Source organism: Amblyomma maculatum, chromosome 5 (assembly GCF_055883805.1).
Source record: "Amblyomma maculatum isolate TAMU_Amacu chromosome 5, ASM5588380v1, whole genome shotgun sequence".
NCBI classification, from domain to species: domain Eukaryota; kingdom Metazoa; phylum Arthropoda; class Arachnida; order Ixodida; family Ixodidae; genus Amblyomma; species Amblyomma maculatum.
Genome location: NC_139348.1, coordinates 102764241 through 102821517, shown reverse-complemented (window position 1 = coordinate 102821517; position 57277 = coordinate 102764241). Strand labels below are relative to the sequence as shown.

The window sequence follows — 57277 nt, the reverse complement described above, 5'->3', positions numbered from 1 at the left end:
TTAGTTGTCTGTAGCAAGACCTCGATCGGTCCTCGTGTCTAATGATTGACTGTCGTTTTGCAATATTCAGCGTCCAAACGTTCTGAAGTTAGAACTTTCGCCGTACATGCTATATGTTGCGGTTGGATGCGCAGAACCTGCGCATTAGGACATCGTGCGTGCTCTCCTTACATCGAGCTCATAGCTGTGCAGCGCGGACCCCTGGCAAGTCATGATGATGTATGCTCTCTTTGTGGTCCTGTTGGCCATCTTGTGTGCCGCTTCATCGGTTGAGGCCAAATTAGGCCCTCCTCGAGGGCCTCAGAAGCTGCACAGAGACGCCGTGGACAGCTTTACTGTGAGTACTTCTTAGCTTAATTCCCAGTAGAAGAAGGCGGGAATGCTGATAATTGAGGCTGAAAATGCTTAGCTCCGCTTCACTTCACCAACGTTTCCTGAAATTTGCACACTGCAGTTGGAAACAAGTCTATCAGCCAGCGTCGTTTGATAGACACGTTGTAGATTTTCGTAGACACGTCTGACGTATTTTTATTCACCAGTCACTTTTGGCGATGGAGGCTACGGTGCTGGTAAAAAGCATCGCGATCGAAGGGTTTGCTATTCATCCAAGTGTAGGCAGAGTTTTTAGAGCAGCTCGTCGGTTGAAGTTTATTTCATAGTCATTCCACATGGCTGTCATGCAGCCGAGAGTTGTTGAAGAGGGGCCGAGTGGTTTAAAAAGACTGAGTAAATCTGAACAGTTTACAGTACCTTAGGTGTAGTGAACAAATAGGCGGGGTACGTAACCACTGCTTTCTTTGTACAGGAATGGCAGGGTAGCTCCAAGTCCTAAGAGCTTCCCACTGTAGCTATTTTTCCTTTACTTAGTCCAAGTTTGCCTGGTAAAAAAAGCCAGCACTCCAAATATTCGTGCCGCAACATGTCTCTTGGATTGCAATCGAGGTTTCAATAACAGTATATTGATAGTAGCAAGGAATAGTATCTGCACAGGCTAATGTTCCCTAGAATAAAGGAGTGTCCTGCCGTGACCGGAAATTGTGCGCCCACTTTTATTTTGTGTTTCTTTTGTCACAGGCTTTCGAGCATTTCCCGGGCGGAGTGGCCATATGGGACCCTGAGACTGGTGCAATGCTTGAGTGCATTGCGGCAAACCGAACAGAAATCGACCCGGTTACACAGAGTGCAACATTCGTGTGGCTTTTCCCAGAAACGGAGCATTCGCCCAAGTAAGAGTGTTTTTTTTCGGCCATTTTGAATCCTAGACAACTTGACCTGCGCGAAAGATTTGTACCATATGAACTATGTGTTAAGAAGTTCATTCAAATCCGGAGAAATAGCGACAAGCAATGGTTGCTTCTAGGTGAAGTTTGTCTTTGAAGAATTTAATGACACTTATTGTCGCTAGATTTTCCAGAGCCAGCGCTACTATGAGACACATTATATTATGATCATCACAATAATAGTTCGTGATCCTTCCAGATAGCTGCTTCTAGTAACAAATAAAATAATTAAAGTGGAAAAAATTTGCACGTATCCACTGTCACATAGAAAGTGTTGCGGGAAAACTCTCAAACAAAGTGCGTTTCATATCTGTAGCAGTTCTGTATTAAGAGAAAATATACATCTGGAAACTGGAGCACAGATTATAGTGTGGTTCCTTGGAATGAAGAATATTTTTTTATTTCCGGCATAAGAGTTGCGTTCTCTCTAACTGGCGGTTCAGTCATCGCTGCTTCCATGTGGACAGGTATACTATCCAGAACGTGGATAGTTTCTCAGTCCGCTTAGAGCTCGGAATTGTGCAAGGCTCTCTAGATTTTCACGCCTACGCTCATCACTCGTGATTTCCAGTCACACAGATTTCCAGAAAAGTGGTCATTCACCATTTTTTGAAAAGCTGATTTTCTTTACTTTTATTAGTGTTCTCGCGATTACCAGATCCAGAGTTAAAGTTTTTCGGGGCGCGGGCTTATTAGGTTTCGCATTCTGCAGTGTTAAACGCCAGCGGTATAAGTAGTGGCACCTAATTAATGGGAATAAATTCAGAATACATAAAATCAGAAGAGCTCATTATTCAGCAAGCGTTCTAGTAATGTATCATTACTTCCAAATGCAGTGCGTTGTTTGACATTGATATTGTAACCTTCTTTTTTTCCACACAAATATTACGCGTGTATCATCGAGAAGATGCGTTGCGGTAATAAATCCAGCTAGATTGTGAATGGGCACAATAAAGAGTCGTAATGTAATTTTGGTGCTTTAACAAATACATTCACTTAGGGTACAGGTTGTAAAAAGTAGGAACTGGCATACACAGTTTTAACAGTGCGTCCTTTTTATTTTTGTGCAGGCATGAAGTGCCGTTTTATGTCAAGGCCGGCGAGAAAGGAGCCTTTACGTTTACTACACCCGGCGGTAAGTTTAAACATTGCATTGACGAAGAGAAATTGGTATTTCGCTGCTTCATTTATTTGGTTTAACCAGCGCATGCAGTGCTGCACTGCATTGGCGGAGCTGCTCGCCATCGAAGAGGGGTGGTGAAGCTTTCAAAAATCTTAGTTGGCAAACCGACACTGAAAACTAGAATTCTGATAGCGAATAGCACGACATCACAGTAAAAAAACACACATATGTAGTAGCAAGCTTCTTGCTAATAAAGAGAGAAAAATGGCTGGCGGAACTTTGCTCTTCACAAAAAATTAAAATAACCCACCTCACCTACATTCATTTCAATTTCTTAGACAACCATAAATAAGTTAATTAACAATAATAGTCTTAGGTATATTAATAATACTAATTGTAATGTGAAAGAAGATGTTGGTTTTATAAGCGCTGCAAGCAAAACTGATTTCTTCCATCTGCTGCGCGTCTGTTCCCCTTTCTTCTTCCACCACACTTCACCTCCTAGCGCGCGGCGCAAACCGCACCCCGACAGTGCCTCCCCATCAGGAGATGAAGTCGTACAAGTGAACGGTCTTCCGTCGGAGGGAAAGCTGGAGATTCTTCGTTGGAGAAAAACGGAAAAAGGAGAGAGGACCGCTTGTGAAGGCGACGTGGTGTTGTTGAAATCTGCAGGCTTTAGGCAGTCGAGGGATACAACGGTGTTGCGACCGTTGACGAGCAGGGTATGTTTTGTCGCCCAGCGCGACGACGAGATGGGGTCCAGTATAGAGGTCTGATGTGGGTGGCAGGCGCAATCCACTCGTACGAAAACGTAGGCGCTGTCTTTTAAAGCGTGGTGGACAAGATCGACTTGTGCTGGTGAGCGCGTGACCTAGGGGCGGAGATAAGGGACAGGAGGTTAGTTAGCCGTTCAATGTAAGGTATGGCAGAACAGATGGCGCTCTTGGCAGGGGGGCACACAAATTCTGCTGGTAGATGCAACGATGTGCCATAGACGAAATGAGAAGCCGCACATCCGAGGTCTTCGTTTATGGCAGTACTAATTTCTAAAAGGACGATTGGCAAGGAAGTGGCCCAGTGCTCGCGGAGGGCGCATGCCATGAGCGAAACCTTCAGCTGACGGTGTAGCCTCTCGACAAATCCATTGGCCTGCGGATGGTAAAGTGCAGTCTTGAGTCGAGTGATGGAGAGAAGCTGAGTAAAACTGGCGAAGAGTGAGGACTCCATCTGGTGGCCTCTGTCGGTGATGATATCTGCTGGCATGCCAAAACGCGCGATCCACGTGGAAATGAGTGCGGAGGCAACTGTTACCGCGTTGATGTCAGGTATAGGGGTGGCTTCAAGCCAGTGCGTAAACCGGTTAATTATGGTTAGTATATAACGGCAACCGTGCGATGATGAAAATGGCCCTACGCATTCAATTTGAATAACAGACAACCGGGAGTCCGGCGGATGAAAATTTTCCAGGGGGATTATAGTGTGAAATCAATCTTGCACTGCTCACAGGCAAGGCTCAGCCAAGCCCAATTACGAACGTCAGCGTTGAGACCACGCCAGACAAAACGCTCTGGAATTAGGTAATAAGATGCACGAATACCGGTATGAGAAAGGCAGAGAAGATTATTGAAAAGGGCGGGGCGTAACGGCAAGGGAATATAAGGGCGTGTGCGTCCAGTGACAGGGTTCGCATCGCAAATAATGTCGACGCCATAAGATGAACGTCTAGAAAACGTACAGGCGTAAGTACAAGTATGAACAACGTGATGAAAAGAGTGCTTGCAGTTCTTCATTGGGTTCTTGAAGATGAGCCAGATTTTGCAAACTGAAAGTAAGCGTTTTTAGGCAGATACACGGCTGATGGTGTCTGCAGGAAAGTTATGAACGCCTTTGGTGTGTCGTATGTGGGTATAAAAGTTAGCTAGGAAAGCGAAATGCCGACTCTCCCTGGGTGAGTAGCTGGTCTTAGATGACAAAAAAGCGATCGTGAATGTTTTGTGGTCAGTAAGATTACAAAATGGCGGCCTTCCAAGAGAAGGACTGAAGTATTTCACGGCGAAGTTTGCCGCGAGCAGCTCACAGTCGAAAGCAATGTACCGCTGTTCGGAGGTTGAGAGCTTCTTAGAGAAAATTGCCAGAGGACATCATTAACCTTTAAGAAAGTGCTTCAGGACGGTGCCAACGGTGCAGCCTGAAGCATCGACCATGAGGCCCTTATGTGCATAATGGGCCGGGTGAACGAAAAGAGTGGCGAAAGCGAAACGCTTCTTGATGTCAAGAAATGCAGCATTGTCAGCGTCGATCTACGTGAGAACGGGTACCTTTTGTTTGACCAGCCAAAGTAAATTTTTGAGTGGACGAAGCAGAGCACAGCATCGAAGAAAGAAACGCCGTGGCTGCCGCAGTGAGTGTGGGCGGGAGAAATTCATGATTGCTTTGACTTTGTCTGGAAGCGGTTTTATACCGTTGGTGTCGACGAGATGTCCGACGAATGCTAAGGATGGAACGCGAAAAACACTTTTGTCGGTATTAAGAAGGAGTTCGTGTTCGGCAAAACGTTCGAGAGGAGGTGCAGATACGAGACGATGAGAGACGAGTAGGAAATGTATCACAGCAATTACTTGCGATATAATAAGAGTATTTGTAATAGCGCAGTAAATGTTGATAGACGCAATCACAGCCACTGCGGAAATCAGTACTAGCGGTGTTAGCAGCTGCCATGATAATAGTGATTATTAGAGCTAGACTAGAACTAAGACTCTTTTGAACACAAAAAAAAATATTGGGGATAATTAGGAGGGAAACAAAATCTGGAAAAGCAACTACAAAGAGTAGTCAAAAACAGGCAGATATATTAGAGATTGCACTCTGTTATCAGCTTGCGCATGCATAGGATCGGGCTTTAGACGATCGAATGCAGGAGTGATTGAAGTTTACGCTCAAAAGCAATTTTACCAGCACTGTAAAAAAAGCATTCGAGAAGTGCTTTGGTGGCCTTTACAACTAATGGGAGAAGAAAGTACTACACCACGTTTGGACATGCATGATTACAAGACAACGGTTCCTTACCTACTGCTCCAAGATACGTAGACGAGGCTAAAACAGAAGGAGAGACAGATTTATGAAAAATGTTCACAGGGGGACGCTTGAGCATTGGTGGTTACCTTGCTCAGCAAGTGTATTTGCGGACAGATTTCCGCTGAACAGGTGCACGCGTGGTGAGGATATGCCAACCAAATGATCGAAATTACAAAATTAAGTATAAAATAGTGGTGTGAGCACGCAACGTGACGTCCAGAAGAAGCCATTAATGAACTCATGTTGCAGGAAGCGGGATCACTGTTAGCATAATAATTTCCGCATCTCTTTCAGGAACTCATGGGATGCATTCAAAAGTATATATTCGACTTTTCTTAGAAGAGTCGTAATTTTTTCCGTTCAAATATGTAGCGTATTTTCATATCCCCCTGGAATAGTACTACGCATGTTGCTCAGTAAGCATGCGTATTCATCCAATGGACAACTACGCATTGGAGATGTCATTGGAAATAAACAAAAATAAAATGTTCAATTTTATAACCGCGTTTCTGCGCAGCCTGTAATAGATATGGGTCGTCTAAGCTCGCGGGATCAAAATATAAACCCAATAAGTTGATCTCAGGCAACAACGTTTTGTTACACTAACAATATAATTCCTTGACTTAGTCGGCGTTAATATATTACGATAATGTATGCCGTAATAAATATCGAAGAATACTTTAAACGTTCTTGCCTAAATCCCCCCCTCACCCCCCCCCCCCCCCTGTTAAAACCGAGGGAAACAAGGAGTATATGTGTATACATATACGGGAGATAGTAGTAGAAGACTTTATTCAGGCGCAACACTTAGGCGCCTAATAAATCGATGGCCTGCTGGACGAGCACGCGCTGTTCATGTCATCTTGGAAGCCAAATACGACTGAAACTTTATATAAGGACAAGTGAATTGAAATTGATGACCTTTCACGAGACTGTCTTGGGTCCACGTAATTAAGGAAATGTGCATCCTCTGTTTGACCAATTGAGCATTTCAGTAGGGTACCGAAAGCTACACTACAGCACAAAACGCACAGTTGACGAAAGTATATATTGTTTATTACAGCTAAATATAGTGAGAGAGCTTTCCTCCCGAATTCATAGAGTGCCAGTTTGTTTTCTCTGCTTGAGGGCTAACTTGCACAACAAGGAAGACTTTTCTATGCGGAGACGCAAAAACAGCGTGTCCGGTCCAAAAAGCGTCGCTGTCACTGTCTCCGCTTGTGCGAAGTGCAAAAAGGACGTAAGTGGCGAAGCGGATTGAGAATGTGTATTCGGATTCGTCGCCACTTGGCCCAGTAGTTTTGAAAGATTTTAAAGTCCTTATGTGAAACACTCTGGTTCTGAGAAAAAATGTGGCGGGGAAAAAATAGGCATGAGATTTGCTATCAGAATTGGCACGCAAACTTTCTCTGCGCAACGTTCAGGGTGGTTCGTGAAAATTCACTTCTAATTTAACGTCCACCTTGTATTCCAATTGGATGCGAGTTTGAGGTAGGGATTCGAGCTGCCGTATACCCCTTTTCGACAGAGTCGAAAAGCAAGGCGCCCATGTGCTGTGCGATGTCAGTGCACGTTAAAGAACCTCAGGTGGTCGAAATTTCCGGAGTCCTCCACAACGGCGTCTCTCATAGCCTGAGTCCCTTTGAGAAGTTAAACCCCACAAACCAATCCAAATCAAACCTTAAGTCTAGGTGCGCCAAGACAAGACAGACACTGTGCCTTCCTTTATTGCGCCTCCATCGAAACGCAGCCGCCGGCGTTTCGATAGAGGCGAAACAGAGGGCGTCCGTGTGCTGCGCGATGTCAGTGCACGTTAAAGATCTCCAGGTGGTCGAACTTACTTCGTAGCGCTCCCCAATACGGCTCCTCCTCTCTTTCCAAGTTCACTCCCACCTTCCTCCCTTCCCTTACGGCGCGGGTCAGGTGCCCCGCCGGGGTGGTGCAGTGTTAAGACGCCCGGCTACTATGCCGTTGTACCCGGGTTCGAACCCGACCTCGGCGGCTGCGTTTCGATGGAGGCGAAACGAAGAGGCGTCCGTGTGCTGTGCGATGTCAGCGCACGTTAAAGATCCCCAGGTGGTCGAAATTACTCCGAAACCCTCCACTACGGCTCCCCTTTCTCTCTTTCCACTTTAACGCCCACCTTCCTCTCTTCCCTTATGGCGCGGTTGAAGTGTCCGCAGAAAACAAGCCCCGCGGGGGTGGTGCAGTGGTACGACGCCCGACTACTGTGCCGGAGTACCCGGGTTCGAACCCGACCTCGGCGGCTGCGTTTCTATGGAGGCGAAACGAAGAGGCGTCCGTGTGCTGTGCGATGTCAGCGCACGTTAAAGATCCCCAGGTGTTCGAAATTACTCCGTAGCCCTCCACTACAGCTCCTCTTTCTCCCTTTCCACTTTCACTCCCACCTTCCTCCCTTCCTTACTGCTCGGTTGCGGTGTCCACAGAAAACAAGTGAGACAGTTACCGCGCCTTTCCCTTCCTATAAATAAATCAGTCCGCAGAAAACAAGTGAGACAGTTACCGCTCCGTTCCCTTCCTATAAATAAATCAGTTCACAGTACAAGTGTGACTGATACTGCACCTTTGCTTTGCTGTGAATCAATTGCTGCTATTATTATCATTATGCATGCTAAAAATCACCAGCTGGCCGAAATTACCCCGTAACCCTCAACTACAGCTCCTCTTTCTCTCTTTCCCCTTTCACTACAATTTTCCTCGTTTCCCTTGCGGCGCGGTTCTGGTGTCCACAGAAAGAAGTTTGACAGATACTGGCCTTTCCTTTCCTGTGAACCAATTTATTATTGTAAAAGATGTTGAAATTTCGCTAGGCTCTGTTGTTAAACGCGTTGTTAAAAATAATAATAAACATCGCTATCGCGTCAGCACTTAAGCGAAGCTTAAGCGTCCTCCTATTTTTCTTATCTAAGAAATTCTTAACATTGATTCAGCCTTATGTAGAAATCCTTTAATCCAGATTACAAATAACTTAGAGCATAGTATAATAAATACTCGTAGTGAGAAAAAATTTACTTAGGGGCAAAATTATAATTTATTCCCACCACGTAAATTTTTTTTTTCAGTGATATTTATTTTACAATCACTTTTATACTGTAATTTATAGTTTGTAAATTTCACTTGGAAATTATGCTCAGCAACTGTTACCACATTATTTTTGATACCTTTCATAGAAGCCACCTTCCGGTCTTCGCTTCCTCTTAGAAGCGGAGTGGGTCTCATTCATGTCTCCATCGGCCACCTGCGATCTTTGGCAGGTGACAAAAAGTGCACAACATTAAGCCAGAAAAGTAGGTCGATTTGCCTTAAAGGCGGGCCTGCTAATCGTTAAGCAGCAGTTCTACTTTTTGGCGTCGCTTGGCGGCTGCTGGCCTAGAACAAAACAAAAATTAATTCAGTCCCGGCGTCCTAATTCGGCATTCTGCCAAAGCTTGAGGGTTATTTTGCTTTTTAGATATACTGGTGCGAGAAATGTTAATTGCACCATGCACGTGTGTCCAATTGTACGTTCCTGGCTTTTATAACTCACTAAAGGGAATATTCCAGGCAAAAATGCAGCCAGCGGTGCATCTGAGGGCCTGCTAATAATTACATCGAAGGTGCGCTGAGCAGCAGCAGCGGCAGTAGTGCCTGCCCGCTGTTTGCTTACATGATAACGCTGCATTAAAGTGGCACCCGCACCCACGGCCAAAACGCCGCCACAAAGGAAAGGCCCCACTGCGTAATTGGGGGGGGGGGGGGGGGGGGGTCCTACCTAAACAAAAATATATTTTATAAGCTGTGCTGTTGCTGCTATTACTTCATTAAGTGCGAGGTACGTATTGTATAAGGAAGTATTCTGGAGCTACGTTTCCCTGATCTTCGTTAAGGAAACATGAATGCTGGAGCTGTGGATGGCCGCAACATATAATTGAGCGGAGATTGTTGGTGTCACAGACCTGTTCTAACTAGTTTTATTTAGAGGACAACAGAGGGTATAAACTGCAGCTGCTGGAATGGTTGAAGCCCGGGTTGTTTCTATGATACGCCTATTTGAGTCTTTTGCTGTCAACTCTCCTCTTTTCGCATGCGGTAGGGATAGCAGTCGTTTAAGACATAATATTTCCTCACGCGGACGGAGAAATTCATAGCGAATGAACTTGTATCACGCGGTTAATGCCAACAGCGTAGAGGTCTCTGGAAGACTGCTAGTTTATCTCCTAGTAAAGTTATAACAACTATAATTCGCAATTATATATCATCATTGTCCACATCATTTCGATAAGATATTTATATACGAAAGCGTTAAATGCGGCATTATTGAGGAAATTCGGTGTCGACGTTGTTGCCGCTCTGTGCGAAACATTACTAGCATGCCTTTGACAGAGGTGTGGCCGGGCAATGGCTGATCGGTGGGTTGTGCCGCAATCCCACGCGAGGTGGCCGGATTGGCAGGAGCTGGAAAACTCGGGAAGTTCATTTCAGCAAGCAGAATGAGGTAGGGATCAAACCTTGGGCTATTTAATATCGACTCAGATACGTTACCCATGACAACCCAGGTACATTCTCATTCTTTGCTTAAGGTAGGGCTTGTAACAACAACCATAACGGGGCGGTATTGCAGAGACTTTAATATCTTGCGAGTGTAAGGTAATGTCCTTGCGATATATATTAGAAGCAAAAATTAGGGTGGAATAAGCTAGTCAAATAGAAAAGTGCATTTACGCAAACGATAATGATCAGAAATGATACACTAATGCTAAGTAGGAACATTAGGGCATTAATTATTTTTAGCAGTTGCAATAAATATACCATGATTTGTGTTTCATATTTATCTTTGCAGATCCTACAGTGGGCCAAGGTCAATATTACTACTCAGACCTCAACTGCCTCCTGTTGAACATTGAATATGAAGGAGAGCGTAAGGCATTCTGTAAAAACGCGTTCTAGAAATAGGTATTGTCTGCTCGAAATCAAAAGCGATGAATCTGGGAAGATTGCCATAAGGCTGTTTTTGGTTGTTCTAATGTGTGTTTTTCAAGACACTTTCCAATGGTTATCATTACGGCTTATCATTGTGGACTGAAAATGTATCACAGGGAATATCAGGCAAGATTTAAAAAACAAGTGACCTATTTAGTTACAACAACTGTTACTGGTCTTCCAGTAGAAGTCTACTTTCCGTCCTATCTCTCTCTACTATGCAACAAAGATGTTTATTTACTTCTGCGGGCTGGAAGTTGCGAATGAAGAGAAACAATACAGCTTGGTATTATTTACACAAAAAATGCACTGTGGTTTTCAACGTTTAATCTTGAAAAATATGTATCAGCTGATTCGTCCAACGCTGTCTTTTATATTGAAGTGCCTTCATTGCTTAGGGTTTTGCTAGTGAGCTGGAAATCCCAGGCTCCGTGGTAGCCAAGGTAGCCTTGCTTTGATGCGGGTAAAACACAAGACACCCATGTAATATGCAATGTAGAGCGAAAATTTCGAACTCTCCAAATCAGCCTTTTTCTGCAACCTGATTCCAGAGTCGCTCTGGGATTTCAAACCTTATGAGAGAAACGGGACGTCTTGAGCACGCTGCGAATTGCACGAACGTGACGACGGAGGGGCATAATCGGTATAATTTTTCACGCGACGTGGCATGAAAGTGAAAAGGTGTGTTTTACACAGCTTTCACGCATCGACAGAAAAGGCACTGAAGAAAGAAAATGTTATTTCTGGTTTTATTGGAAGCGAGTATAATAACCTAATAGTTAGAGTTGTAGATAATTGAAAATAATGCTTGTGACGCCTTAGGGGGCTTGTTACTGGCAAGGTCGTTTATTCATAAGCACTGCATTTAGGCTTGATTTATTTCTCCATGATATATTAGCGCACTATATAGAGGTCTGTTCCTTCCCGCCAGTAGGATATTGCATTGACATGCGATCTCATACATTGCTTTGCGAGCCGCTTTGAGACATCGGCCACAAAGTAACGGAGAGGATGTCATTGACAACTTAGTTTTTTGAATAATTAGGGTCTCTCAGTGTGTTAAACATAAAGATTTGTGCGAGTAGTTTGCCTGCCTATTGATCTGCCTAATCGCTAACCGAATCAGGCCAACCTTACACTTTAATCAAGCAAATAATCATACAAGGTTTTAGGAAAGGGTACTCTACTATCGATCATATCCTTGCCATCAATTACATGATAGAAAAATGCTCAGAATAGAACAAACACTTACACATAGCATTGATTGATTCCGAAAAAGCATTTGACTCAGTAGAAACATCGGCAGTCATGCAGGCATTGTGTATTCAGGGTGTACACGAGCCGTATGTGAAATTACTGGAATATATATAGTGGCTGCACAGCAACCGTTGTTCTGCATGAAGAAAATAACAAAACTCCCATAAATATAGGTCTTAGGCAAGGAGACAGGATCGCCTCAGTACTGTTCACAGCAAGTATTGAGAGATGGAATGGGAACAGTTAGGAATAAGGGGGGATAGAGAATACCTCAGTAATCTGCGATTCGCTGATAATGCCTTGCTAATTAACTAAGGGGATGATGAATTGCAATGAATGATTGATGACCTAGACCCAAAACGAAGAAAGGTAGGCATAAAATTCAATATCCAGAAGATAATGTTCAATAGCCTTGGGATGGGACAGCAATTTACGTTACGTAGCGAAATACTGGAAGTTGTAGGCGAATATGTCTACTTAGGACAGGTAGTAACCGCAGATCCGGACCATTAAAGAGAAATAACCAGGAGAATAAGATTGGGATAAATGCACTCCATAGTAGGGGCCTTTGAGGTACAATAAATAAACAAATTGTGACTAGCAGCTTACCGGTATAGCTCAAAAAGGAAGGTATAGAAAAGTTGTATCTTACCTGTACTCGCCTATGGGGCTGAAATGTGGAGGCTAACGAAGAAGGTTCTACTTACGTTGCGGACAACGCAGAGGGGTATGGAAGAAAAGATGTTAGGGGTAACGTTAAGAGATAGGAAGCGTGTAGTGTGGGTCAGGGAAATAACTCAAGTTACCGACATTCTAGTGGAAATTAAGAAGGAAAACTGGGCATGGGCAGCACATGTAGTGAGAAGAGAGAATAATCAATTAGGTTAACAAACTGGATTCTAAGGGAAGGAAAGCGTAGCAGGGGGCGGCAGAAACTAAGGTGGGTTGATGAGGTTAAGAAGCTCGCAGGGATGAAGTGGATGCAGTTAGCACAGCACTGGGTTAATTGGAGGAATATGGGAGAGGTCTTCGCCCTGTAGTGAGTATAATCATCTGCTGATAATGACGATGTAATTATGATTCCATTCTACTAAATTGGGCTAATCGTTCAACGTCAAGCCACATCTAGCTGGATTGCTTATAGCGAGTACGAATGCGCTAACCTAATTGTTGTTCTTATTTCGTCACCTGTAATTAGTTAAATGCGTTTGATTTTAAACTAAAAGGTGGACCTATCATTCGCTGAAACGGCACCGATGATTAGACTCGAAAATCTAATGCTAAACCACGTAAAATCTATTTAAAACTATTTGTGATTGCGATACGGCGTTATCAGCGCAATGCAGGCCTCAACGATATGATTTTCGACGCGAATACAAACGAACAGCCACCAGCGATTGAAGAAAAGTGCCGTCCGATATTTCAAAACAAAAAATATATTTATGCCCAGTTCACTTGCTCGTCTTGAACGAATGGCACCGTTGTAAATTTCTTCGCCCCCGCTGTGCCTCTCCGATTGCGTTTTGGATGCACAATAGCCTGACTGCAACGCCGCTCGCAAACAAAAAAACAGTGATACGTACATTGATGACTTGTCGGTTATTATTTATCGCTTAATCCTTAAAAAAAAAGGCTATAACCAAACAGAGAAAGCCGCTCATTCGTTCCTCAAAAGGCAATCCTGTCACCGCAATCCTCTAACATTGAGCCGCTTACCAGTTCCGGTTTTCCTCCGCCAGATGAGAGTACGTTTGCATAAGGCTTATAGCTTTGGGACGGCGCAAATGGGCTGTGGGTGTACGGTTTAACTCCACGTCCCTACAATGTTCAGTGCAAGCTCTGAATGTAGCGTGTATCGGTCAGCTACTGATTGAAAGCACTCTTCACACTGTATCGGGCATGAAACGTTCTTGATGTATCAAAACATGTGCGGTGTGTGTGTACCCTCAACTAGTCGCCCTAAAAAATATTACCTTCACGAATGGCTCGAAACTTCTGTTGGTCAATATGACGTATTGCAGAAGCGATGTGCATTCCAAACTGTCACTTCCCGATCGCGCGCTTTCCCTTGCAAATTTTGGTAGCGCTGTGTATTTGGAGCACCGCGGAATATCTGGAACTATGAATAAACTACACCGCTCGTACTGTAATTAGGGAAGTGTTTCTCCATTAGCCAAGTTCTATCAAGACGCTTTTCATGGGTAGCAACCGACTTGCTCTTAGAGAGATATTAACGTGTTAGGATTATCGGCCCCGTTGACTGAAAATCAGGCATGTGTGGCCTTCCGACGCCTGATAGTGTCTGGCCTTGTGAGCGAAAAATCAAGAGCTTCGCGCTGCTCGGTGGCAGCTAGCACCATAAATGGACTAGCCTAAACTGTACGTAGAGTGTCCTGGCATCCTGTTTGGCAGGAGCTGCCGAATCGAATCTCTCCTTATATGGGAGGGTAATATTAGAATTAACCTGCCAGGACCATGGCATTCACGTTACACCTGGACTACGCAGGCCGGCTAAAACTGCACTAATAAAACATGGCTTTATATATGGGCTGGCAGCTTACACTTTGGCGTCTTAACCTTAAAGGAGAGCTTAATTGTGCCGTATAAATTTTAACTTGATTATAGTCTTGTTCATTGACATATAAGCTACCGGCAACGCTAGATCGTATCCTGCCTTTCAGCGGATAGTTCGAACATTGAGGCGCATAGAAAATGTGAATGCATTTATGCTTTCTTCCGTAATTTGTGCTCCACAAGCCCCAGTGGAAACAATTTTACCCAGTCGAAAAAAACTACAGAACTGTGTCAAAAATACGACAAAATATCCTGTAGTTCTGTCGTAACCATCAGACTTTTCTGTAGTTCTGTAGTGTTTCTGTTGTATATTTTTGTTGTCTGTAGTTCTGTAGCACTTTTCTGTTGTAACTACAGAAATTTCTGATGTTACCACAGAATGTTCTGTTGTCACAACAGGTTTCCCGTCAAACACCGCACAGAAATTCTGTCGTAACATCACAAAAGTTTCTGTACTCTTTTCCGACTGGGTATTATTATATTCTTGCCATGAATGCGAGAAAAAGGCACCTATAAACGCTACAAGAATTTCTAGACCTAACTAGACGCATATGTAAGTGGGGAGAAGACGCCGCAAAAAGCTGCTTAAGGAGGTGCCATTCGCTAGGTATCATGTCAAGGGCGGCACCGGAGGCGGCTGCGTGGCGTCATTACTCTACGTGAAATTTGCGAATAGTTTCTCAGCTTTAAGCTATTTGGTTTTCACAAATACTCCAAGAATGAAGTGTTTATATGGTTTTCCATCACATGAGAGATAATGCAGCTTGCTCTCTCAAGTTTTTTTTTTTTGTCTTATGTTTCTAAAACAGTCTACTGTTTAGAAACGCGAGCTCAGTTGTACTGCTTTATCGTCAGAGATGTTTCCACATAGTCTACCATATTTTTCATAATAACGAGACATCAAGTTGCATAGGATGTTGCACCTTTTTGACACAGAAAGGCACTAACCGTAGATTAAACAATTCAACCGCTCTTGACGTTTTAGTACAGAATTACGCTTGTTCCTATATCCAAACCGAGAACGTCGAGTTGACACTCATCACAGACATATGACGAGGGTGGCAAAAAAAATGTTTTTTTTTTTTGTTCTGTCATAACAGCAGAATTGTGTATATATTCGTAATACATTCCTGTAGTCAGCTGTTGTATCGTATTTCTCTTTTGTTTCTATTCGAAATTTCGATGTTCATACTGGAATTCCGTTATCGCGCAATTGCATTTAATAGCGTGCTCTTTGGTATCTCACCCATATACCATGGGCTTTGGCCAGAACAAGTAGAGGGGCAGCACCAGAGTTCACTGAGCAGCTGCGCTGTCGCTCAGAACAAAGAAAACTCTGGTAATTAAGAGCTTAAGCGTTTATTGCAAAGTAAGCTTTATTACAAAACACTGCACTAATCCCGAGATTCTAGTAGAACACATACAGCCCTCCTGTAGTACCAGAAAACTGTGCTGCGGCGCCATGCGTGGGAGACAAACTCTATTCACTCTTTCATGGTGGTGCTCAGGGTGATGGGCCGCTGTACGAGGCGCGCAGTCACACCTCTCAGGACGCGACGCGACTGAGTGCAAAGCCTTGCATTGAGTGCTTGTAAATGAGTTGTTGGGGCTACGTTTGAATCTCCAGAATTAAGTTTACTGAGCATTGTTTGGAATGTTCGAGCGCCACCATTCGTCCAGCTTCCTCTGTTATAAGTGTCCTGACGGGTCAATGTGAAATTTAAAGATCACAAATGCATGGAGCTTACATCTGACTGTGCACTTATATTCGCACAATGTATAATGTTGGCTGTGACTTTGGTGCTCAGAATAGAATGCATTTTCATCTGCGACTACGTCTTGATGAATGATTTGCAAGAAAAGGCTAAGAGCATGGGTAGGCGTTTAGTGATCTTTACCATGGTTTGTTTCACTCTGATTATTCAGAATGCATCCTGTGGGTCGTAACGGCACTCAAGGATTCAGTTCCCCAAGTTTGCATCGACCATTTTGTAGACGTCTGCGGCGCAGAGGTACCACAGCACAGCAGAGACCTCTGTTTCGATGGCGAGGGAGACTACTAGTCACTCCGAATACTGATACAGAGGAGAAATACACGAAATCAATAAAAGATTCCCTCAAAGAAATTAAAAAAAAGTTGTGTCTGCTTTGTGTTCCAGCTTGGCAAATTAGTGTGCGAAGGGGGAGGGAGGGGTATGACTGCTCGCTTATCGGCTACAAGATAGCTGCAATGTGCTATGCGAAGCAATATGGACACTGTACAATAAAAATATGTGACGTTTGATTTTATATTTCAAGCAAGCACAAAAAAGACGCCGCCATCGTCTGAAAGACGTTGAGGTAACTTGCGTAAGGTCTTTGGCTTGCTAGATGTGATTAACGACGTTATCAATCATTTGCCATCATAGGCCGACATCTTGGATTTAAAAGTCATGCCACCCATCAATCATCAGTTGGATATATCAGTGACATCAGCAATGAATCATCAATTGGGTTGCTAGTGATTTACATGAGGGCCGCCACCTTTTATCGGTGATGTCATCAATTGGCGGGCCTCTTAGATATATCGGTAATGTAACCAATCAGTCACCAACTGGACATAGATGGAATGTTTAGACAGTGATTAAAGAGAGGTAATCGATCAACTGAAGTCTGAAAAATTCCAAGAGAACTGCAGAACCTGCAGCGCAAGAACGCGAAAGCTTGGCTGCGTTTCGATGGTAGCCTTCCTTCTCCGCGAGGTCTGCAGCACTTTAGCACACTAGCATCGGACTAGGTTCTGAGGACCTAGTCCGATGGTAGTTGGTTGGTTGGTTGGTTCACAGGAAGGGAAAGGCGCAGTATCTGTCACACTTGCTCTGTGGACACCTGAACCGCGCCGTAAGGGAAGGGATGAGGGTGGGGGTGAAAGTGGATAGAGAGAAAGGGGGGCCGTAGTGGAGGACTGCGGATTAATTTCGACCACCTGGGGATCTTTAACGTGCGCTGACACCGCACAGACCACTCCAAACCGGGAAAGGAGAAGGGTGGTAATTCCTGGCCCTACCGGGCTGGGACTAGGGGGCCTCAACGCCAGCGCCGCCATAGCGCTACATCGAGGCACCCTAGTTGGGACAGTAGGTCAACGCCGCTTGCGGCAGGGGCTAACCAGCCATTGAATTTTATCGGTTGTAGGCCGTCATTGCACCCGCCACCGCTTAGGTGGTGGACGACCACTGTTTAGACGCTCGTCTTTCTCTTCCTCTTCTTTTTCCTTTCTTCTCTGTTTTCTCTTCTGTCTGCACGAGGCAACGGAGGTGGCTCAGCTACAAAGCCAGAAGCTGGCCCGTGTATTTCCTTTTCTTTCTTCCTACAACCACAACAATAACAACCACCACTCCGAACCGGGCTGCCGATATTATGGACCCCAGGAACATGAACGTTTGAGTGTAGTGGGGACAGAGGGGCCCATGACTTTCATGACCCAAAATACTATGATTCAATAAACATTTATAACTGCTACTGTTTGCCCACCCCGTGGCGATGGTGAAGCGATGTACGATGGAGGCCCAGGTGCAGATGTTTTAAAAAGGCTAAAAAGAATGCAGGTGACGCCAGGAGCAAAAACCTTCTTTTTTAAATTGCACACCGGAACCTTGCCGGTGAAAACATTTTTGGACAAAAAGGGATTATTCATACCCTGGGGATCACACTGATTAATATGCAGGAAGCCAGAAACCATAGACCATGTTTTTTTACACTGTTTGGAAGGAGTATACTTTTGGGACGTATTGCAAAGAACATTCATGAAAGATTTTCCGCTAGACCCGCATGGCATTCGGTACTTATGCGTTGAAAGTGAGGATGGGGTACCATTTGATTTAATTATGCTCATGGGCCTTCACTGTATATGGCGCTCAAGAAGGGCGGGTTACCACTGCGATAAAGATGCACGGCCTGCCAGAATTTATTTTAGGGAAAGCGTGGACAGGTATTTGGCAATCCAGAAAGATACAGCAGAACCTCCTGAGTGGCTCTCAAGGCTAGGACCTTTGTTGTGTATGCGTGAATTTTAGCGTGTCATATGTGGGGGTAGGGGAGCTGCATGAAGTGCGGTGGTCTGCATGACTACCAGTTTCTGAAACATGGAGGCAATGTTTCAGAAACTGGTAGTCATGCAGACCACCGCACTTCATGCAGCTCCCCTACCCCCACCTCAGATAGGAGAGGCTGCACGGCCAGCAGACGCCTCTGCTGCTCCCGTTTTAAAACCCCCAACGCTTCAACATGGCGGGGCGGGTCCGACTTGATTCCCTGAACATTCTGACATGAAACTGCCGTGGCTTTCGCGGCAAGCGAGCACCATTTCAGCTTCTTCTTCCTACTTTCCTCCCCACCCCTCAAATTCTCCTCTTACAAGAAGCCGGGACGAAATCCCACATCCCCGGCTACACTCCCATATATTCCGACTCCACAGACGCACCGCGCGCTGCCACATTTATACACCGTAGTCTCACCTATATCACACACCAGGTAGCTGCAGATGCCCCATGCGTAGTTACAGAAATCATACACTCTACCCACTCTCTCCCATCCATCTACGTCGCCAACATATACCATTCACACTCATTACCCATTGCCTCGCTAGAATCTCTCCTAAAGAGTATATATAAATTGGCGGGTAAGCACCCTCTACTCATTGGGGGTACTTTAACAGTCCCCACACAGACTGGGGCTACATGAAAACCACACACAGAGGCCGCAAATTATGGACCCTTCTTCAAAACCTTAATTTTTCCGTCCACAACAACTTCAACACACCCACGAGAATTGGCAATAGTGTATGTGTCGACACCAGCCCCGACCTCGTATTCAGCCGCTGTTTAACAAATGTGACATGGGACAGAACTCAACATACATTAGGCAGCGACCACTACATCACTCTCGCCTCCATCCCCTTTCAACAAAAGCGCAAAGCCTACACCACACACAAACTCATCAACTGGGACCACTTCAGGGCTACCCGGCAATCACGTGAGTCAGAGCCCATCACTGACATAGAGGCCTGGATGAACTCGCTCACACAGGATCTCCAGACCCACCTCCGATACATTGAGACAAAAGGGGAGATTCCTACCCTTGACAGCCGCCTCGCTCACCTCTGGGAAGCTCACCATAGCCTCTTAGAGCGATGGAAAAGCCAAAAACTGAACAGAACGCTAAAGAAGCGTCTCTCAGCACTTCAAGCACAAATCCAACAGCACTCTGAAGACCTCTGCCGCTCCAATTGGAACCAGATCTGTGACAGCATGTCTGGCAAACTATCCTCCAAAAAAGCCTGGCAACTCCTTCGCCACCTCATAGATTCAACACGAACAAAATCTGCCACGCAACACCATGTTACTCGCCTCATTCATAAAAACATAGATGACACAGATATCCTAATCGACACCCTCAAAATCACATACACGTCTCCGGGCACTCCTACCGCTCTCCCATGTTACAACGGATGCCCGAACCCAACATTAGACGAAGAAATCACGGTGGCAGAAGTCCGAGCGGCACTTCTTGCGCTACGAACAAATTCTGCTCCAGGGGCAGATCAAATCACAAATTCCCTTCTCCGTAACTTGGACGATAATTCTATCGTGCAGATTACGGATTACTTCAACAAATGCTGGAACGAAGGCACTCTGCCCCAATCATGGCGGCATGGCAAAATCGTCTTCATTCCCAAGCCAAACAAACCCCTCACGCTACAGAACCTTCGCCCCATTTCCCTGACATCATGCCTCGGAAAGCTCTTCGAGCATGTTATTCAAAACAGACTTGCCCGCCATATGGCTGACAACGACTTGTATCCGCACAGCATGGTCGGCTTTCGTCCGCACCTGTCGGCTCAGGACGCTATGCTGCAGTTAACGAACGACATTTACAACCCCCTCACACCAGGACACACCAAAGCAGTTCTCGCTTTAGATCTCTCCAAAGCCTTCGATCGCATCCACCACTTAGCGATCGTTAGTGCACTCTCCTCCCTCAATGTTGGAGAACGCACGTACTCATACATCAAGGCCTTCTTATCAGATAGAACAGCTGAAATCCATTTTGGCCCCCTAACCTCAGAGAAATTCACCCTCAAAAGTGTAGGCACCCCACAGGGGTCTGTACTATCGCCTCTCCTCTTCAATATCACCCTCATACCCCTTGCTAGCAAATTGAACACCATCCCACACCTACGCCACACACTATATGCTGACGACATAACCATATGGACCACACATGGCAACGACGGAGAAATAGAGGAAGCCCTACAAACAGCAGCTACCACCACCCAAACTCACGCAAGCAGCATAGGGCTATCATGCTCTGCGGAGAAGTCAGAGCTCCTCATCATCCATCCACGAAACTCTCCGTGTGCCCCGATTTCAGTCACCATTGAAGACCGGCCCGTCCCTGAGGTTCCCAACCTCAGGATACTAGGACTCCACATCCAATCCAATGCGAAAAACACCATCACACTCAAGAAACTCCAGCAGATTACTGGTACCATATCGCACCTCATTAGGAGAGTAACAGTAAGGCACAGGGGAATGAAAGAACGCGATTTATGTCGCCTCATTCAAGCCTTTGTCCTTAGTCGGGTGCTCTACACAACTCCCTGCCTCTCACTTGCAAAACACGACATCAACGCTTTAAATATACTCATTCGCAAAGCCTATAAGACCGCACTCAAACTACCCTGCAACACGCCTAACGAACGCCTTGCAGCCCTAGGCATACACAATAGCATTGAGGAGCTCATTGAAGCCCACAAACATGCCCAATACATACGACTCACACGCACATCAACGGGTCGCCACATACTCTCTCATCTCGGAGTCAGGATACCCGCAAATGACCCAGACCTCTTCCCTATACCCAAGCATATTCACAAGGAGCTTATTATTAAGCCCCTTCCCCGAAATATGCATCCCCATCTCCATGAACAGCGCCGTATAGCCCGTGCTAAGGCACTCCACCGACAGTACGGCTCCGACTCCGAAACCGCATGGGTGGATGCAGCATGCACAGGCATAAGCGCCGCGGCTGCAGCAGTAAACTCCTCTTTCTCCCCACTTTTTAAGCTGCCACTTCTACCAAACCTCACCTCTGAAGAAGCCGAGGAAGCTTCAATAGCTGCCGCCATAACGCATACGAAAGCAAATTACATTCTCAGTGACTCCAAAACTGCCATTCAAAATTTTGCGCGAGGCAGAGTCCATAGTCCAGCCTTTGACATTCTAAGCTCGTCTGCTGCGCAAAACCCGTCCCGCCAAGTGGAGCTGATTTGGGTGCCGGCACACTCCGGGAACCCTGGCAACGAGGCTGCCAACTTTTTAGCCCGAGGTACCATACACCGGGCACAGGAAGCCTCCGACCTGGGATTGACGAGGGAACGCATGCACACTTTCAGCGAGCTGACCGAGGCCTACAGAGCCACTCGGCAGCTATACCCTCCGCCTCACTCATCCCTAGACAATAGACGTGCCACTATTTGGAGACGTCTCCAAACGCACACCTTCCCATCCCCTCAATCTCTTTCTTACTATCATCCCCTCTATCCTACACCCGCATGCACCCTCTGTCCCGAATTACACGCTAACGCCCTTCACATCTTAACACTCTGCCCGGCGGACCCTCCCCCGCGGGGCCTGGAGCACCTTATCACCTGGGAGGACTGGGAGGCCCTGCTGCGCTCTACGGACCCGGCTGATCAGGAAACTGTCACAAGCCGGGCTACCAGCGTAATGGACCTTCGGGGCATGAACGCTTGAGTACAGTGGGGCCGTGCGGGGGCCCAGGGATCTGCAAGTCCTAAACTCCTTTGCTCAAATAAAGTTTTATCCATCCATCCATTTAAATAGCATCTGTAAATAGCATTTGAGTGATTTTTTGTATATTTGGTTCTCGTGTCAGGACCAGGCAATAAAGAAAAAAAAAAGCGGCGATGGTGCAGCGCTAAGACGCCTGACTACTGTGCCGGAGTACCCGAGTTCGATCCCGCCCAATGCGGCTACGTTTTGATGGAGGTGAAACGAAAAAACGCCCATGTGCTCTGTGATGTCAGTGCACGTCGAATACGCCTAAGGTGATCAAAATTACTCAAGAGAACTCTACTGCGGTACCCATTCTCTCTTTCCGCTTTCACTTCCACCTCCTTCCCTTCCCTTACGGTGGGGTACAGGTGTCCACAGAACAAGTGTGAAAGATACGGCACCTTTCCTTTCCTGTGAACAAATTATTATTTCTTATTACTAGTCTCTGCAAAGCTCCGTGGTAGTTTCTCAATGACCAAATTTAGCAGAATGAAAGTTACGAGGTTGGTTGGTTGGTTCATAGGAAGGGAAAGGCGCAGTATCTGTCACACTTGCTCTGTGGACACCTGAACCACGCCGTAAGGGAAGGGATGAAGGTGGGAGTGAAAGTGGATAGAGAGAAAGGGGGGGGGGGAGGCGTAGTGGAGGGCTACGGAGTAATTTCGACCACCTGGGGATCTTTAACGTGCGCTGACATCGCACAGCACACGGACGCCACTTCGTTTCGCCTCCATCGAAACGCAGCCGCCGATGCCGGGATTCGATCCCGGGAACTCCGGCACAGTAGTCGGGCGTCTTACCACTGCACCACCCCGGCGGGGCGAAAGTTACGAGGGACTTTAGCGATTAAAGTAATGGAAGGCGAAAGCCCGAGTTTCGTATTCTGCTATGCAACTTGCACTAATTAGGAATACAAAAATCAAATAATTATTATACATTAGGCAATCAATCATATAGTCACTGAGTAGGCAGTAAATGTGAATTATTCAACATTGAGTTTTTTATTGAAATATTCAATTATTCATCAATGAATTATAAATAATTATTTCTTATTTAGGTATTAATCAATGATTGATAATTGATTGACATATGGCCATATAAGGCACTCATTCGGGAATACTGTGGTGGTGATCTGTGATTGGTCGACACCTCTATGATATCATCACGCCTCGGCCAATCAGAGCCGCCGAAAAAGCGGTACGCATTTTGTCCTCGACAGCATGAGCCATTAAAGGCTTTGATAAAGCGCTGTCGCGGATGCTGTTATGAAGAAGCTTAAATATCCAAATTTTTTTGCGAATCGCGCAAGGTGTGGTGAAAGAACTCTGACTTGACGCAGCTTCGTATGTGGTGCAGAATGGATCGGTTAATTTTAGCCACCTCATGTGCATTTGGGAATCAACTCCAGAAAAAAAAAATTACTGCGTCGCTGAAAACATAGTTTAAGTGGTTGTATCGTGTTTATGCTTGAACTAGTGCTAAGCTATAATCATTTATCGTTAGTTATTGTGGCTAGTGCACGCTTTCGTGCTCTCATGAAGTGCATATTTCATTCCTATGCATCTTACACAAATAAAGCAAGCACTTTCTGTGAGTTCGCAAAAGTTCCTATGTGTGTGGAAGACAATAAATTCACTCTACTCTATATCGGTTAGCTTAATTCCGCCTCATTTCCAGTGCCACGCAGAGTACGCTAGGGGTGCCCGTTGATGCATTACTTTTCGTGCTGGCGTTAGACCTCCTTCTCCGCAGAGTTTCAAGTACCCTCTATATTCGTGGGTTTTCCATGACCGGGAAGGAATCGATTGCCGTGTCGGCGTATGCCGACATGTCCTTGTTGCTTCGCGACGCCGACTGCATGAGCAGCTTTATGCTGATTTTTCAGAATTACACTTGTCTTAGCGGAGCATAGCTAAACGCGGACAAGAGCAAAGCTCTTCGGTTCGGTCTATATAACGATGCGCTCCCCATACGCATCCCGTTTTGTACAGGGTGTTAAAGTTCTATGTATCCTCTTTGAGGAGGTGGAGTGCCCACACGAGTGTGGGACGAGGCCATCTCTAGGACAACCAGCGCCAAAGTGAAATTGGTTAAGACTCGGGCGTGCGGCTTCGCCTATTACAGTCATGCCTCGCCGAGTATAACAGGCTGCTTAGCAACCATCATCGGCGCTTATATTTGGGATGGTGCCACCGCGTTCGTCACGCACCACGTATGTAACTTGCCGACCTCGCAAGGGGAACTGGGGCTGCCGTGTGTTGCGACAGTAGCCCGCACCCTAAGTACCAAACTTGTGGCAACACTCGTGCATGATGAATCCTCCCTAGGGCGCTCATTACTATTCTATGTTTTGAGCACTGCACGTCGCGTGTTTGCCCCAGGCCGCCATTCAGGCACGCAAGAAGAGAGTTCCTGGCCTTTTACTGAGCCGCGGCGGGTCTGAAAACGTTGCTAGATACAGAGCTCCCTGATGCTCCACTTCGCGAGACCCCCGCCTCTCGAATCAGCGAGCTGGTCGCCTGCGCGCACCTCAGCCCAGATGACCAGAAGCGAACGAGGGCGAGGGGGTGGAGGGAACTGGAGTCATGCAAAGTACCCCCGAGTGTTACAGACTTCGAGTGGCGAAGGCGCTGGGGCGTCCTCCCAACAAGAAAGCGACTGGTGTGATGGGGACTCATGCCCAATAGCCAGTGCGCCAATCGTGGAGCTACAGAGACTGTGCGCCACGTGTTCTTTGAATGCGTGGTAGCGCGAACTATGTGGCGCTTGGTGTATAGATAGATCACTGTGTGTTCGCGCCGGACTTGGAGTTTGGAAACCGCGAAGCCTCTATGGACGATTGGTTTTCTTGTGTGCATGGCTTGTTTTGTGGAAACGACGCTGCCTCGCCGAAGCACGAAGACAGCCCATAAGAGAAATGTACCAGGCGTTGCAGAACCTGCACCTCCTTCTTTGGACTTTCTTATCCAGCCAGTTAGAAGCAGATGGAGAGGCGCGGTTTCTGCGGTGCCGGCGCACAAGGTATTTCATTGTAAGAGGGGGCAGTCTGCGGATGCATATGGTTCGATATTAGGCACCCTCCCCTGCCGCCTCCCCTCATTCACCATTGGGAGATTAGGAAGAATGTAACCTGTGTTCTATGCAATACATGCCCCACTAGGGCAGTGAGATGGCTCTTGAGGATTTTGTTTTCTGCAGCAAAATATATGTCGCATTTCTTTGTTGTATCCTGGTTTGATAGCATAGATGCGCAGGCGAAACCTGCGGCTGGTTTATAATGTGAATAGTGTGTATTTTGCACCATATGTATGTTTTATTTAAATGGTAGTCAAAAACTTCTTTGTAGTCTATAAAAGCATCAACGTGCGCGTGAGCTGTAGGGCCAAGCTTCGCCGCGTCTCTTGTGAGCACCTAGTGTTTAGTGCTCGTTCATTTGTTTTGCGACTCCAAAAGTACGCCAAAGAGTTGCGCCGCACTTAGTTTCCTGTTCTTCCCCCTCCGACCAGGACGCTGATTCTAATCCGGCTTAAGCATTCAAAGGTATCGTAAATTACTACCAATCCAGCCACAGCCTTTACCCCCGCCCATGTAAAGGCCTTTCAAAGGCGGATGAGCGGCTCTTACTCCGCCTCTATACCAACACACTGCTGTGCCCGGCAGCTCTAAAACACTTCGACCCTGCTTTCTCTGGCAGCTGCCCGCACTGTGGGGTGGTGTCTTCGGACATCTACCACATGGTGTGGGCCTGCCCCTTAAATCCGGCTAGCCCCCCTCACCCTAACCCAACCCGGGAGGTCTGGGAGGCGACCCTGCTCGGCTGCTCCGACCTGCAGGCCCAACGGGCCTTAGTCGGGCGAGCCCGAGGGGCGGCAGACGCCACTGGTGTCCCGAACTAGGGACCTCCACCTAGTTTTTGTGAGGGCTGACCTCTTCAGGGTCAGTTCATGCGTAACCTTCTCTATTTGTATCCTATATAAATGTTTTCCACCACCACCTGTCCACCCAACATACCCATCGTTACTGAATCTGGGTCTCAACATCGAGATGTATGTCTAACCACACGCAGTTTGTGCAACGCTGCTACACGGACCTCTTTTGTTGCTGTTGTGGTTGTAGGAAGAAGGAAAAGAAAATGCACGGGCCTGCTACTGGCTCTGTAGCTGAGCCACCTCCGCTGCCTCGTGCGTACAGAAGAAAAAATAGAAAAGAAAGCAAAAAGGAGGATGAGAGAAAGATGCGCGCCGCAACAACTGTCGTCGTCTACCACCACCGAAGCGGTAGAGAGTGCAATGACGGCCTACAACAGATAAAAATTCGGTGGCAGGCTAGCCACCGCCGCAAGTGGCGGTGACTTACCTGCCCCAGACTTTCTCTCCGTCTTTTCTTTAATTCTTCTCTACTTTCTCTTCTGTCCGATCGAGATAGTGGAGGTGGCTCAGCTACAGAGCCAGTAGCAGGCCCGTGTATTTCCTTTTCCTTCCTCCTACAGCCACAACAACACAACAAAGCACAAACGAGCATATATAGAAATGGACGCAGTACAGAAGGCATCAGTGGCGTTTAAAATTGGTTCACATCAAAGAAAAGTCGCACCCTGCGCGAGCTGTAGAGAAAGGTAGAAAGGTGGCAGTGAATAAACAATTAAAGATGGCTGCCTTTGCATTTTGGGCTCCCTGGGCGCTGCCATATTGTTTACTGGACAGTCGTCTATGCCCCACACGCAAGCACTGTGAAAGCTGCAGCGAAACCAATTTCCGACTGTCCAGAGAGCAGGAATTTTGACACCTCCCTCGCCGCACTCCCGAGGGGTAGCGCGCTTCCGTCCCTGTTATAATGGTGTCAGGACGAAGAGCTCGGATTTGGCGGGCGAGCACACTAGGCCTGCCGTCAAGGACATTGCCATCAAGGTCACTGCCATCGAGCCTTCAAGGATCGATGGCAGTAACAGCCTCTTGGAGCTGCTGCTCATTGCTGGCGTCGGTGCCGCCAGCCGCCCACAGGGTAATGTCGTCGGCGTAGATCGTATGCTGGACGCCGGTCCCTTCTACTGCCCTCGCTACCCCGATCATGACAAGGTTGAAGAGCAACGGCGAGATGAATGAACTTTGCGGGTTACCCGTACTGCCGAGCTTGTGTTCGGGGAGCTTAAGGTCTCCGGTGTGCAGTTCCACCGTACGGTTGGTCAAGAAGTCTTGGATTTAATTGTAGCTCCCTACCCCCATGTTGAATCTCGATACTAGTGCTAATATGGCTGAATGCGCTTTGTAAATCAAGTCCCAGAATTACTTTGCTGTCTTGTGTCTTGTTGTTGATTATTTCTTTGAGTTGTAGCATGGCGTCTTGTGTGCTGAGTCTTCGCCTGAAGCCGATCATCGTATCCTTGAAATAGGTCTTCCTTTTCCGGTTACTCCTGCCACCGGTTGGCAGCCACGTGCTCTAGCACCTTGCCCACGCAGGACGTGAGCGAGATGGGATGCAAGTTGCCGATGTCTGATGGTTTGCCCGGTTTCGGGATTAGGATTGCTCTTGCCGTTTTCCACTGTCGAGGGAGCTTGCCCGAACGACAGCATTCGTTAGGGCCTCAATCAATGCATAGTCGAGGTTGCGTAGCATCTCGTTGGTAATAAGATCGGGTAGCGCAGCCCCCCGTATGGCGGGTGGGTTTCCGTTGGCGTGTGTGGCAGATACTTGGCTTCCAGGTTCTTGGTAACGACGTCTTTTTCTTGTTGTTGTGTGGTGGTGTGTTTGAGACAGGCCAGGCGATCCCGCTGGTGTGACTTAGTCTTAGTTTCGTTTAAGAGGTGCTGAAATAGATTCCACCGGCAACCACGATATAGTTGCCCGTCAGCTCGGTTGCAGACGTCGTCTCACTGCTGACGGCACAGTACCTTGCAATGATGTTCAATTGTCCAGTTTATGTCGGCCACATTCTTTCTCAATTTGCGATTCAGACGTTGCCGCTTCCAGCGCCCTTGTATCGAAAGTTTGGCCCCGATCAGATACGCCAGACGACTGTCCATGTATATGATGTCCTCGTCCGTTTCAATGGTCTTGGTGGCCGAGTGCACTGCATCGCGGAGCTCTGCCGACTAGGTTTCAATGTCTGTGATGTCTTGCGCTGTGGCTGGTCGTTCCTTACGGAAACCGTTCCAGTCCGTCCACTTTTGTGTAATGGTGTTGCCCCGTAATTAATTGGGAACCGTAATTTCGAGGATGTAGTGGTCACTGCCCAGGTGAACGCCGGTGTTGCGGCATGTTACTTTGGCGGTGTGGTCGTTCTTGATGAATGTAAGCTCTGGTGTGGTGTCTCGTGCTACGGAATTGCCGATTCGGATAGGATGATTAGGATCCGTGATCAGGGTACAGTCGTGGTCCAGGGTATCCCGAAGTAGGTCCCGTCCCTTTGCCATGTCTTTCACGTAACCCCACGTTTAGGTGATTAGGTGAGGTTATGACTGAGCATGGGATAGCATTCCCAATTCTTACCAATAAACAGACACATCGATGACATAATGATCACTAGATGTTGGAAGTAAGCACTTTTCATGTGCGGCTGAACGAGAACTGGACGGAGGGGACATGAATGAAACTAAAGAAAAGATGATAGGGTCACAGAAACGCGGTTTAGAAGAACTGCTAAGCGATGGTTGCTTAGGTTAGTTAGTGGTATAATGTTATTATGTTTAAATAAAGACCGCGGGGGAACGAAGCTCTTAAGTCTAAGAGCCCGTTTTGCAACCTTACCACAGGATCAACATAGCAGATCAGTATGGTAGTATTCCCATATGAGCGGAAAAGTTGAATTCATCCTAGAAAAAGGGACACAAATTATTTTAGTAAATATAGAAAGATGGCCTAGTTTCGTCAATCTTATTCAACAGTATAGAGTGTTCTACACTGTCATGTGCTTTGGCGATATCGAAAGTGGCCAATGCCGAGACCTCTTTCTTCTGAATTGCAATCCTAATTCTAGTTTCCAATTACATATGAGGTGTGCAAATAGAGCACCATTCACGAAACCCAATCTGCGCATTGTTAAAGTTAACTGTTAAAATCTATGGTGAGCACTTCAAACTAGAGCGCGATGAGGCGAAAATCTATATAGCGCTGTTGTCCTTAGCCCCCCACTACAGCATCGCTTTCGGCACTGTGGCATCTCACTGCTCGGCTCCGGTGTTTACGAAGTGGTACCCGGGTTCGAACTCGAACTCGGCAGCTGTGTTTCGGTGGAAGCGAAACGAAGAGGCGTCCGTGTGCTGTGCGATGTCAGCGCACGAAGCTCCCCAGGTGGTCGAAATTACTCCGTAGCCCTTCACTACGGCTCCTCTTTCTCTCTTTCTCTTTCACTCCCACCTTCCTCCTTTCTCTTACGGCGCGGTTGAGGCGTCAACAGAAAACAAGTGAGACAGTTATCGCTCCTTTTCCTTCCTATAAATCAATCAATCAGAGGCAGCGAATGGGGCTGGGACAGGTAGGACACTGCTTCTTTTGAAACGCCGCTGATGCCAGCTTTACTGCGTCTGCTTGTTATGCTTAGTGGTGCGGCGTTCGAGGAAGCGCCAAATGAAAGATACCGCACGGACGTCTGGATCGGACGGCCAGCAGGACCAACTTCGTATATGCGTGCATTTTTCTGGTGCGTCATGACGTCATGCCTGAATGTGACGTCAATATGATATCGGTTCTGATTATTACCCATGGCCGGGTGTGACTTCATGACGACGTCACACTTGGTCATCAGTACAGATTAGACATTAGTCAGGGGTAACGACTAATCAGTACTGGGTAATGGCCAGTTAGCCATTAGCTAGTACTGCTTAGTGACTGCTTGTTATTAGGGCTGGTTAGGGACTAGTTGGTCTTTAGTCATAATTATTAGTAGTACTAGTTCTGGTGTGGCATGATTGTGGCCGGAAAGACACTCATGGCCGCGAGTAAGAGTCATTAAAGGTTTTCGCCTTAAAACCACCGACATTGGTTAACCTAGGTTGCACCGATAATTCGTTATGCATCACAGTTCACTCGATAAATTAAGTGTTATAGCTTTTACCCTGTGCAACTTCTGCGGTTTACAGAGGCTATATTTGAATGACATCATCGAAACTGGCGAGGGAGGTTATACTTGTTCAATCATTTTGGTTCAGGCTGGCCGAAGTAAGTATCCGTGCCATCCTCATCAACCGTACTATACCCATTACCAGGCGAAGGCCTCTCCTGTTTTCCTCCAATTTACCCGATCCTGTGCTAGCTGCATCCACCTGACACGCGAATTTCTTAACCTTATTCAGCCGCCTAATTTGCTGCCTTCTCCTGCTACCCCGACCTTCCCTTGTGATCCCACTGGTTACTCGGAGAGACCATCGTTTGTCGTCCCTTCGGGCTACATGTTCTGCGAATGCCTATTTCTTCTTAATTTGAACTATAATGTCCGTAACAAGTTATTTCTCTGACCCATTTTGCACGCTTCTTATGTGTAAAGATTACCGCTAACATTTTTTGTTCCGTAGACCTCAGCGTTGTCCTCAACTTAAGTAGAACCCTTTTCGTTAACCTGCATGTTTCAGCCCCATAGGCGAATACCGGTAGGATGCCACTGTGATACACTTCCCTCTTGAGCAATACCTGTAAGCTGCTAGACATGTTTGAGTACCTTTCGAATGCGCTGGAGCACTGTCTTATTCCTCTAGTTGTACCCCGTTTGTTGTTCGGACCACGTGGAATTTTCTTGTGATGAGGACTTAATTTTTCGGGTGGCGTAGCCAATTTGAGGTGCTACTATAGCATTGGGTGCGATTAATTAGACTTTATCAACTTCGGCGCTAAATGGCAGAGACCAATTATGGGACGACCTTGGAAAAATTTAGCGTCTGGCCTGGCAAAATTTAGATGTAATCATTAACGTAAATGTTGTCCGTAATGAATAAATATCAGCTTTGGCTCATTTCAACAGCGGTCAATTTTTAGGTGTTGTGGGCGAAGTTTTGGAGAGGCCAGCAAAATTTCGTGGTAATCAACGAACAGAGAGCACCATATAATTGGGAGGAAAGTTGTGATATTTCCCCTGCCAGATAATGTTAACAGGACTGGCAAGAGCAGCCATCTCGGATTCTGAATTAACCGCAGGAAAAGCTCTTGCAACGTCCTCCACTCGAGGTGAATTTTGGGACGAAAGGATAGTCCATCGACATTCATGCCTCGCTGGATTACGGCACCAGTGTAGAATCCCGCAGGAGAGGGCCTTGTGACGTCCACGTAGTAGACATTGTTAAGACGGGCTCCCGCCGACTCTAGACAATCATCATCTGGTTCCTGGCCCCTAGGGTCTACGAGGCGATGCCGCCGCTGATTCCGGGCCTCTCATCCTAGCTCTGCTAGCTCAGAGGCTCGTTATTCACTTCTGTGGTTTCGAAAAAATGTTAACCAATACTGCGATCAGAACCATGAGGGTGCACCAATACCACCAATAACGGTGAACAGCACGACGCCCGCCTGCTGTCCAACGGCATATTATCAGCGCACCACTCACTGCTGACGCCGCGACCCAAGAGGCATCTATACGCGTATAAACATAACGGGCCGAGCGGAATCGCGTACTAGATCCAATTAAAGCGAGCGCTAGTGGCAAATGTTGTGGCGATGACTGAGCGCAGTGTCGTAGCTTGCGGCGCGCAGCCATAGGACACTGAAATTAGGCCTCACGCCAATCCTGAAGCGGACGGCGCATGAAAAGGAACCATTCATTGTGAGAATTTTAATTATATCACTCACAAGCTATAAACGAAATAATAAATGAATTAAATTTAAGGGACATTTTATTTGTGCGCCGCATTTAAAAACATAGCCAAGGACGCCGTGCCAATCCGTTCACGTCTGTCGAAGCTCTACACCATTACCCGTATCTCTACCAGTATTTTGGAAAGGTAGCCTTAAGTCCTGCTTCCAAATCAGCTGATCTCCATAAAGCACAATAAAGACAAGAGGTGTATGCACAAAACACCTTAATGTAAATAAAGGTAGTGCCGCCCGCTTGAATAAAGATATAAGAATAGTGAGCTACATAAAAGTCAACCTCAAGAGACGATAAAGGTACCTCCAGTTACAAAGCATGGCTAAAATGCCAATGATAGGATTGGTGGGCTAGTCAGACATCAACGACACAGAAAAACGTGCGAACGTTTGCATATCAGGAGATGCAGACGACCAGCGGATTTGTAGCGCACTTCCTGAAAGAACTGATGAACAATTCTAGGAGTTTCTGCAGAAAGCGATTGCAGGCTTTCGCGAAATGAGGAAGGAAAAATGGACAGCAGCACTGAAATGGTTTCATGTTCAGACGGTCCACATATGCACGTGACTGGAATACCTGGACAAAATTCTTCTCTGGATTTTCAATGCTCATTCAGAGAGGAAGAGATTGTGGTGGTGTTCTGGACTCGTGTGGAGAATAAGCTGCAGAAATACTTTCAACTATGGCTACCTATTACTTCTTATACAGATTTTACTGTACTGTAGGTAGGGAAAACCTGAATCCCAACTTTTACCTTCTTCACGCAATGTAGTCTTCATTAAAACGTTTCCTTCATACGCAATCTTTCCCTATTTACTTCTGTGGACCCATAAAACTTCAAGGAACTCGACTGAGCAAAATAAGAGCTTCTCTTTAAGTTCTCAATCGTACCCTACTGTATTGTAAAGGGCTGCTCATGTGGTCAACATGCGTAGAAATTTTAAGGAACGAGGGCTATCCCACTTTTGCTCACAATAGTGCGCATAAGCGCAGGCTAGAAAAATCGGCTTAATGAACGTATAATAATATTGTTACGGGGGGTAGTTCAGCTTGAGGTTGCAGAAAGTGGAGGCGGGAGACAAGGCTTTCACACAACAGGCCTTTCCTGCAGGGACCAGCCGACACTGCTCGAACGTCGTCGTCGTCATCGCCAAAAACTGCCGCGATTCTACATTTTCCTTCTTATGCGCATATCAGCGCATGCATCGCCTGACGTAACACTACCCCGCTGGCTGAAAATCACCGTCCCGGTGCGTACTAGCGTCCAAACCAGAGTCCGTGTAGTGCGGCTTTAGGCGTGCAACATGGACCGTCTCGGCGCGTGGTGTAGGGGTATGGCGTGCGGGATGCAAGAGCGTGATTTCGCATGTCACTGGCGTCTCTTGTCGTAAAATACGGTAGAAGCCTGTATAACGGGGCAAAATGTTTTCCGAGAGGTCAACGCGAAGCTGGGGTCCAAAGCAGCACGAGAGCCCCGCGTGAATAATGGGTGTTGCAATGGCAGAAATCATAGCGAAGTTTCTGGGCGTGCTGGGAGGCTGCGAGTCGGTTGCGAGCAACAACGCGGGCAGCATCAGCTCGGGCTATGGCGTCACGAGCATAGGAGCTAGCAGTGGCGACAGAAGGAAGCAGGCTGTCAAAAGGAAGCAGAGGTTCACGGCTGTATAGAAGATAGAAGGGGCAGTATCCGGTAGTGTCGTGACGCGACGAATTGTATGCAAATGTAACAAAAGGCAGCGGTATGTCCCAGTCACGTTGATCATCAGAAACGTACATTGACAGCATGTCAGTCAACGTCTGGTTAAGGCGTTCGGTAAGCCCGTTCCTCTTTGGATGGTAGGCAGTTGTGAAAGAATGACGAACGTTGCACAACCGTAGGATCTCGTCGACTATACGCGCAAGAAAGCAACGGCCACGGTCGGTGAGCAGTTGGCGGGGAGCTCCATGGACGAGGAGGAAAGCAGCGACATCAGTTGCACAACTGGTTAGTATTGCTCGTGTGACCACATAGCGTCTGGTGTAATCAGTGGCACCCGCAATCCATTTGTTCCCCGATGCGGACAGTGGAAAAGGCCCTAAAAGATCCAGATCCATCGAGAAAATTGGTCTATGTGGATGTCAATCGGTTGCAGAAGTCCAGCTGGTAAAACAGACGGCTTTTTCCGGCGTTGACAGCGGTCACAAGCAGCCACGTAGCGGCGGACTGCGCGGTATAGGCCTGACCAAAAGAACCGATGGCGCACACTGTCGTATGTGCGAGAGACGCCTAGATGACTCGCTGTGGGAACGTCGTGAAACTGTTCAAGGACAGCTGTGCTTAGGTGCTGAGGGACTACTAGTTGAATGTCAGGGCCATCAGGTCGCATACTGTGCCGGTATAAGGTGCCGTCGTGGAGCACAAACAAATGAAGGGAAGGGTCACGGCGATCGGCGCTAAGGCGATTGATAATTTCGCGAAGCTGAGGGTCTTGGCGTTGCTCACGGCGAATGTTGGAAAAGTCAGATATAGAGAGCACGCAAGCGTCAGTGTCACATTCAGGTTGGCTTGGTGGGTCGACTGGATGACGGGACAGGCAATCAGCATCTCGATGCAACTGGCCAGACTTATAGACCACTGAAAAATTGTACTCCTGAAGGCGCAAGGCCCGACGTCCAAGGCGGCCAGTAGGTTCTTTTAGTGCAGAAAGCCAACACAATGTGTGGTGGTCAGTGACTACTGTGAATGGCCGCCCATACAAGTAAGGGCGAAACTTCGTAATGGCCCAAACTAGTGCTAAGAACTCACTTTCAGTTGTGGAATAATTTTGTTCGGCCGCCGAGAGGAGTCGGCTGGCATAGGCGATGACGCGAGGGGAACCGAGCTGACGTTGTGTGAGAACGGCACCAATTCTATGACCACTTGCGTCGGTGCGTACTTCTGTGGGCGCTCACGGATTGAAGTGAGCCAACACCGGCGGACTGGTGAGGTGGCCAATAAGAGCGGCGAAGGTGGCCGATTGTTCGTGGCCCCAGGAAAAAGACCTCTTTTTTAGAAGCTGCGTACGTGGGCGGGCGATTTCCGCGAAGTTTGGTACAAATCGCCGGAAATATGAGCAAAGTCCGAGGAAGCTACGCACGTCGCTGCGAGATTTCGGTATAGGAAAACCACTTACAGCGCGAACTTTGTCGGGGTCCGGCTGGATGCCATGGGTGTTGACTAAATGTCCTAGAACCTTGAATTCCTGACGACCAAAGCTACACTTCTTGGAGTTCAACTGAAGGCCAGCTCTTCGGAAGATGCCAAGAATAGCCGAAACACGTTGGTAGGTGGCCCTCAAATGTTGATGATAATACGATGACGTCATCGAAGTAGCACAGACATGTGGTCCATTTGAACCCACCTAGTAACGAGTCCAACATGCGCTCGAAGGTCGCAGGGGCATTACATAAGCCGAAAGACATCACCTTGAATTGATAGAGGCCATCCGGGGTGACAAAAGCCGCTTTTTCACGATCTCTTTCGTCAACAGAGCTCTGCCAATATCCGGAACGGAGGTCGATGGAGGAGAAGTATTTGGCACCATGCAGGCAGTCGAGGGCGTCATCGATCCTTGGAAGAGGGTACACGTCTTTCCTTGTTATCTTGTTTAGGTGTCGATAATCTACGCAAAACCTAAAGCTGTTGTCTTGCTTTTTGTCGAGTACTACCGTAGACGCCGAGGCGCTCAATAGTATTGCTGGCCAACATTTTCTCCACTTCTTCCTGAATGATCCGGCGTTCGGAAAGAGCAACTATGTAAGGCCGTCAGTGAATAGGGCGGGCATCTCCAGAATCGATGCGATGTGTGGTGACGGATGTTTGGCCCAGGGATCTGTGACCGAAATAAAAAATCTCGCTCTATGACCGTAAAAGGCCGGCAAGGGCACTGGCATATTCGGGACGCAGGTAAGAGGCAACCATGGGTGAGATGAGGTCCTCCGGACTATGTGACGGGACAGCACTGTTGATATATTAAAGCTGGGCAAATGTGACAGCTCGCCAAGAAAAATTCCCTCCGGGAGAACTTGCGAAGACATGCTGAAGTTGAGTACGGGAATGTAGGTGAGATTATTCGCGACGTGTACAATGTTATCAGGTAGGATGACGTTGCGCTGTAGTGTGACGTCGGCGATGGGGTTGTCAACGTAGTCGCCGCCAGGAAGGGAAGGAAAAGGTGACATGGGCACGTATACTGGCGCCTCGGGAGGTAGGCGATTAAATGTACTAGAGCGGGGCTGGGAATGGTCAGCACTAGGGTCGTGAACACAATGAGGAAGGTCTAGGCGCTGAAGTCTGGAGGAACAGTCAATAAGAGCGGAATGAGCTGTTAAAAAAGTCTAGGCCTAAAATGACGTCTTGAGGACAAGTAGTAAGGACGGTGAAGAGCACAGGGACGTGGTGGCCGGCGATGCTAACGCGCGCAGGGCACATTCCGATGATGGTAGCTGTGTTGCCATCAGCAACACGAACCCGGAATAAAGCCCCAACATTGACAACGGCCTAGTCTACAATTCTTTTCGTTTTAGTCCAGCCTCGTGAGCCCCCCGCTTCCAAATATGACTGTATAAAGATGCGGAAAATTGGCTCGACCTGTTTGAACGCGTGTCAACGTAGAGCGCCAGTAATTAGGAAACGAGGCTAAGGCAAGTATGCTTTGGTCTTCAACATTCTGCCTAAATTTGTCTCGAAAATCGGTAGACTTTGTTGAAGTTTTGGGAGACATTGAAGAGTGCGTTATTGACGCTTTCGCAAAAACCGTCCGAAAAGAAAGAGTCCAGGCTCGCCTTCAATCCCGTATTCTATTCCCGAATGAGTCGGTCCTGTCTTATGTTGAAGAGACAAAACGTTTCTTCCACCCCGAAGATCCCAACATGACCCAGGAAAACAAAGTCAACTTCCTGATGCGCAGTGTAAAAGATCAACTTTTTGCCGGCCTCCGACACCAGCCACTGAAAACCATGGCGGAATACACTCAAAATCTGCAGGCATTAAAAACAATTCGACGCCCGAAACCACCACTACATCTGGCCACTTGAAGTCTTCACCGCAAGCCACTATGGCGTCTCACCTACATGTGGATGTAGCCGCGACAACGTATCCACGATATCGTTCGCGAAGAAGTACGATGAATGTTTCCGTCGTCCAGCAGCCCCAAATAGCGGCGCTGGCGGACGTCGTCCGCGAAACAAATACTGCGCCTTTCCTTTCCCGTGAACCAATAATTATAAATAATATTATCCTTACTGAATTGCAACGCGAGTGTCTTCATTTGTGGCTACTGGGCTTGTCACCACTATGTGAGAATATTCAGAACAGTATGAACGGCTAGAGTAAACAATGTTAATATTTTGTTACCCCATGTTATTATGTCCATGGTATTCAAGATCCCATCTAACGGCCAACAAAAGTGCAAAAGTCGTTATGAGGAGCTGACACTGATCAATGCAGTGGTATATGGTTTCGTACTGAAGCGCCTTAAATTAGGTATCCTAGAAGACACGCATAAGTAAAATAGATGTGATGAATTTGGCTGATCCACCCAAGCTACGAGTGCCCCGACTAGAGAATTGCCCATCTTTATTAGCCCATATTAGATCCCATCACTCTGCGGTACCCACAGTTCAGATACACTGAAAAAAAGGAGTGATCCAAGAAGGTAGGTAATGTTATTAGGTTATTGTGATATTTGCGTAAGTTATGAATCATAGGGCGCTGTGGTATTAACCGAGATTTTTTATTGTGGAGTAGAGCTTTTGACAGTTTGTGTGAATAAGTGCTCCTATGAATGCAGATGTAATAGACGCAAAATTGCTGTCAGCATCGATGCATAGATGAAATGGTCTGCAATGCGCAAGGTATGATAGCATGTGGTCTGATATTGGCCTTCCCGGCGTTAATTGTATAGTTATCGATTCACAGGTACTGCCATTGTTTCCCTTCTTGAATTCGTATACACACCTGAAGGGACATTTTCGTTCGGGTGTTAGGTGGTCGTGTATGTACACTGACTGCTCACAGCTCTGTGGAAACTTGATATTTACTGTCGACAACAGACCTTGCTAGCTTTAGCAAAATACGACTTTGTTGTGTTGACAGACATCATGCAATAGTATTGCTGTCTTTTTTCGCAGGTATATGGTGCGCAATTGTCGAGGCCAGATGGCGTGACCGGAGAGCTAATTTTGTCGCCAATGGCTTGAACAATCGACAAGCAGTTTTCAACCTTGCGTCGCTGGGACACTTTTACCCACAATCGTGTTCGGACGAGAGTTGCTCAAGGTCAAACATGCGTTATATTAGCGGTTAGTTTCCTTTCAGGGCTTTGTTTCCTTCAGTAAGTGCATCGTTTTCTTTTTACAGTCGCCTACAGGTCATTTATTGTTGCTTGGCTGTCATCATTGTAGGCATTTCATACCGTAGTACTGAAATTTCCCACTAAGTTCGGCAAATGACGGCATATTCCGAACATCGTTAGTTTAGGGAGCAGCGAAAGCAGAAAGAAAAAAGACTTAGTTTAGCAACTAAACTAATTATACACGAACCCGAAGAAAATGATTGGAACAAATTAGTGGCTTTGTGAGGCTGCAACCACTGCTTCTGAAAGACGCTGTCTTAGGCCTGTTCTATTAAAACCAGAAGAAAATTGTCAGAAGTGACTAAGTCAAGAATATCTCGAAACAAAATGGCTGCCACTCTTAATATACAAGGACTACACGGGAGGAATACCCACAATGAGGACAGCACCAGAAGCTTTCATTACCGGGATGTTGGATTTTTTGCGTTTTAGAAAGGACATAAGAATGGTCCGGACGTGCATATCTGATCCCATCGAACGGATACGGTGCGAGAGGGAAACGGAAGATGGAGAGAGAGAAGAGGCCGTCGGCTGGCTGTTACTAGCTCCGGCCGGCACGCCCATTCCCCGCTAGCAAGGGTAGCGCCTGCTAGGGCCTCGGCGTTCGCGTTGGTAAGTGCCTAGGCAGCGTGCGATACGCGTTGTTGCGTGGAGTCTTCTCCAAAGACCGCATGAGGCTGGTCGTCTTGTCTTGCGCCGGATAAACTAGAAGCGATTTTCGCATTGATTCAATCGCTGGCGCACGGCCGCGCCACGAAGCCTTTCGTGGCTCAGACGCAGGTTTGTTCGTACCGCTTGCATGCTAATTGGTTCCGAAATGCGATCTATTGCCAGTTATGTATTTCGCTAAGCTCCCCACTAAGGAACGATTGTTAAGCCGTCCGGTGAAGAAAAGACCTGCAAACAAAAAGGCAAACCGTCCGCAGCTGGGCTTCAAGACAAAAAGCTGATACGTTACTTTTTTGAGCGCCTCTACTGCGTGCAAACATGTTCCGCCATGCGTACAGTGATAATGATGTGTGTATTTCGCAAGGCGACAATGAAATGAAAGTGCGGAGAATAAAAGCACTTGGCTGCTTTCGACCTCACTATATTGGGCGCAGCCATCCTGAAAAATAGCACCAATGACAATAGCAGAAAAAACAAAATCCGTCAAATATAGCCGCATTTACTTGCTCCAAAACATGCATGCAAAGTAGTGAATTATATTGTATTTTCTGTTATAAGAGTAAACAAAATAATTTATAATGTTTCTGAAGACACGTGATTGTATGTGAACAGTAGCAGTAGCCGATGTATTCAAGAGTAGCAACGTAGCAAAACAACGCAGCCACAGCGACATTAGCGGCATGGTGAATTTGGCGCAGCACGAAAAAAAAACCTGTACACGGTGGTTTTGAATTCGGACATCATCAAAGTGGAACCGTGGAGCTTCCATCATCAGGCATGTTGCAAGCTTCGGCAGCGGCAGTGGATCATGGCTCGGACCAACGGACGGAGACCCGAGGACAACGAGCGGCGTAGGCGCGAGGTGTTCCACGCAGTGAGAACCGAAAAATGAAACTTTGTTTAGGACTCCATACGGGTGTTGTAGCTAGAACGCAACTCAGGGCTTATTCCGATGCACACGCCTCTGGAAAGGCTGTAAACAACCTAATATTTGGGGTGGGGCCTGCTGTTCTAAAGAAAGTAGAGTACTGCAGCTTTTTTCTGATGCCTTTGGCTGTTTCGTTGGTGATACTCTGACGATGCGCGAGTGCAGCCATGGCTTTGAGCAAACTTTCAAAAGCTGCATTTTTAAAATGCGCGAAATAAGAGAACTGGATAATGCAACCATGGTACATGCTCTCTAGGTAAGTATAAATTTTTGCTGAAAACTGAATTATAGCTCAATTATTGAGTTTTTTGGCTCGAAGATAATTGCATGTAATGCAGGGACAAAGAAGAAATAATTAGGCCACTATCTTCCACAACTGCACAAATTCAACGAGCACTCATATTTTGCACAGTTTTTGCATAACGTTCTCACAACCAACCTTCTTTCACCTCCCGCTTATGAGCATGCATTGTGTGCCCATTATTGCTTCCAAAGCATTTTATACCACCAGTACAATTAGCCATACTTTGCTAACAGGTACACATTGATTCTAGACTTAAAATGCCTCATTAAAAGTTCCCTGTTTTAACAAATCTTGATGAAACAAAAGTTTGAACATATGCAGTGTCAAGCAAAGTTTTTAGTAAACATTTGTTCAGTACTCTCATGTGCAATTGCCTTATAAAAAGTTTCCTGATATAAAAAATCTTGATGAAAAAAAAACTTAGCTTAAATGCAGTGCAAGCCAAGTTTATAGCAGTCAATTGTTCAGTACTTCCATACGCAATGTTTTGGTTGACATTTCATGCAAACAATTTAACACCTTGACAGGCCTAGTGAGCTATGACAGAACATGGTATAGGCCACATTCTTATATCTTTACAGTGGCATTGTGTGTGTTAAATAAATGTCCCCTCTCACACATAATTGCTGTGGAATTGGTACTGAAAGGGCCCACGAAAAGCTATTCAATAAAACTAGAAAACACGTGCCAGCAATCAGTGCCTCTGCAATGCAGTGCCACTATGGCTGGTCTGTTCTAGCCAAGATCAATATCAGCTGTCTCGTCCTTCGCTCCTGAGGTCTTCAACCTACAATGTATTCAGCCCTGGTTATTTTTATATAATTGCAGCCTTGCCACGAGCCCAAGTAGCATTTAGCTTCTGAGGCATTGTTTTAATATTATAGCATTAAAGGCTTCGTTTTACAGAAAATCCAGCAACAGCGGCATTAGGGGTGTGAGCGAAAAATCATGGGCACGCCTCTGGTACGCAGCATTTGGCAGGTGAGAAGGTCGTGCACTGACTGATCGGCAGGCTGTCTGTTGACAAAAAAGCCAGAAGACATGACCGACTTGGTATGAGCTCTTCACTACAGCAGCTCTTTGAGATGGAGGGAGAGATGAGAATCGGACCCGCCGGAAGCTGTCTCTACTGTTACAAGAAGCTCCCAGTGATGGCGTTAGCTACAACAGCGATGCATCGTATCCTCACCAATCAGAGCAGCCAGCTGGGAGCCCCGCCCGAGTGCCGTGCGCCGAGCGGAGTGGCTGGCAGCTATGGTCTCTCTCCTCACAGGGAGCAGACAACTGACATTGCATTGCATCTTCTCTCTAGCTGCAACACAGCAGGCCCACATCTGTATTCCTCGTAACAACACATGTGTAGCCTAGACTAATTTAACCTGTTATACCAATTTAAAAAACTAATCGAATAATTCATCTATACAAAACTTGCATGAAAGAAATAACGAGTCAAGCACATTACGTCTATGCCATGCAGGCACATTCTTGGTTGAAGCAGGTCTCTTTAGCTATGCCTGTTGGTGCTTCGCAAAATGCTGTAGCTCACGAGTATAAGCTAATGAGTAGGTGTGAGATGATAGTGTCACAAATTCAGGAATTGGTGATTCAAAGAGCTGTAAAGTAAGTTTTAAAGTAATGAGGAATCGCAGGGGAAGCCATTAGAAGTATCGCATTGGGCTGTGTTCTTCTAGATTTTTTTCTAATTTCTTGTTTTTTTAGGATTTATTTTTTGATCAAATTGGCTAAAAAAACCTGTAGAGGAAATTATTGTCATATTGCAATGCAGTAAATTTCTAGGATATCTCTTTGTTGGTATTCAAGCCAAATTTGAAATGTCTTCGCATAAACCTTTTATTTACAAATTTCTCAAATTCGCTTCTCGCTGTATATTTGGAAATCAAACTGCCTGCTCTTAGCTTCTCCCTGCTGACATAAACTTGGCCATTTGGGACCAAATGATGCAGGCGAAATGGGGCGAAGTGGAGAGCGGCTGAGACATTTTCTTTATTTTCTCATCGACGTGTGTTAGGTTCAAGGGAAAGCAGGGGCATTGTTTTTTACCTCCATCTGTGTTAGTGAAACCAGCTTAATATTTTTTTGTTTTGGAAATGAGCGATGAAATACTAAGTGTTAGCGAACCTTTTCTATTCACAGCAAATACCTTTTCATTGTTCCTTTAAACAAGCGAGATAGGTAAACTAGTTGCTTCATTATCACAAAAATGTATGCAGCATTGTCCTCGTCTATTTATTCCTCCTTTTTTATGGCTTCCGTACAGCAGATTTGTAACAACGTTACACATTTATGCACAGACAAGGATAAGAAAATGAATAGCTCGTGTTGACATGCATATGAAAAAAATGCAAAACTTATTAAAATCAAGCAAGCATATGGAAAGATTTATTATTGTTGTTGTTTCACAGGGTAATCAGTGGTGAATTATTACTTTATTCGTTTTTTACCTGAAAGCTTATGGTGGAAGTAGCAGAGACGGCAACTATATGTCCACAGCGATCCAAACACACAGCCTCTGTATATTGCGTACGATGCTGTACCAAGTAAGCTGCAGCAGTGGCTGTTAAACCTTTTTCTTCCACGTAGAATTAGGTTGTGCATAGCGAATATTAAATTGCTCACAAGGGTCACCTCCAGCCAGAGCAGCAATAAGTCTAATACCGCAAGGGCCACTTGAAATATGATTGAGTGTGAGAGCAGCTTGCTGTGCTCCTCTAGGAGAACAGCAAGCTGGGCTCTAGGCAGCAAGGGGCTCTAGGTAGAGCCACTGTTAAATATATACTACAGGAAATTTGCGACGTTCTCTAAAATCGATAAAACTGCATTCAAGAAGATGCAGTTAACAAACGCTAGTTTTGTGCAATGCTTTGATTTTATTGTGGTGCGAAGCTATATTTTGTAGAAGATGGGCCGTAAAACTGTGAACTTTCCTTGCGACTAGCGATAGTTTATAATGAAGAAATATATACAACTCTGAAAAGTTTTGTTAAGCAAAAGTTGTAAATAACTGTACTAACATGATGAGTACAAAGCTTCCTCTATTGGACACGTGTCAGTATATGTTGTGCCTCCGAGGCTCCTGTATTGTGCTGTTTCTGTGATGGGTTCCTTGCGACATAGGCAAGTGGTTTTACCTTATGAGTGACCTGAATGCAACACGAAATTCCTTTAGTTTTGCACTTGTGCTATCATGCACAAGAGACGAATTATAGGGCCATGCAGCGCTATACATGTTGCATCTACAGCACACCTAATAGGGAGAGCCTGAAAGGGCTGGCAGCAACCTTTCTGTGTTCCTTTTCTCACTCTGACCTGTATTTTTTTAATAGCGCCCTCAACAGTTGAAAAAGCAGCTGAGTTGATGCAGATAATTTTAGGATAATGATTGGGTTTGTCTGCAGATTTACGAAGCCTGCTTGGATAGAAATACAGGAAAATACTGGGTTTTCACTATACACTAACTATCCTAAACAAAATTTATGGCAATTGTGAGCTGGTTTGTAAACTTTATTTATCGGAATTTGTTATTTTTTGGCAAAATCACAAAGTGGCTTAAATATGCGTAGGTGGTTTATACTCATTCACACTGAAGGAAATGACAGACCAAGATGTGTCATACATTATAATAAAAATGGGAAGCTCTTGCCTTGTAATTGAGGGCAGCAGTACAGGAAGCAAAATGATTTATTTTCATCACCATGATCCTTATCCAATGAGCTAGAGTGTCACATTGCTGTGACTCCTTGCCGTTACTCGTGCAACCCACCATACGACCGCATCTCGGTGAAATAATAAACTTCACATGATTTTTTCTTTCGCGAGTGTTCATGATCTGTTTTAGTTTATGCACTAATTAGCCAGTACTCCGGTTATTATAAATTCTCCCATCACTTAGCCACTGAATTGCCTCTAGCTTCTGTCGCACAATGGAACCACAATGTTTAGCATTGCTTGGCTGAAATGGCGACAGCGGTCAATTAGAGCTTATATAGACTTAGGCGTTTGTCAAAGTACCATAATGGTTTCGTGCTGGAAATGAAAAAGATTTTTCCATCCTGTAAAAAAATGAATGCCTGGTGCACAGCTTTATTTTTATATTAGCTTTCAACACATCGCTTTTGCCGGCCTGTGATTGACATTGTGCTCATTGGTGAATGCTTCCATATTCTTTATACAAAAAAAAAGAACTACAGTAGCATCTGCTGATGAAAATATTCATGGTAAAACGTTTTCTACACCGTTTGTAACATACATTTTATGAAATGAGTACCTTAGAAGTATGTTTTTCGTTGCGCCGAAAAGATTAGGTGTTTAAACCTTTTTAAAGTGTGAGAAATGTACTGTTTCTGGAAAGCCATTGTTTTCGCACGTTGCAGCGAGGAAAAGTGTGGAATGTGCAGTTCTCGTAGGTCGCGAGTTCAATAAGTTAGGCGTAAACAAAAAACTATGAGAAATAATTTGTCTGAGGAGGAGAAACCTCAAAGACTATCATATTCTCCACTGCAGCCATACACAAAAGTCTGCCTCTTCCGCACGATGACACAGATAAAATTCCCAATGGCTTTATTAACCACTGGCTATTTGTGAAAAAGGAACACCTACGATCATAATACAGCGTGCATTAATACCATTTTGATTCTTGTCTTGTAACTCATTACATGATGGAAGTGAAGGAGTTTGAATTTTACATAGAGCTTATAAATGAGCTCGGTCCTGCTTCACACTTTTTGTTTCAATCTTCACTGGCTGCAGGATGCTAACCTTGACTGGTGCACCTGTTTACTAAACTAACAGTGCGCTGCAGTTGATTAATAATTTATTCTAGGAATTAACTAGATGCTCAATGGCGCAAATCGGTACTGCAGAGTGCATAAGGCAAACCAGTGACCTTTAATGTACAGACGTCAGCAAGTCTCTCTGAAGTGTAAGAACACCGACCTGTCGCACAAAGAAAGTAAAATTTTTGAGCAGGTGCTAGACTCTAGGAACAATTATGGCGCTATAATTAAGGCGCGTAGGCATACTGTTTGCGCTGACAACTGCACTTTAGCACTAATAGAGCAGCCCAGAATCAATTTTCCTTTTTTTGCTCCGCAGCATACCTTCCAGCACTGTAGACGTGTGCTAACGACTGCACTAACGGTGAAAATGGGCTTCTATTGCTAGGGGAAGGACAGTTCAACCAAGGCACAGAGAAATCCTAACATTATAGTGATTGTGGACAATCCCTCCCGGCATTCAAGTTAATCGGGGAAGTTTGTCCATAAATGTAACAGTAGCATCTAGTGCAGTTCCCTCATGACTGCATTGACAGCAAGAGTGCAAGTATGCCGCAAGGGACTACGTTATCAAGATTAAAACGAGTCGAAGTTACACTTTTTTCGCTTCGTGCCCACTGTTTAAAAAATGAATTACTTTTCCCCTATTGGAAAACCGTAATTGACTTTGTTCCACGCATTTTGCCCCAATAAACTGATCAGTATTAGACACATACCTTCACCAGCCATTGCACGTCGGGCTGGTGGCGCAAATAAATGTAATAATATATTGTAGCAATGAATTATTATTGACCTTTTACCACTTAATTTGTCAGCAAGAAAAAACATTATTCCAAATTTGTGTAACATGCAAGGCTGGTTTTGTCATTGCCCTCATCGGATTGACACAGAAAATGTAACATAGTGCTTACCAGTGAAAAGAAGTGATTTCTAGTCTGCGTTTGTGCTGGATTTCATTTCTGCTGCTGTCTGCAATCAACAAACAACAAATTCTAAGGATTGCAATTGCTAAAGAAAATAACACCGTGATGCAGTTTTGTAAAAACGTCTTTCCTTTCGTGCACTGACCAAGGGTAGGAAAATAAATAGCTCGTGACGACATGCATATGAAAAAAGCCAAAAGGGATCGAAATCAAGTAAAGCATATGTATTGTAGCTGTTTCACAGGCTATTAAGCGGGAAATTATTACTTTATTCATTTTTTACCCGAAAGAATAAGATGAAAGTAGGAGAGACGGCAACTAAATGTCCATAGAGAGATCCAAACCCACAGCCTCTGTATTTTGCGTACGGTGATGTACCAAGTGAGGTACAGCAGTGGCTGTTAAACTTTTTCTTCCAAGTATAATTAGGTTGTGCACAGCCGAATATTGAGATTGAGCACAAAGGTCATCCCCATCCAAAGCGACAATAGTTATAATGCCACAAGTGCCACTTGAAATGCGATTGAGTGGTGAGGGCAGCAGCTGTACCAGAACCCTTTAGTGCTCCTTTAGGAGCACCAAAGGGCTCTAGCCAGAGCTACTGCTAAATGTATACTGCAGGGAAATTGCGACTTTCTCTGAAATTGAATTTAGGAGATGCAGTTATCAGAACCTCCTCCTGTGCACTGCTATGAGGTTATTGTACTGGGAAGATATATTTTTCAGAACATGGCCATAAGTGTGAACTTTCCTTGTAGATAGTTCTAGGTAGTTTATAATGAATTATATGCAACTCTGAAAATTGTTGTTACGCCAATGCTGCAAACAACTCTACTGATATGATGACTACAAAGCATCCTTTCTTGGTCACGTGTCAGTATATGTTGTGCATCCGAGGTTCCTTTATTTTGCTGTTTTTCACGGGTTCCTTGCGACTAAGACAAGTGGTTTATACTTATGAGTGACCTAATGCCAATCGTAACTGGTTTAGTTTTGCACTTGTACAATCACGCACAAGATACTAATTAAAGGGCCATGCAGCGCTACACATTTTGCATTTACAGCACAGCTATTATGGAGAGTCTGGGAGTGATGGCAAAAATCTCTTTGTTGTCCTTTTCTCACTCTGACCTGTAATTTTTTAATCCCATCCTCAACAGTTGAAACAGCAGCTGAGTTGATCCAGATAATTTTTGGATAATTATTGGGTTTGTCTGCACATTCACGAAGCCTACTTGGATAGAAATACAGAAAACTACTAGGTTTTCACTATACACTAACTATCCTAAACACAAGTTATGGCAGTTGGGAGCTGTTTGTAAACTTCATTTACCGGAAACTGTTTTTGGCAGAATCACAAAATGGCTGAAATATGTGTAGACCACCTAAACATATTTCTTCTTTACAGGTTCTTTACATTCAAATTCAAGGAACAAAGAGACCAAAATATGTCCTAAATTATTATAGAAATGGCAAGCTCTTGCCTTATAATTGAGGGCAGCAGTACAGGAAGCAGAATGATTTATTTATCACAATGGCTCTTATCAAATGAGCTAGAGTGTTACATTGATGTGAATCCTTGCTGTTTCTGGTGCAACCCACCATATGACCACATCTTGGTGAAATATTAGAGCTCGCATGATTTTTTCTTTCGCGAGTGTTCATGTCCTATGTTAGTTTATGCACCATTTAGCTAGCACTCTGCTGATTATAAAGGCTCCCATCACTTAACCAGTGAATTGCGTCTAGCTTCTGTCACTCAGCGGTACCACAGTGTTTGCATTTATTGGCTGAAATGGCGACCGCGGTCGATTTATGCTTGCATAGTCTTAGGCATATGTCGAAGTGCCATAATGGTTGGATGAGGAAATTGAAGTAGATTCTTCTATTCTGCAAAAAAAAAAAATGAAGGTCTGGCAGCAGATCTTTATTTTTAATTAGCTTTCAATACATCATTTTTTTCCGGCCTGTGATTTAAATTGTGCTAATTGATAGTAGTTTCCAACTTCTTCATACAAAATAAGAACAAGAGTTGCATCCACTGATGAAAATATACTTGGTAAAAGTGTTTCTACAGCGTTTCTAACAAATATGTAATAGAATGAGTTCCTTAGATAAATGTTTTTCGTTGTGCTAAAGGTTTAAGAAATGTACAAATTCCGCAAAGCCATTGTTTTTGCACGTTTCAGCCATTAAAGGTTTGCAACCTGCAGTTCTCTTAAGACGTCAATTCAATAAGTTAGGTGCAAACAAAAAATGAGAGATAAAATTAGCTGAGCAGGACAAACTAGAAAACCGATCATATTCTCCACTGTAGGCATAGAATAAAGTCTAGCTTTTCCTCATGATGACACAGCTAAGCAGTTTCCAATGACCTTGTTAACCACTGGATATTTTTGTCAAAGAAACACCTTTGTTCATATAACAGTGTGTTAAAACGTTTAGCCTCTTGTCCTGTCGCTCATTACATGATGGAACTGAATGAATTTAAACCCTAAATAAAGCTTAGAAATGAGCTGAGGCCTACTTCACACTTTTTGACTCAGTTTTCACTGGTGGCCGCACACTAACTGGGACTGATGCATCCGTTGACTAAAGTATCTGTATTGCAGTTGATTCTTTATTTTTTCTAGGAATTAGCTAGAAGTTCAATGGCACAAAGTGGGTGCTGCAGGGTGCATGAGGCAAACCTGCGGCGTTTGATGTAAATACGTCAGCAAGTCTGTCTGGAGTGCAAGAACACTGACCTGTCGCAAAAAGAAAGTGAAATTTGTAATCAGAAACCCTATTCTAGGAACAATTATGGCGCTACAATGAAGGCGCGTAGGCATACAATTGGCACTGACAACTGCAATTTATCAATAATACAGCAGCCTAGAGAAAATTTCATTTTGTTTCCTCCGCTTCAGACCTCTCCAGCATTGTAGACTTGTGGTGACGTCTGCACTAGCAGTGAAAGTGTGCTGCTAGTGCTTGTGGATGGACAATACAAGTCATAGCAAAAGCCAAATATTGTTACGGTGATGTACTTAATGTAACTGGCGGTGCGATGGGCTGCAGTTGACGCAAAGACTTCAGTAGCCGTGCCGCATCCACTTAGTCAGGGTCGTCGTATTTTTGACGCTTCGTCGTGCACGTGTTCCACGGTCGTCGTCTTTGTCTATGAACACCTCACTTTGGTCACGCGTTTCCCGGTATCACTATCCCCCTCTGCAAAAGCAACGTCCCGGTGCGTATTATCGTGCGGTGTGGATGGGGAGTAATATGGCTTGAGGCGGGCGACATGTAGGATTTCGGAAGTGGCTGTAGCACTCTGGGACGTTGGGCGGAGCGATGCAATCTCATAGGTCACGTCGGTCATTGGGCGTAGTACACGGTAATGCCACGTGTGGTGGGGCGTAAGTTTTTCACACAACCCCACACTACGGCACGGAAGCCAGAGCAACGAGATCCGGAAGGACAGTGAACATCTTGGTGGTGAGCGTCGTAGCGGCGTTTTTGGGTTTCTTGAGAGATGGTGAGATTGTGAGGAGCAATCTGGCGAGCAGCGTCGGCTCGGGCGATGGTATCGCGGGCATAGGTTGTGACGGGGCCTGCGGCAGGAAGCAAAGTGCCGAAGGGCAGTAAGGGGTCTCTTCCAAAGAGAAGATAGAATGGAGAGTACCCAGCAGTGTTGTGACGGGAAGAGTTATATGCAAATGTGACAAATGGCAGACTAATGGCCCAGTCGCGATTACTGTCGGATACATACATGGCGAGCATGTCTGTGAGTGTGCGGTTAAGACGTTCCGTAAGGCCATTCGTCTGAGGGTGATACGCAGTGGTGACCTTGTGCCGAGCGGAGTAAGAATGAAGTATTTCCTCAACAACTCGGTAAAAGATGCAACGGTCACAGTCGTTGACGGGGAGCACCATGGTGAAGTATGACATCATACAAAAAAGTCAGCAACGTCTGTGGCGCAGCTGGTTGGAATGGGGCCAGTGATCACGTACCCTTTGGCATAAATGTTGGCCACAGCGATCTATTTGTGTCCTGACAAGGACTCGGAGAAAGGCCCCGGGAGGTCAAGGCCAGCACGAAAAAACGGCTCAGTCGGGATAGAAATCGGCTGCAGATGTCCAGGTGGTAGCACAGGGGGTTTCGTCCGGCGTTTCTTCCAGCCCAGAAGAAACGTCGGCGCACGCGGTCGTATGTGCTTGAGAGGCCAAGATGGCCAGCTGTAGGGGCTTCATGCATTTGTTCGAGAATGGCAGAGCGTAGGTGTTGGGGAACGACCAGCAAGTGCTCAGCACCATCAGGTCACATGTTGCGGTGGTACAGCGTGTTCCCATGAAGGAAGAACAGGCGAGCGAAGAGTCATGGCTGTCTGTGCGGCAGCGGTCGATAAGAGTCTAAGGGTGGGGTCCAAGCGTTATTTGTCGGCTATGTGGGAAAAGTCGGATATAGGGAAGACACAAGGGCTCGACTTATGGTTAGTAGGAGAAGGGGGATCGACGGGATAACGGGACAGACAGTCTGCATCTTGGTGGAGCCGACCGGACTTGTATACAACGGAAAAGGTGTTGTGTTGTGTTATACTTCTACAAGCGCAGTGCATAGCGGCCGAGTAGGCCTGCAGGATCCTTGAGGGAAGAGAGCCAACATAAGGCATGGTGATCGGTATAGCAGTGAAGGGTCGGCCAAACAAGAAGGGTCGGATTTTTCCATTGCCCAAAAAAGAGCCAGGCACTCCCGTTCTGTAATAAAATAGTTCTGTTCCGCTGACGACAGGAATCGACTGGCGTAGGCAGTAATGCAGTGTTAACCGTGTTGTCGCTGTGCAAGAATGGCACCAATCCCGTGGCCACTGGTGTCGGTGCGAAGTTCCGTCGGGGCAGACGGGTTGAAATGGGCCAGCACAGGAGGCTAGGTGAGAACAGCGATGAGGGTGGAGAATGCGGTAGCCTGCTCTGGTCCCCCCAAAAAAGGAACGCCCTTCTTCACCAGATTGGTGAGAGGACTAGCAACGGCGGCAACGTTTGGGACCCACCGGCGAAAATAAGAGCAGAGTCCTATAAAGCTACAGGCATCACACTGAACGCGCGAACATTGTCGCGATTGGGTTGCACGCCGGTGGCATTCACCAAATGGCCAAGCACTTTAAGTTCGCAACGATCAAACTGCAGTTCTTTGAGTTCAGTTTAACTCCGGCATGGCGGAATAGTGTCAAAATGGAAGAAATGCGACAAATCACGTCATCCAAGTAACATAGGCAAGTCGTTCATTTGAAGCCTCCCAGGAAGGAGTCCATCATCCGTTCAAACGTGGCAGGGGCGTTGCAAAGTCCAAACAGCATAATCTTAAATTGTTAAAGTCCATCGGGTGCGACGAAAGCTGTCTTGTCGCAGTCTTGTTCGTCAACAGAGATTTGCCAGTAGCCGCTACGAAGGTCGATGGAGGAAAATTAGCGGGCTCCATGTAAGCAATTCAAGGCATCCTCTATTCACGGAAGCAGGTAAATATATTTCCTCGTAATCTTGTTGAGATGTCAATAGTCGACGCAAAAGCGCCAACTGTTCTCTTTCTTTCTAACGAGCACGACAGGAGATGCCCAGGGGCTGTTCGAAGGTTTGATGATATTGTTGGCCAACATCTTGACCTGGATGATGACTGGCTGGATGAATTGGCGCTCAGAAAGGGACACGATAAGGCCTCCTATGTACAGATTTTGCATCGCCACTGTCAATGCGGTGAGTCACAACTGATATTTGGCCCAGAGAACCGGCAGCAAAGTCAAAAATGTCGGTGAAGGACAACAAAAGGTTGTCCAGGTCTTGAGCATGTACGCGGCTGAGGTCAGAGGCAATCATCGCGGTAATAGGATCGTTAATTGTTGAGGGGCATACAGGTGTTTGAAGAACGCTTGAAGGTGGCCCAGGAGTGAGTGCACAAATTATGCAGAGTGTGAGAGGGGAGAAGGTAGCAAGGGATATTTCTTCGGGAAGAACTTGGAATGACAGACTGAGGTTCAAGATAGGAAGGTAGGTGTTGTTCTTGGTAACGCGTACGATGAGATGATGAAGAACGACATTGCGGTCAAGAAAGACATCGGTGATAGGGCAAGCAACATAGTCACCATCAGGCACAGGCGGGAAAGATGACAGAGGTAGGTAAATAGCAGAGCCAGGGGGCAGGTGGGTGAACTCGGTGGAGCGAAGGCGGGGTGTAGATTTAGTATGTTCTGAGCAAACAGGGTAGTCCAAACGAAGAATGCCGCTGGAGCAGTTGATATGGGCAGAGCGTACCGGTAAAAAGTCAAGGCCGACGATCACATTGTGAGGGCACTGGTTGAGGACGGTGAACAAAACAGGGATGTGATGATCGGCAAGGGTGACTCAGGCAGTGTACCGGCCAGTGACGACAGCAGTACTGCCATATTCATCTCCACATAGTGAGCATGGGGGATTGCGGGGATGGTTTTCGGTTGGATTTTGGATGTCACAGACAATGCAAACTAGCATTTCTGGTGTAGGATAGACGTTTGCTCGAAGGCCAGGTTTCATATAGACGTAGCATATCTGTCTTGCAGGTCGGTAGGGCAGGTAGCGAATTTTTGCTCCTTTGTAGTAGATGTACCATGGGATTGTGGAACTTGTAAGTGTGATGAGCCGGGATGGTGCTTTGCTCATGATGTGTAATTCGAGGATTTTGACCCCTTGGGTGCGCCCTCTCAGATCAGCTCTGAAGGTTGGAGGTTCAATGTTTTCGGGAATTCCGTGGACAGCTCCACGCTTTTCATTTACGGAGTAGGGGACATGCGATTGCGCTCTACATGTGGTTTTACACGGATGAATCTGTCGGATCTTTTAGATGGCCTCCGCAGTCTCCACGTCTGGGGTGCTGAGGATAATGATGTAAGAGCCGTAAGGCGGCAAAGGCTGAATTGCTGCTCGCTTGATTGCAGGAAGGTACTGGCTTTGGTGATGGCATCTACCGATCATTATTTGAATAGTTCCGTAAGATGGTACCTCTGCGGTAGAATGACCATCTTGGCGTCCAATTTGGGTAGCGAGGGAGGCCTGAAGCGGGGCCGGGACCGTCTCGGAGTTGTGTTAGTTCGGATGAGGAACTTGTTGCTTCACGTTGCGATTCGGCCTTCGCCAGCTCTCGCCGGGCCTTACGCGCTGCAGCCTTGGGAAGGCCTGGATTTCATGCGCCCGTTCAAAGAGGTTTGTAATGTTGGGCAGCAGTTGCTTCGGTGGCTTGGTGATCCATTGCCGTTTCCGGATTGTCTTGGTAGTCATCGAGTTCCAGGTGATGGATAGAATCCGTGCTCGTACCGTGTTCCATTGAGCTGTTGAGGAAGGCACCAGGGTGGCCGCCATGGCTGGGACTCCACGCACCTATTATTCGGGCGTCGGGGAAAGAGACCGGGTTTCCGGCCGGCGAGTGGGAGTTCAGGCGATGCAAGCCAAAGACGGGAGGGTGTGGGCGTTGGCACGCCGCTGCTCCTGAGACAGAGCGTGAGAGCTCATGAAAACACGGTCGACAGGGTAGCCTCTTGGAGGAGGAATCCATGTAGCGCGGAGAACTCAGCAACACTCAGGCTTATTCATTTCTCCAGAGCAGATTCTGCAGCGATCTGGCGAAATTCTAGGTCCTGATAGCCTCAAGCTCTTACCGACCCCTCCTTCACTATTTGCAACCACACCACCGCCAGCTTTGACCCCTTTCTCCCAATGCCATGGCAGATCTGTCCCCGCGAGGTCTGCAGCCCTTTAGAGCATTGGAAGTCTTGTAGAACATGCTACGCCCTGAGGACCTAGTCCAATTGTAAACCACCCCGAACTGTACTGCCGAACTGGAATGACTGGGTAGTACTAGCCTTAGATCTAAAAAGGGGAGTTGATAACGTAACAGACGAGATCATACTCACTAACCTAAGCCAGACTGACTGTGACCTCAACACATTCCCATACATAAAGCAATTTCTTCTGGATCGCCAATCCTACATTTGCATCCAAGATATTGAGCACGGTCCTTACCTACTTGGCACGCGGGGAACCCCCAAGGCGCAGTACTTTCCCAGCCGCTCTACAGCCTGGCTATTATGCACCTGCATTCTCAGCTCGATGGTGTCACTATTGTGCAGCACGCCCTGCATGCCGATGACATCACCCTGTGGGCCACGCATGGCAGCATAGGGGACATGGAAAACAGCCTGCAAACAGCGGCAATGATAGTGCACCGCTACGCCCGCTTCTGCGGCCTTCAGTGTTTCCCACAAAAATCAAAATTCATGAACCTGCACCCCTCGCTAAAGTGCACAACTGAAATCACTCTTTCTTTAGATAGTGGTACCATACTCGAAGCTGATCAGATACGGGTGCTCGGACTCTAGATCCACAAACACAGACTGTCATACACTACATTGGCCAAAATCCTCAGTGGGAGGGACCAGGTGGACAGTATGGTCCACCAGGCTTCAAACTAACGCGGGGGTTACGAAGTAAGGATGCCATAAGGCTGGAAAACGCCTTCGTGACCAGTCGGATTCTTTATTCGATACCTCATCTCCACCTACAGAGACAAGAGGACGGTGACCTTGACGGCATCCCTCGCTAAATTATTAAGCATGCCCTGGACCTCCCCTTCATTCTTCAAACAGCTGTCTTATGACCCTTGGGGTGGTTAATACGTTCCGGCAGCTCTGGGGTGCACACCTTACAAACCAGTACACGTGTTTATCGCAGACGGAGTCGGGTCGCCGTCTTCTTGCTCGACTCCGTGTTGAACAAACCACTCTCATGGAAGACAAGTTTAGCATCCCAGAACTGTGGAGGCGTGTCCTCAGTCTGCGACCTCTTCCAGCTAATACGGATATCATACACGGATATCATAGTGGTTGGTGCCTGACGCAAGCGGAAGCCCTAGCCCAACATTATGGCAAAAAAACCGGTGTATACTACATGGACGCCTCCGACCCTCACCACGGGGGTAGTACATGGCCGCTGTAGTTCACAGCAGAAAAACGGTTAGCGCTCTCACCTTCAGAGCCCACAGTACAACACACGCAGAAGTGGTGGCTATTGCTGTCGCGGCCCCACACTCAGATTCAAAATACATAATTAGCAACTCGCGAGGAGGCTGCCGGAACGTCATACAAGGGTGGACACCCTTCCTAGCCTTTAAATATATTTGAATTGCATGTGGGATACGGGCCCTGCACACTGTTACCTTATCCGGGCCCCTGCTCATCAGGGTTTGGCAGGAAAGGAGGCAGCATATGCAGCCACCCGCGCGCTCCCTCAGGGGGCTGTTTTCTCCTCTCCAACCCATCAGAAACCCGATTTTATTCCTGTGTACACCCTCAAAGATATCACGATGTGCTATCAAAATTGTCATCGCTTTTTCCTCAGCCCATATAAAGGCCTGAAAAAGGCGGATGAGCGGCTCCTTCTCTGCCTTTCCACCAATACATTGCTGTGCCCCGCAGCCCTAAAACATTTTGGTCCCTCCTTTAGTGGCAGCTGTCCACACTGTGGAGTGGTGTCTTCTGACATCTATCACATAGTGTGGGCCTTCCCCTACAACCAGGTTATTCCCTCCTTCCCCAACCTAACCCAACCCCGGAGGACTAGGAGGCGGTTCTGCTCGGCTGCCACGACTTACAGGCCCAGCAAGCCTTAGTCGGACGCGCCCGGGAGGCGGCAACCGCCCCTGTGTTCCCAAACTTGGGACCTCCACCTAGTGCTTACAAGGACCGGTCTCTTATTGGCTGATCCAAACATACCTCCTGGCCCTTGTATAGCCAATAAATGTTCTTACCACCACCACCATCATCTCCGCTCATTTCCTAGGTGCGCGTCATTCGTAATTCATGTGGCGCTTCGCGCGAGGCATCCTGCCAATCGGCCGACGAACATTCGTTTCAACACTATCTGGCCAAATCTACCTCCTGTCCATTCTGTGGAGTGCGGGAGACCACAGAGCAAATTTGCTATGACTGCATCCTGCCAACCATGTTCCTCGATCTAATGAGGGATGTGTTTCAGCTTCCAGGCATCCCGTAACGCACTGTGAGGTACCCGAATTCGCTGCCTAGTGAAGCAGGGAAACAATTCGGCTTGGCACTTCAGAAATATACTACCACATCTGGGTAGCAAGATGACATGCTGCCTTCAGCCCGAAGGTGCCCAGTCTCCTTGAAGTGTTAAAAAATAAGATAAGAAAGGAGCTTTGGTAAGTACGGCACCTTGGCACGAAGAAATTCTATGAACAATGAGCCAACCAATGATCGTGTTTAATAAAGAGTATGGAAAGATGGAAGTCTGCTATTAGGAGACCTGGTCCGCCAGGCTTCGATCCACTGGGGCGTTGCGGGTGCGGTGCATTTGACACTACAAACCCGCCCCGGTGGTGGTGGTGGTGGTAAGAACATTTATTTACACAAGGGCCAGGAGGCATGTTTGGATCAGCCCATAAGGGACCGATCCTTACAAGCACTAGGTGGAGGTCCCTAGCTGGGGACCCCAGTGGCGGTTGCCGCCGCTCCGGCGCGTCCGACTAAGGCTTGTTGGGCCTGTAAGTCGCGGCAGCCGAGCAGGACCGCCTCCCAGTTCTCCCGGGTTGGGTTGGGATGGGGGGAATAGCCGGGTTGGAGGGGCAGGCCCACACCATGTGATAGATGTCAGAAGACACCGCTCCACAGTGTGTGCAGCTGCCACTAAAGGAGGGGTCAAAATGTTTTAGGGCTGCCGGGCACAGCAATGTATTGGTGAAAAAGCGGAAAAGGAGCCGCTCATCCGCCTTTTTGAGACCTTTACATGGGCTGGGATAAAGGCGATGAAAAATTTGATAGTACGTCGTGATATCTTTGAAGGTGTAGGCCGGATTAAAATCGGGTTCCTGATCGGTTAGGGAGGATAAAACATCGCGGTGAGAGAGCGCGCGGGCGGCTGCGTCTGCTGCCTCGTTTCCTGCCTAACCCTGATGAGCAGGGGCCCATATAAGGTAGCGGTGTGCGGGGTCCGTATCCCGTATGCAATTTAAGTAAATTTTATAGGCTAGTAAGGGAGTCCAGCCTTATCTGACGTTCCGACAGGCTCCTCGCGAGTCGGTAATTATGTATTTTGAGTCTGAATGAGAGGCCGCGAGAGCAATCGCCGCCTCTTCTGCGTGTGTTGTACTTTTGGCTCTGAAGGTGAGACCGTTAACAGTTTTGCTGTTGTGAACTACAGCGGCCGTGTACCATCCCCCGTGGTGAGGGCCGTAGGCGTCCACGTAGTATACACCTGTTTTGTTACCATAATGTCGGGATAGGGCTTCCGCTCGTGCCAAGCGCCGACCATTATGATGTTCCTGTGACATATTCGCTGGCAGAGGTCGCACG

General features: G+C 46.6%; 2 protein-coding genes across 2 annotated transcripts; both read left to right on the top strand.

Annotated features, from left to right (window-relative positions):
* Positions 1-214: 214 nt before the first annotated feature.
* On the top strand, positions 215-16352 carry LOC146189056 (uncharacterized). Its single transcript, XM_084605170.1, has 5 exons — positions 215-337; positions 1075-1226; positions 2351-2415; positions 10319-10396; positions 16216-16352. The coding sequence occupies exons 1-5, from the start codon at positions 215-217 to the stop codon at positions 16350-16352; spliced, it is 555 nt and encodes a 184-aa protein (XP_084461296.1).
* Positions 16353-20039: 3687 nt separating this feature from the next.
* Positions 20040-22085, top strand: LOC146189055 (uncharacterized). Its single transcript, XM_084605169.1, has one exon. It carries the CDS (start codon positions 20109-20111, stop codon positions 22083-22085), a length of 1977 nt encoding a protein of 658 aa, XP_084461295.1. The 5' UTR covers positions 20040-20108.
* Positions 22086-57277: the final 35192 nt, after the last annotated feature.

What these genes read in the sequence shown, in the direction of transcription:
- LOC146189056 (XM_084605170.1), top strand. Translation starts at nt 215, where the DNA reads ATGATGTATGCTCTCTTTGTGGTCCTGTTGGCCATCTTGTGTGCCGCT. An exon ending in GAAACGGAGCATTCGCCCAA is followed by an intron (nt 1,227 to 2,350) that starts GTAAGAGTGTTT and finishes ATTTTTGTGCAG; the next exon opens with GCATGAAGTGCCGTTTTATG. An exon ending in TACGTTTACTACACCCGGCG is followed by an intron (nt 2,416 to 10,318) that starts GTAAGTTTAAAC and finishes TTATCTTTGCAG; the next exon opens with ATCCTACAGTGGGCCAAGGT.
- LOC146189055 (XM_084605169.1), top strand. Translation starts at nt 20,109, where the DNA reads ATGGCTGACAACGACTTGTATCCGCACAGCATGGTCGGCTTTCGTCCG.